General features: G+C 36.4%; 2 protein-coding genes across 2 annotated transcripts; one reads left to right on the top strand and one right to left on the bottom strand.

Moving 5' to 3' along the window:
* The first annotated feature begins 25157 nt into the window (after positions 1–25157).
* On the top strand, positions 25158–34348 carry LOC145086063 (GDSL esterase/lipase At3g14820-like). The gene is made up of 5 exons (XM_079023791.1): positions 25158–25510; positions 27862–27992; positions 28123–28347; positions 33549–33804; positions 33999–34348. The coding sequence occupies exons 1-5, from the start codon at positions 25255–25257 to the stop codon at positions 34187–34189; spliced, it is 1059 nt and encodes a 352-aa protein (XP_078879917.1). The 5' UTR covers positions 25158–25254; the 3' UTR covers positions 34190–34348.
* Positions 34349–58881: 24533 nt separating this feature from the next.
* Positions 58882–63144, bottom strand: LOC145090247 (GDSL esterase/lipase EXL3-like). Its single transcript, XM_079028551.1, has 5 exons — positions 62786–63144; positions 61398–61528; positions 61030–61263; positions 59786–60041; positions 58882–59228 (listed from the first exon to the last, which is right to left on the bottom strand). Exons 1-5 carry the CDS (start codon positions 63030–63032, stop codon positions 59038–59040), a joined length of 1059 nt encoding a protein of 352 aa, XP_078884677.1. The 5' UTR covers positions 63033–63144; the 3' UTR covers positions 58882–59037.
* Positions 63145–72089: the final 8945 nt, after the last annotated feature.

The following is a 72089-nucleotide window of genomic DNA, read 5'->3' on the forward strand; positions in this document are numbered from 1 at the left end:
CGCTTTCCGCACTAGCAGATGTCCCGAGGGGGACAAGGTCAGATTGGCGTCCTGACTTCTGAAGGACAGGGCACGAGACTGGTGGGAGGAGGTCGGACATTCCATTGGAGATGATGCAGCATTGGACGCCATGACCTAGGCTGATTTCTCTACCAGGTTCAGGGCGGAGTTTGCACCGGTCATTGAGGTGCAACAGTTGGCTAAGGAGTTTCAGGACCTCACCCAGACTACAGAGACAGTGGCGGAGATCACCGCCAAGTTCAGGGAGAGGGCTCTTCTCGTTCCTCAGTACGTGGCTGATGAGGAAATGAAGAAGGCCCGTTATCATGAGATGTTAGGGAGCGATATCTGCCAGTTTGTGAGCCGGTCCAGCTGTAAAACGCTGGAAGATATGATTGCTAGAGCTCGGGAGAGGGAGATTGATCTTGAGATGGAGAAGAAAAGGAAACCGGAGGCGGTTTCGGGTTCAGGCGGTTCGGGCAAAAAGCCCAGGGTTTCAGATCACAGGTCCAGGGGACAGCCGAGCCACGGTCGATGTGGTAGGTGTGGGAAGATGCACGAAGGAGCGTGCAAGGCACGGAGTTCCGGCTACTTCAAGTGCGGTCGGATTGGACATTTGAGTAGGGATTGTACGGCCCCTGCTACTGCCGTTGCAGCATCAGATCTGATTTGCTTTCAATGTAATCAGAGGGGACATAAAAAGTCCCAGTGTCCGAGTTTAGCTGCAGCAGGGAAGGTGGCTGCACCTGCCCCTGCTACTTTGAGGATTACAGATGGCCGCAGGGCCGAGCTGATGCGCCAGTGGCGAAGAGTAGGGCGTTTCAGATGACAACAGAGGAGGCGCGAGCGACTCCTGATGTGGTGACGGGTATGTATCTTCCCTTTATCTCTTTATTATTATTGATTGAATAATGCTTATGATTGTATGTTTTATTCAGGGTCGTTCTCTGTGAACGACATTTCTGCTTTGGTATTATTCGATTCGGGGGCTACCCGATCATTCGTATCACTTGCGCTTAGCAAGAGATTTAGTAGGGCTCCAGGGGAGCTGGATGGTCCATTAGAGGTTGAGATATCAGATGATAGGACCGTGAGGGTCGACAGGGTGCATAGAGGGTGTTCTCTTCAGTTGTTTGACGAGCAGTTTTCAGTGGATCTGGTACCTATTCCTCTGCGAGGGAATAAGGTTATTGTGGGCATGGATTGGCTAAGCCCCAATGGGGCGGTGATTGATTGTGAGCTTCAGCTAGTGAGGGTTCGCACTCCCAGTGGGGGAGAGTTGGTGATTCAGGGCGAGAGGCCACAGCGAGGACCGACCTTTTGTTCCGCCGCAAGGGCGAGGCGCTATGTTCAGCAGGGTTGCGCCGGTTTTGTAGCTTACGTTTTGGATGCCCGGGGGAAGGGCAAGTCGACAGTTGACGATGTTCCTATTGTTCGAGACTACCCGGACGTGTTTCCCGAGGATTTGCTGGGGATACCTCCTGAGAGACAGGTCGAGTTCGGGATCGACCTAATTCCTGGTGCGGCTCCGATAGCCAAAGCACCGTATCGATTAGCTCCCCCTGAGATGAAGGAGTTGTCTACACAGCTGCAGGAGCTGTTAGACAAAGGGTTCATTCGGCCGAGCAGTTCGCCTTGGGGAGCGCCGATCCTGTTTGTGAGGAATAAGGATGGGTCGCATCGTATGTGTATTGATTATCGGGAGTTGAATAAGGTAACGGTGAAGAACCGTTACCCACTCCCGAGGATAGATGATTTGTTTGATCAGCTTCAGGGAGCGTCTTGGTTCTCCAAGATCGATCTACGCTCCGGATATCATCAGATGCGGCTTAGAGATGAGGATGTACCGAAGACTGCTTTCAGGACCAGGTATGGTCATTACGAGTTTGTGGTGATGCCATTTGGGCTCACCAATGCTCCAGCCGCGTTCATGGATCTCATGAACCGCGTGTGTAGGCCGATGCTGGATCGGTCGGTTATAGTGTTCATAGACGATATCTTGGTATATTCCAAGACGCAGGAGCAGCACGAGGAGCACCTGCGGGAGGTGCTGGAGGCTTTGAGGAGGGAGAGACTTTTCGCAAAGTTCTCCAAATGTGAGTTCTGGTTGCGCGAGGTGCAGTTCCTTGGTCACCTCGTCAACCAGAAGGGTATTTTGGTAGATCCGGCCAAGATTGAGGCCGTGATGCAGTGGGAGGCCCCGAAGTCTCCATCTGAGATTCGGAGCTTTCTGGGGTTGGCAGGGTATTATCGGAGATTTATTCAGGATTTCTCCAAGATAGCAGTGCCGCTCACCCGACTGACCAGGAAGTCAGTGGTATTTCGTTGGGGTCCTGAGCAGCAGTCAGCATTTGAGAGCCTCAGGCAGAGATTATGCGAGGCTCCGATCCTTACCTTGCCAGAGGGGGTAGAGGACTTTGTAGTCTATTGTGATGCCTCGATCACAGGTATGGGAGCAGTTTTGATGCAGCGAGGCCATGTGATAGCTTATGCCTCGAGACAGTTGAAGCCTCACGAGGCTAATTATCCTACCCACGACTTGGAGCTAGGGGCAGTTGTATTTGCCCTCAAGATTTGGAGACATTACCTTTATGGGGTTCGTTGTACTATTTACACGGATCACAAGAGTTTGAGGTATCTTATGGATCAGCCGAGTCTGAATATGAGGCAGAGGAGGTGGTTGGATGTGCTAAAGGATTACGACTGTGAGATCCTATACCATCCAGGGAAGGCCAATGTGGTGGCCGATGGCCTGAGCCGCAAGGTGTCGGCGGCCCCTATCAGGGATCTATGTTTGAGGATGACAGTGATCACTCCGCTGTTGGAGCGGATCAAGGAGGCTCAGATGGAGGGCCTCAAGGAGGAGAGGCAGAAGTGTGAGAGGATAGTGGGCCGAGTAGCTTCATTTGATTACGACAGTCGGGGTTTGTTGACGCTTCATGGTAGGGTATGGGTACCGTACTGGGGTGGGGTACGGCAGGTATTGATGGACGAGGCTCATAAGTCTCGATTTTCTATCCACCCAGGAGCGACGAAGATGTATCGAGATCTTCGACCTGATTATTGGTGGCCCTGCATGAAGCGAGACGTCGCTTGGTATGTTGAGAGATGTTTGACCTGCCGGAAGGTCAAAGCGGAGCACCAAAGACCTCACGGCAAGATGCAGCCGTTAGACATTCCCGTGTGGAAATAGGAGGATATCACCATGGATTTTGTCACCAAACTTCCCAGGACCGCACGTGGAGTGGACTCGATATGGGTAGTAGTGGATCCGTTGACGAAGAGTGCCCATTTTATCCCGATCCAAGAGAGTATATCAGCGGAGAAGCTAGCCGATATCTATGTGCGAGTGATTGTGTCACGTCATGGGGTGCCGGTATCGGTGGTGTCTGACCGAGATGTCCGTTTCACATCCAGGTTCTGGAAGCGGTTCCACGACGAGATGGGTACTTGTCTCCATTTCAGCACCGCTTTCCACCCTCAGACAGACGGGCAGAGCGAGAGGACGATTCAGACTCTCGAGGATATGCTTAGGGCATGCGTCCTAGATTTCGGTGGCAGTTGGGATACGTACCTTCCGTTAGTGGAATTCTCGTATAACAACAGTTATCATGCGAGCATTGACCGACCTCCCTTTGAGATGTTGTATGGGAGGAAGTGTAGGACCCCGATTTGTTGGGGCGAGGTCGGTCAGCGGGTCATCGGGAGCACGGAGGTGGTGCTCAAGACGACTGAGTTGATCCAGCAGGTCCGTAGTAGACTGCAGACTGCTCAGAGTGGGCAGAAGAGCTACGCCGATAGGAGGCGTTCGGACTTGGAGTTCCAGGTGGGGGATATGGTCTTTCTGAAAGTCTCACCTTGGAAGGGTGTCATCAGGTTCCGGAAGAGGGGCAAGTTGGGCCCCAGATTTATTGGTCCTTTCAGGGTTTTGGCCCGGGTGGGTCGGGTTGCTTATCGGTTAGATCTTCCTGAGGAGCTTAGTCAGATCCACAACACTTTCCATGTGTCTCAGTTGAGGAAGTGTTTGGTGGATGAATCAACAGTCGTTCCCCTAGAGGATATTCAGGTTGATAGTAGCCTGAACTATATTGAGAGACCGGTCGCGATTCTGGACCGGAAGACCAAGACCTTGAGGAACAAGGTAATTCAGTTAGTGAAGGTGCAGTGGCAGCACCGGAAGGGGTCTGAGTGGATGTGGGAGGCTGAGGAGGAGATGAGAGAGCACTACCCAGAGATATTTGCAGATTCAGCCGAAGCAGACTTCGAGGACGAAGTCTGAGATAAGTGGGGGAGAATTGTAACGACCCGTTCCCGGTATGATGATTCCTTGGTATTTATTTTTGAAGTTTTGTAAAGGGACTCGGCGAGTTCATGGCCTGACTCGCCGAGTAGGGACGCGATTTCGAGCACGTGTTAGTGACGACCCGGCGAGTCCATATTCTGGACTCGACGAGTCTGCCCGTCTGGGAGAAACCCTAAATCCCCGGGTTGCCCACTATTTAAACCACCTTATAGCCCCATTCTCGCCTCCCTCAACCTGAGAACACAGTAAGAAAACCCTAATCCTCCCTTGAGAGCTTATAAGTGTTTTTGGTGCCATTTTGTGAAGGTGTGAAGAAGGAGAAGAAGAAAGAAGTAAGGAGAAGCGTTGTAGTGCAAAGATCCAAGGGCAAATCTGAGTTATTTGAGGTATTTTCGGAGTTCCCCTCTTGTTATATGCTTTAAACTTCCATTAGGGCTCTCCTAAGAGCTAGTTGATGCTTGTTCCAAGCCTTATGTTTGCATGAATGCCTCAATAAGTCGAGATATCTTTAGATCTGAATGATGGGGTGTTGTAGAGCCCAGATCTACTGTCTTTTTAGAGTTACTTTGCATATTAATCATAGATCTACCCATTTTATGCATCTTTTAGCCTTATTTCCCTTATTCATGAGGTTGTGCACGTAAAGTTGGAAAGTTTACGTGGTAAATCAGCTTATTGGACTCAGATCTATCAATTGTATGTGTTGGATTCAGACAAAATCGAGTAAAAATCAGTTGCATGGCGGCAACTCGGCGAGTCGGGAAGAACGACTCGGCGAGTTGGGTCGCGAGTTCCCGAGTCCTTCATTTTGATCAGTGTCGAGTGAATCCAGTGAGTTAGAGAGTGGACTCAGCGAGTTGAGGGTAGACTCAGTGATGGAGGGACTCGGCGAGTTGTTCATACAACTCGGCGAGTCCAAGGCGATCTTCTTAGGATCATGAGCAACTCGTCGAGTTTGTTCATACGGCTCGGCGAGTCGGATGAAGATTGTCTGAGTTCTCGGATCAAGAGGGTACTCGTCGAGTCGATGCCACACTCGACGAGTAGCAGTGTGTAGAACTGAGAAGTGAGAGTAGGACTCGGCGAGTTGGGTGGCCCAACTCGGCGAGTCAGCCCAAAGAGAGTTGACTTTGACCAAGGGTAAAAGAGTCATTTTACCTAGTGCAATGTTTAGCATTTGATTGAGTGTGTTTATGGACTTGTAGCCGGGGAGATACCGGAGCGGCAGCAGTTAGCCCTCAGAGCTATTCACTCAGCAGCCAATTCACGAGGTGAGTTCCTTTTCAGTAGGAGCGGGTCTAAGGCCGCAATGCCGGCCCGTTTAGCTAGCAGTAGTATCCAGATTTTTATCCGACGCAGTAGTTAGCATGTTTGAAGCCTTCGTGGCTCAGACAGGATTATGTGTGTCCATGCTAAGTGATATGTTATGTTATGATCAGTTAGCTTCGGACTTCGGTCCGATGTCAGCTTCGGACTCAGGTTCGATGTAGGGGACAAGGTCCCGGTCAGCTTCGGACTCCGGTTTGATGTCAGCTTCGGACTCAGGTTCGATGTAGGGGACAAGGTCCCGGTCAGCTTCGGACTCCGGTTCGATGTCAGCTTCGGACTCAGGTTCGATGTAGGGGACAAGGTCCTAGTCAGCTTCGGACTCGGTCTGATGTGAGCTTCGGATTGCGGTCCGATGTAGGGGACAAGGTCCCGGTCAGTCAGCTTCGGACTTCGGTCCGATGGAGGGGGGGGCAAGGCCCCAGTATGTGCTTGATATATATTTTATTGTAGGGTATGTGGTAATTTGGGGGAGCTCACTAAGCTTCGTGCTTACAGTTTCAGTTTTGGTTTCAGGTACTTCCGCTAGCAGAGGGAAGAGCTCGGGTTGATGGCATTGCACACACCACAGCTTCAGTTTTCATCCTGGGAGTTGATTTAGTTCCTGATTTTTATATGTCATGGATATGATACAATTTTCCGCACCGTGGTTTACTATTATTTTGAGATGCATTATGTATGGTTTCATGATATGACACTCAGATTATGGTTTTTGGTTATGTTGAAAAACGAAATTTTTGGGTAGTATTTTTGGGTCGTTTCAATATATATATATATATATATATATATATATATATATATATATATATATCACACATGGGCTGTGAATGGGTGCATGGCCATGAACCAGTTCACGGCCGTAAACACCACCGCAAACACATATTACATGACTGAAAAATAGATTTTCCTAGAAAAGTAAAGTATAAACCATAATTTAGACCCAACAATGACAAACACCTTGTTCCTACCAAGGTTCTTCAGAAGTTCATCTCAAATTCCTCCTAGAGTGATTCATCCGAGCACATAATGAAAAAAATTCATTGAGCATGTCACATGGTATATTGAAGCGCGAAGCAGGCACCAGAGTGCCTACTTGTTTGTGTTTGACGAAGCCAAGTGATAAATTTGATGATCGCAAAGGTCACTGGAGATTAATAGAACATAAAAAGTGATCCTTATGCAATCCGAAGTAGAGTAAAGTCTGAGATGATAAATTTCGAGATACAATCCTTATCGAAGAAGAAGTCCAGTCAGAGATGCCTCTTATATATATAATGTTTTCATGTTTGTATTAAGCATCTATTGTTCCTATTACTATTTTGTTGTGTTCATTTTGTTTGTTAGCATAGTACATGAGACAAGATCACCAGAACCGGCTATGTCAGTCTGTTGATCTTCAGATGTCTGTTAGTCTACACTTACTTTTGCAGTTTGTCTTTTAGTTACCACCTGACTATTTAAGGAGTAGTCTCCCTTGTATTAAAATAGTGGCATCTAACACCTTTATTCACATCAATCAATAATTATTCAGTCAAATCATTCTCTCTTACATTCTTATTGTTCTTGAGTTGCTTTACATTGTTCATACTAAATCCTTTTACTATTTTGAGTACTTTGTCGAATCTCTTAATTCTGATACAGGACTGGTCTACCAGACTTGACTAGATCCTTATTATTAGCATACATTGATCTTAAATTGATTCACGGTTTGTATTCTTAAACCTTGTTCGCACATCTCGTTTTAATATATATATATATATATATATATATATATATATATATATATATATATATATATATATACACACACACACACACACACATTACGTTAGAGACCCGTGGAAACCACGTGTTTATAAGATAGACAATGAAATTAAACTGATAAAACAAAAAAAAATAAAAAAATTCAATAATACACTATATCAATGAATGATTTTCAACATAGGATAATATTATACTTTATTAAATGAGCATTAAATGATTTATAATTTTTTTTTATTTTTTTTTATTTTTTATGAGAAACAGGTTAAAATGATTGTAAGATAATATGATCCAAAAAATTATTATTTTTGATGAAAGAAAAAAAAAACAAACATCCTATAAATCTAAAAAATAATTAGTTTCTTCAACAAATATTTTTATAGATTTATATAGAATTATTTCTTATAAATATAGCCAATGGCTAATACTTCAAAGACTTAATTTGTAATTTTGAAGTTAGTGGCTCAAAAGAAGTGAATGATTTTTGCTCAATGTAGACCGCCATTGAGATACAATAAGAAAATATTACAGTTACTTAAAAGAGATAAAGGATGTAAAAAGTTATGATTAATGAATTCAAAATTTAAATCATGATTTGGTTTTTAAAATTCAAAAGATAAATAATGATATTTATATATATCTTTTAAAGTATTAAATGTGAATAAATTTTGAAGTACAGGTGACATCATTAGCATCATACTCTAAAAAAGATGTCATTTAACATTTAATGATTTTTATTTATTGGGTAATATATATATATATATATATATATATATATATATATATATATATATATATATATATATATATATATATATATATATATATATATAAACCAAAATCAACACAAATGACTAAAACCGATATTTGTCAAGTAAAAAGATACCTAAATGGAATAAATTTATATTCATTTTATATATAATAACTTTATATATTGTTTTTTTCATGTATAATTAAAAGAATATTTATTTTCTAAGATTGTATTTTTTTAAATGGTTTGTTGAGGTATATATATATATATATATATATATATATATATATATATATATATATATATATATATATATATATATATATATATATATATATATATATATATATATATATATGGGAGAGTTCAATTGAGAAAAAAAAAGGTTGAGAATGAGGGAATCATTTTCAGCCACTCATTTATTTTTGCCGCAAAAGCCTTCGTCGTACCAACGGAAATGAGAAAAAAAATAGACATGTGTTTTCCAACAAAACATATTTCCTTAAACTATGCTAATCATTACCTTAATATATACAAAAAGATAGTTTTTTTCGTTTTTTTAATTTTTAAGAAGCTAATTTTATCGAAAAATTATTTTAAATATACAAAAATTCATGATTTTTTGTTCTCTACAAATAGACATCCATATTGATATAGTTTTAAAATAAAATAAAAAATTTATTTTTTTTATATTTTCAGTTATCGTTATTCATATGTGAATAAAAATGAATCAAGTTTTTTCTACAGTACATTCGTTATTCACTTATGAATAAAAACTATGATTAATTTTTTTTTTTTACATTTTAAGTGTCATTCATATATGAATATAGCATATACTAAACATAGTATATTCATATTTAAATATTAGACGATTCATTCACTTGTGAATATTACATAGTATATTCACTTGTGAATATTAGATAGTATATTCACTTATGAATATTAGATAATATTTTCATATCTGAATATTACATAGTATTACATGGTATATCACATGTGAATAATACATAGTATATTCACTTGTGAATATTAGATGATATATTCACCTATGAATATTACACAGTATATTCATATATGAAATGTGTTTTCACAAATATATATAATTTTTATATATTATTCACATATGAATAACATCTAGACTTGCATATTCGTTTTTTTGTTTTAATAATCATATACTGATTCAAGCGAGAAAACAAATTCATATATGAATATAACATGGTAATTTAGTTTATGCATTTCATCAAACAGTTGGAGTGCATACAAGTTAACTATTTTAAAAATGTTAAAACATCAAGTTATCAATTCCAAATCATCATATACTTCCGATTTCAACTTCAGATGTGACACCCTATGTCTGATTGATTTCTCCTTTTGATTTTGATTTCCGAAAATCAGATTGGGAACCTGTGAGTATCGATTATGAGTCCTTCAATGTCGACCGTGACTGCGAGTCAAGAACTCCGATTCCAATTTCATGAACAGCGAAGAAATTCCGATTCCAACTGATTTCGTTTACGAATCTGGGAAATTCCAGTTCCAAACTTTAACAAATCGATGAAATTGATGAATTTGGATTGCGAATTTGTCTTGAACGACGAACCTCCCATCTACGAATATTGATGATTGATTAACACTGTATGACATTGATGATGGTTTAGTTGAAGAAATTTGGATGATTGTTGAAGGTTGGAAGAGAAATTTTGAGGATGAACGAACTGTTATCGAAATCTCTATACTTACGTATTTGACATTGAAGGTTATTAACATATTTACAAGTTTGTCACCGTGTCTTTTTATTCTTATATAAATGAGTGGCTGAGAATGATTCCTCCATTCTCAACCTTTTTTATTTTCTCAATTGAACCCACCTATATATATATATATATATATATATATATATATATATATATATATATATATATATATATTGTAGAAATTAAGTTAAAAGGGTGTGTTAAAAATATTTAAACCTTTTATATATTTTTTTCTTTTGAGATTAAAATTAAAATTTCCTTAAAATGTTCAAACTGGGCCTTTCGATTGAGACGAAGCACGATGATTACTGTGAGTGAGCAATTTTTTTTTTCTAAATTATTACGAATGGCTTCACCTTTCAGATTAAATATTAGTACCTATCAGTTTTAAATTTGGGGCCTAAAGTATACTATAATTAAATATATATAGTACCTCTCACATTTATATTAGTTTTAAATTTGGGGCCTAAAGTATTCTATAATTAAATATATATATAGTACCTCTCGCATTTAAATTTAACATCATAAACTTTGTGAGGCCATGGGCCATCCTGCTATGTCCCCATTTTTTACCCATTTTTTACGTAATTTATTTTATTTTTATTTATTCAAATATATCATAGTATAATTAAATTTTGCAGACACATGTTATGAATGTTTGTGTGTACAGTTGAACCTTGACCTTTTCACGAATCGGTGAAGTACCGTAAAAACATTTATAATCAACTGACTAAGCACTAAACTTAGTAAGTTCATCAAAATACCATATACCACAATACATATGCATGAATACAAACAATGGCTCATGATCCGCCAATAATATGTTTATTTTAGATTTATAACACATTCATTTCGCCTTTAACACATGTCTACATGTACTTACCACATACATATCATTTTGTCAACACGGGTCCATGTGTACTTACGACCTACTGGTATATATATATATATATATATATATATATATATATATATATATATATATATATATTGACATTATTTTAATACATTTAAACTATATTTTGGTAAAATGCAATGACATTTGATAATTATCATATTAAAGTCTATTTTGCAACCAAAAATCACTTTCTCAAGGAAAAAGAGTTGAAATCGACAAAAGATGGATACATGGAGGACCATGGCTGAAACTAAGAGCTTAAGGAAGAAGAAATTGAGTATCATATAGTTCCCACAACGTGGAGATACAAAACTCATGGAATGACATTCAGCAGATTCTCGATCCATGCCTAAACATGAATTTCATGACGTGACCATCTCTTGGTCACGACATGACCACGTGTCAAGTAAAGACTCGTACACGACATTGCATAGTTCCCTTTGACGCATACGGGATAATCACGAGTTTCACGTTGTGAGAACTATATGGTCATGACGTGATAACCAATTTTATGGAAACTATATATATCGAGTATAAGATCGAACTGACAGACGATTGGCAAGAGAGTTGTTATTGATGAGCGAAAATAATCTTCTAAGACCCTTGAAGGTAGGATAAGATTAGAGATCAAAAGATCAAGAGATTGGAGCAAGTAATCCACATCATTCATTTGGTTGGATTAGATTTAATCATGTATAACTTATATATACATGTGATTATGTGTTTCTTTTTTGCAATTATGAAATAAATCATTAGACTTTTGTTTCTTAATGATGATCCCTAATACTATGTGTTAGTTTTGATGGGTTTTATACAAATAATCATATATGTGCATGCAAGCCTAGTTTGGATCTATGTTTTCTCTTATAAACATACAACTATTGAACAAAAAAACTAGAAACCCTAGAAGGTATATGTAATTTCGAAATTAACATATAATTAGTGTTAGGATACATACCTTGATTGTTATATTGTAATAACAATCAAATCCTTGAAGATCCTTTGCTCTTGAGAACAAGTACCACAAGTGTAGTACCTCTAATGGCTCACAAACACACTAGGCAAGAGGATGATTATGAGAGAGAGGAGAGAGAGAGAGAGACCAGCTCCAAAATCGGCTCTTCTAGGGTTTTTCCAAGGCGTTTGACCGAGTTCAAGAGCTGAGGGCTCTATTTATACTTGATGCTAGCTAAGGTTTCAAGGTGGAAACCTTAATTCCTTAGCTTAAGGCCTAAGCAAGTCCATGGACCCCTTCCTTAGGGCTTGGATGAAAATCTCTAGATCCTTCTAGGAATTTAGGCCCTCCCTAACAAGGATGATCTAATGACCTAAAACGTCAACTATCTAATATATACAAAACAGCCCCTCCACTTTTAGTCCATTCCTTTAATCCCAAAATTAATTCCAAATTAAATTCTGATTAAACATTTATTAATAATATGATTTCTAATTAATATATTATTCTTATAATATATTAATAAATCATAGTTATGCACTAATTTATTATTCTTAATAATAAAATGAGCCTCTCTCTCCGATATTCATCTTATCTAGTTGCCGGTGTGAAGGCAAGAAAAAAGGACCATATTATTATCAAATCAAGTACACACCAGTTATAGTTATGAGCTTAGAAACCTAATCCAACAGTCTCCCACTTGGATAAGTCTAATATCTATAATTGCAAGTATGACTTCAGAATCTGATTAGCAATTGTAGCTCTCAAAAGTCGATGTCGAACTCTGATCTAGTCACTGACGCGTCCTTAGATAAGGGATCAAATATTCCTCCGTTCTACAAGATATCGTATGTACACGACACATGGATTATAATCATATTCTCTGTCCAAGGTCTGTTTCTCGATTTTCGATTTATGACGACTTACTAATTGAACAAATCAAATCAGTCCAGGCTTGGCCAAGCGCTTAGGGTGTCATCACTAAATCATCGAGATGCCCACATATTGGCTTTTATTCCTCTTAGGGTAAAAGGAACGGATAATCTTCGACTCATATGCTTGTACTATTTACTCATCCAATCATACACAACAATACGTTTTATAATATCAAGTTACTGATGTGTTTACATATTATCAATGCACAACCGACTCGTAAACAACAACTCATATATATCCATTTCAAGAATATAAGATATTATCGTCTCACAATCACTCGTGATAAAATCCATGAAGTGATTCATGTGAGTGTGGGTTTTATCCAATACTCAAATCTTATTTCAATAGTACTCATGAATACTATAGCAAACTTGTGTTATGTCTAAACACTTAGACGATCTAAAGTCGGATTCATGACAATCTTACCTCATTACTTACTTCCAAAGTATGATTAACTGTGGATGTTTGAATAATCTTATTATTCGGGAAGTCAAAACATGCAAAGTGAAACACAAGAATAATCCAATCCAATATGGTCTCCACACATTTTGAATAAAAATAAACACATATTATTTAATCACCATATTGATTACACATTATTCATTGTATAATGTTTCTACTAATCAAATTAACACTTGAATTAAAACAATAAATATCACATGCTCCAAGGATGCACACTATGTTTACCTATGGTCCTTACTTTGTGAAATATATCAATCGAACAAATTTATAATGACGCTCATTTCGCAATTCCAATTCCTTATCGTAAGTGTAAGAATACCAAATTCTTCCACTATTAGAATGTGTAGATTCTAAGCTATCATGCAATGATCATTTTCTAATGTCTAGGCACCAAAGTCACAGAGACTTTGCCAATTAAAAAACATGTCACTGGATGTTACAAGACAATTCCATAGATACGAAGTCTCATATTCAAAGTACTTTCCTTTGAACATCCTTCATGCATAAAAGTCTCTACATATAGATTCTTAATATCCAACTCCCATTATGGAAACATTTCCACATTTTCCATATGACAATTCATTCTTAATAGAATCCCATCTATTCATGATTATGTTAATATGGTCCATCCATTAATATACTTCGAACTGCCCACAAGCGACCAATCCTTAGTGAACCTTAGATTGTCCTTGACAATTGTTTAATCACTTTAGTCATATATGGTTATAGTCCCTTTTTCCCTCTTAAGGCACTAGGCATTTGGAAAGATAGAACGGTCGAATATTACAACATATGCAAATGATCCTATACCCAAAGTGTATGGGATATGATTGATAATGCCTTATATAAAGACGCGATACTTTAAAGTCTCTTGCTATAATATTTCCATATATAGAATTTCCAATGTGGAAACATTTCAACCTGTTATTCATATATGTTTATGACTAAGTCTGATTAATACTTCAATCTAAACCTTTAGATTCGAAATAAGGTATAAGTATCCTCTCCCTTACTATAGCGAAACAACCTTTCAACCTCTACAACTTTGCAAATCGAAACTTTGTTTTCTATAAATAACATTGCTAACTTGCAATATTTATCATAATGATTATACTACCACTAGCATAATAATTACATTGTTAATAGCATCACACTTATGCTCCTACTAGCTTTGACATGTACCTAGAAATCAGCTGGAGTTCTCGAAATCAACACTTATTGACTTTCTTACCAAAGTTCAGATTTCTGATACAAGATGCTTCTATAAGACTTTATCTAGGCTTCTCAAACTCATACACATTTCCTTAGATAGCTCATATGTGTTTCTAAACTATTTCAGAACTTACGACAGTAAGTCCTGAGTGTTCAGATTATTTGTCATTTCTCATAATTCGAACTATGAAGAGGGATGTGGTAATCATAATCGAATTTGAGAATGCAATTAACACAACTACTATCTCTTTAAATCTACTTAGTGAAAGCGTTTCTTCACAATCCTTTTATGAAGCGGAGAGAAACCATTTGATGATGTATGTATTCCTATCCATGTGAATTTTTCATAACCATAGTCACAAGACAAGGTTTGTGACAATCCAAACTCATATGAGCGGAACTTGTTCAATATTAATTTCTTGCCACTTACTAATATAGGGCCTACCATTGCTTCCATGTTGTTAAGAAACTCACCTATGCTAGTCATTGTACTTTAATTGATAAAGGTGCTTTACCTTGTGCAATCAAATGAGAACTCATAGAACTCACATGCATAGTCAATAAGAATGGGCATAGAAACAAGAATTTGTCAACATGATAGGTTACAAACCTCAAGTCGTGTGCTAGTGATGAACAATAGGTTTATTCTTGATTAGTTCTTGAAACTTTCCAAGACCTTTAAGACTCCCACTGACATCTTGACATACAAGATTCTCTATTAAGAAACGTTCCTCGACAAACAAATATTCAAGTGTTAGTACAGATTCATATCAAGAAAAACAATTCATTAATTGGTCTTAGTTGGTCTTTTTCTTATCTAAGACATCACAACTACCAATTTCAAATGTGAAAGAGTAAGAAACATTTCTACTCCATATTTCGTGAGGTGTTATAAACCTACTTTAGATATGTCACTCGTGGGACAATCTTGGAGTATGACTCTAAGACTTGATTTTGAAACGAAGTATGACTCAACCTTTTTGATTCAACCATATCAACAATTATTGATTCCTCTTCTTAGCCATACTAATGTACTAAGGTGTCCTTAGAGGATCAATTGTGACATGGTTTCATAATCACTAAGATGATCATAAAGCACAATACTTAAGTACTCTCATTTCCTTTCAGATTGAAGAAACTGTTATCTTTCTACCTAATTGATTCTTCTTATTCATTTTGCTATACATTGAAACCTTTTCAATGATTAAGAATCACACTTAATCTTGTAAGCATAACCATATTAACTAAACTTTTAGTAAATTATGACGAATAGTCTTATTGTTCTTTGTGGTGGACTTGACCAGTGCACATCAATGTATACCAGATCCTTTAGTCATTCGCTTGACTCACATCTGCATGTGAGCAAGGAATTAGTCTTAATTTCCCAATGAGGAAAATTCTCATTTATCACACAATACAAGTCGTATGATTCCAAGTTTCTGTCCAATTGAAACTTAGGTTATGAGAATCTTTCCTCATTTGGTAAATTTCTGACATTACCACAAACGATATTAGTAAGAGTCAAATCCATTTTCTATATTGCTAAAAATATATAAACACCAATTTTCACAAATGCCATTGCAAGGAAATATAAATGAAAGAAAATAAAATGTTTTCTTTATCTATAAAAATGTGGAAAACTTGTCCTTACAATGCAAGTACAAATGAAAACTATGTCAATAAACATTCCTAAGCAATCCATCATATCTCCTAAGCAACAGCTCAAAAATCTGATCATCTAACCATGCGATCGAAATCCATCTTTTCACGATCATACTCATCTCAATCTTCCTTTAAGCTTCCTTTTTTTTTTCCGATCCTACAAAACATCAAAATGCAATCTTATCAAATAATGTATTAAGAATCTATAAATAGGAACTTAATAGAGTTAGATAGTGGATTTACCTGAAGTAGAGTCATACAGTTTGACTTTACTATCCTTACGATCTTTCAGGTAAATATGGCAGCTTCGCATCCAATGCCCCTTCTCTTGGTAATGGAAGCTAACAGACTCTTTTGGAATGGTACACGAGACAATCTCATACTTAGCCTTTCTTTTTACCATTTGGCCAAACAGTTTGACCTTTGCCGATCCCTTTCCATTGGGAAGAGAAAACCTTTCTGGACTTCCAATGTCGCCACTGTCAATGTCCATGGAAGTTTGGGAGATTGATGTTCCAATAAAATTTTCTTGGCTAGTGCGCTAAATCATTTCTAATTCAGCAACAATTAGCAAATAGGTCAGATCAATAAGGGTCATGTCGTGGTCTGCCATATAGTAGTCCTTAACGAACTGACTATGCGACTCGGGAAGTGATTGAAGAACCAAGTCAACAACCAACATCCTCAGGAAAAAGACACCCAACATCCTTACTCTATCAATGTGTGACTTCATCTCAAGACGTGTGCACATACAGACCTTCAATTTTGGTTTTTGCTTGCCAATAGGGCTTGAGTGACCTTGAATTTTTCAAGTCAACGAAATTATGGGTTAGGGAGAATTACTAGAGGAGGTGGAGGAAGAGAAGTATGATTTCCAGTTCCACCTTTGCACGAAGAAGGGAATGATCTTTCACCTTCATCGACATGTGGAATATCATCTTCGAATGGAAAACCTTTTCCAAAGGATTGAGGAAGACCATAATTGTCAAAATTAGACATCTACAAAAGGGGGGAAATTCTAGTTAGTTTATTTAATCCTTAATATAACACCCAAATGAAATATTAAGGCTAGGACCCTTCACAATACTTAACAATTCAGAAGAGGGATGTTGTAATCTAATTGCAAATTATTTGAAGGTAGGTAAATGAAGATTTACCAGTTCCACAACAAAAACAAAATTTTAAATGAATTAGGTTTTTAAATGAAACTCCTAGATCTTTTGAGATTCATTGAACTTTTCAATGGCATGTTTAATCTCGATTATACTGTTCATGTTTGTGACTGGGATACCGAGGATCACAAACAAGTTGTGAATAACCATGCAAATTAGTTTGGTACTCTCGAAGTCATTTATCACCTAATAAATGTGTTGGTTAACCGCACACGCTCCATTGATGTATGATAACCTACGAGCTACCCGTTGTCATCCTTCATTAGTCTGATATTAGTGTGCCGGTTAACTACATACGCTCCACTAACGACCAATAAGGTGCAATGTGTAATTTTATGGGTTAGCATCAAATTCACATTTTTCCTTTAGTAACTAAGATTTGGGAATTTATAAAACATTTAGTTACTTAATAATTCATTATACTTTTAATGAGAGTTTTGTTTCCTATCAAACATGTTCGGTCAAGGGTGCGGTGGGTAAGAGTGGATACCCAATGACAATCATTTTACAGGTCGCTCATTTAAACACCCCTTATAGACCAGCTTCATGAATGAGGCCTACTAACGGTAAGACTGACTGATCTTATGCATATATAATATTAAACTTTTAATTATATATATAGTATAAAGTTGTATTTTAAACATTTCAAAATACTAGGGTTTTTAATGTAATTTAAAATTTTCGATATTAACACCTTTTAATTTAAAATCTTAAATATTAAAAACCTTGATTTAATAATTATCCAAAATTAAAAAATTAATTTAAACTATCAAACCTCATAGGATTATCCATTAAATTAAATAAATAATTTAACCTAGTCCCTTTATCCCCTAGATTTCGAAATTTTGGGAAGGCATACTTTAAAATCAACAATTATCCATTTAAACAATTAAAAGATAATACCTACCCAAGACCCTAGATTTTCGAAATCTAATCTTGGGGAAGCCATATTTCAAAAATTCTAGGGTTAGCAAAATGCTAAAAATCGAAAATACGGAGGCCAAAGGAACGGGTCCAAAAACCCTAATCAAATTTCAAAACTAGGGTTTAGAAACCCTAATTTCGAAGAATCCAAGCCCTAGGGTTTAAAAGCCATAAAATCTAATTTCTCAAGTTCAAACTATTGTATAAAATCTAATTGAAAACAAAACCAAAAGCTCTGATACCACTGATGGGTTTTATACAAACAATCGTATGTGTGCATGCAACCCTGGTTTGGATCTATGTTTACTCTATTAGACATACAACTATTGAATATAAAAACTAGAAACCCTAGAAGGTACATGTAAGTTTCGAAATTAACATATAATTAGGGATATGATACATACCTTGATTATTATATTATAATAACAATCATATCCTTGAAGATCCTTTGCACTCGAGAACAAGTACCACAAGTGCAGTACCTCTAATGGCCCACAAATTCACTAGGCAAGAGGATGATTATGAGATAGAGGAGAGAGAGTGTCCAGCTCCAAAATCGGCTCTTCTAGGGTTTTCCCAAGGGGTTTGACCGAATTCAAGATCCACGGACAATATTTATACTTGAGGTTTGCTAGTGTTTTAAGGTGGAAACCCTAATACCTTAGCTTAGGGCCTAAGCAAGTCCATGGACCCCTTCCTTAGGGCTTGGACGGAAATCTCTAGATCCTTCTATGGATTTTCGGCCCTCCCTAACAAGGATGATCAAATTGCCCAAAACCTCAACTATCAAATATTTACAAAACATCCCCTGCACTTTCAGTCCGTTCCTTTAATCCCAAAATCAATTCCAAATTAATTTCTGATTAAACATTTATTAATAATATGATTTATAGTTAATATATTATTCTTATAATATATTAAAAAAATCTTATTTGTGCACCAATTTAGTATTCTTAATAATAAAATTAGCCTCTCTCTCCAATAGTCATCCTGTTTAGTTGCCAGTGTGAAGACAACCCAAAAGAACCATGCTACTATCAAATCAAGTACATACCCCTTATAGTTATGGACTTAGACACGTAATCCAAAAAGTTTCTCTTTTCATGGATTTTATGAAGTTGGTTTAACTTGTTTTTGATATATAAAATCCTAGTATGTTAAAAGTTTCAATCCTTGTTGTTTAGATTCCAAGTTTGGTTTAGTTGAATGATCACTTGAATTGCATGAAATTGTTACATACTTGTTTATGAATCTTAACTTGCTAGTGGTAGTTATTGGCCAAATCCCAGAGTAGGTAATAAAGACAGTAGCTTTAACTATGCTAGAGAAAAAAATTAGATCATAATTTGTGTTTTGGTTAATTATCTAGACCATAGATAATTAATCTTAGATTTATAATACATAGCCAAATAATCTTAATAATCAATTTAGTGCCCCACATGTGTAAGACCAATACATAGTATGCAAATTGGTGAAAACGTTAGGATATCAGATCAAGACTTCTAATAACTTTTTATATTGGTAACCAACTGAAATTAAACCATGTCTTTAAACTAACCAATAATCTTAATGATCAATTTAGTGTCCCAATAATCTTATTTGTTTTCTTTAGTTGTTTACTTGTTTAAAGTAATTAAGTTAATCTAAACTTGAAAAATCAAATAAAACCCACACTTTTAGTTGCTTTTCTTAGTTTAACTTTTAGTAATTATTTTATTAGTTATACCGTTCCATGTGATTGATACCCGACTTACTTTTCTATATTAAAATTCTACTAGGTACAATGCCTAAGTGCATTAGTTAATTAAGTATAGTTAGGTTATAAGTTTAAAATGGGTAGGTATAGTTGTGCACCCCAGCTACATGTCATTTCCTTAACACGGGTCTATGTGTACTTAAAGGTATTAGACTTCGTAGGCTATTATCACTTAATTTTTAAAGAGATATTTTTAAAGGGTTTAGACTGTTGCAACCCGTATAACAATCTTAATTTATCCATAAGAATTTTGTTCTCAACTGTTTTTTATATCGACAAAATTGTATCTACGAGATATTCAACTATCGTTTAGATTGTTTCGGCTAAAAATCGACCGATTTCTTTTTTGATTTTTGTCACACTCCAAAACCAGAACGGCGGAAACGTCTGGGGGCGGATGACTTCATGTGCAGTATCATAACAATTGAATAATAAAGATCATAGCATCACAACCATTACATTGAATATTAAATAAGTTTACATTTTTGTTTACCAAAAAGCTTTGTTTACATGATATCCAAACGGTATAAAAAAATGAATAAATAAGATGCGACAGCGTCACATCCACCAAAAATCCTTGTGGTTACCTGTTTACTGGTTTTTTGAAAATACAAGTGATTTTGAAAAGTGTCAACAATTTAGTTGGTGAGTTTATAAGCATTTTGTATGTGAAGGAGTTTGCAATTGTTTCGTGTAAAAAGATAGTGTGAACTCCTAGAAAATCCAATATTTTCTTATAAATGAACTGAAAATCTTAATCCAAAGACTAAAAATGTAAGTAATGTTGTACTGAAAATTGTGTTATGTAATTTTATCATTTTATATAAAACTACTTGAACATATGTTATCCCATAAATCAAATGTGTTGTCGATACCCTATATGGGTTATTATAACCATATTAATACGACTAGTGGCCTGAACGACGTTCTTCAGGTGTCAGAACTGTTACGATATTTGTCACCTCAGACCTTCCGGTCTAACTGTAGCTAACAGTTTTGTGTCAATCCCATATAGATGTATACACAAGTGTCACGCTCTCCCTACAAGAGACTCTGGTTATAATTCAGGACTTTAACGTGTACTCGGGTAGGTACAGTGAAGCTAACTGTCTAACAAAGTTGTATCAGTCGATTTACGTGAAATGAAAACTCCTTTTTTTTTAAAAAAAAAGTGAAATAATCATACCTTTAAATAATTAATTGAGTCATATGAAATGATAGTGTAATTTGTGGCTTCTAACTATACCGATTAGAGTTTATTTGGTTTACTTGATGAGATTATTTATATAAAATCTTTTATATAAATATAAAGTTTTTATTTCCTTTATTGTCAAAATATAAGGTCAACTATGATATTTTGGGTTTTAACCCACCAAAATATTTGAACTAGTATAGTGTATCCCATTTTTTGTTAGAAAACAACCTTTTAGTAAAAATATTTCCCAACAAAAGAAAAACCAGTAGTTTTACAACTCATACTTTTTCTTATGAGTTTTGTATCATATAATATGTTTGTTTTCTTTTTAACTTTGCACGTCAAACTCTCATATCACAAGTAAATACATAAAAGTGAGTGATATTCATGTTTTATACAAATAATGATGTCTACTTAAACAAAAGGATGAAACATTCAAGTATTGTAGAATAAACAACTTTTGACTTGTATCCCCCCCTTCCTTTAAAAGCATGAAAATCTCGAAAAATGGGGGTATGAATCTCACCTTGAGTTGTTTTGTGGTGGGATAAAGACATAATGGTGAAGATCTTCAAACTTAGAGCACTTTGAAGATGGTTGAAGAACTCTTGGAGAGATGATCTTATCCTATAGATTTAACACATAATAATGTGTGTAAAGGAGATGAATTTAGCATAAAAATATGTATAATCACTAGATGAACAAGAATCACTTACCAAAAACCTTAAGAACCAACTTGAAGGTGAAGATCTTGGAAGGATTTGAGGTTGTTCTTGAGAGAATATTGAAGAAAAGTGAAGAAGGTGACAGGGAATAACCCTCTTAGCAGCAACTTAATGGAGGAGGGGGGAGGGGTGGGGTGTGGGGGTGGAGTGAGGTGATACGCATGGTTACATGTTGGGTAATAGCATGGATGTTTGTTGGTTAAAAGTTTCTATGGAAAAATGGTAAGACATCAACTCACTAGGTCAACTCCTATTTTTTTTTTTTTTTTATAAAATGGATGAATTTTTTATAAAAATGATGGTTTTTATAAAAAAAATGGTATAGATTATGAATAATTACTAAATTCGAATTATACATTTCAAATTATATTGAAAAGATCACTATTAATAATGATAATAACTTAGCATGTTGAAAGTAATATTTTTAATAAAATAATATGTATTGGTATTATTAAAATTGACGTTGCAATTCCCAACTAGGGATTTGATTTCAATAATTGACGAAACAAAGGGCATTTCACATAAATACATGGGAATTATACATTTGAGGACATCACGATTCAACTAAAATTTTGATATAGGTCGAGTTGACATTTGTTGATTTGTTGACTTTCTGACTTTTGTTGGCTCCAAAATTTGCAGTTGTCACAATTTTAGTGTCACGCACTATTGCGTTGAAACTTCTAAAAATCGAAAATTCATCATATGAAGTCAAATTTAGACATTCTCTTTATGCACGCTCTTGCTTTTACGACTACTACGACTTTCATCAAGACTATTGATCCTAAATAGTCCTATGTCAACGACGTCTATTTATGTAACTTATCGTTTCTACTGTAAGGTGAAAATAAGGTGTTACACCCCTCCCCCACTTTGTAACATCCCAAAATTCAAGACCAAAAATTTCATTTTTAATTAAGTTATTATAAAACCAAAAGTATAAAAACATCCATAGTGTCATCTCATATCAAAACCAGTATGTCAATATTCAAAACATGTCATAATGAAACAATATCATAGTATAATCCCAAAGATCTCATGTGTGGAAAACATAGTGTGATGAGTTGCGATCTTGCCGACTCCTTTCCTTTTGAAGAAGAAGTACCTGAAACCAAAACTGAAAATGGTAAGCACGTAGCTTAGTGAGTTCCCCCCATCACACCACATAATCACATACTACCTGACATATCTAGGTACCCGACCTACCTTATCAGGCATATCTGGGTGCCCGACCTACCCTGTCAAGCATATCTGGATGCTCGACCTACCCTGTCAAGCATATCATGCCAAGCATATCTGGGTGCCCGACCTACCCTCCGGTTTATTCCAACTGGTTACGAGGACTATTTCACCCTTTACTAGGGATTGAAATTTCACCCGACCCGGTTGAGAACCCGATTGAATAGCCCTAATTGAGGACGGGTAATCCCCAAAAAAACGGGTACCGGGTACGGGGCCGAGGATCCCCATTATGCTAAAACTGGAGATGTGGTCGGGGCCGGGTATAACAATCCCCAACCTGCCTTGCCCCCGCTTTGATGACTATATATATATATATATATATATATATATATATATATATATATATATATATATATATATATATATATATATATATATATATATATATCGATTATTTATTAAATTTGAATTAGGTCCACTAAAATGAATTGATCTATATTAGACCATCAAAGATAGAGTCCGTATATCAAATTATGTTTCCAATTCCAAGAGTTCGTCAACTTTCACTTCGTTCAATGATTTGTATACCAAATCATCACTTTTCGTTTTGATGTTTGTTAAAATTTATGATTGATGTAAACAGAATCTGATTATGGAATCTGGTTTTGATCGCTTATTAAACTTAGTTTTTGTTTTGTGTAAGTTAGAGTTTATTATGTTGATAGATTGGGGATGGGTTGGGGATGGGCTGGGGAAAAGCTCAAAATACAAAGGGGAGGGGATTTGATTCCCCACATAAGTCGGGGATGGGGATGGGGATGGGGACGAGGTTAGACACTCAGGGATGGGGACAGGGATGGTCAACCCCGCCCCAAACCCACCTCATTTCCATCCCTACGCCTTACCACTACCACATAATAACATAGCATAAACATACTGACATGTATATTTTGGTGCCCGACCTACCCTCTAGTTTATGTCAACCAATTACGGGGACTGTCTCACCCCTACCACTACCACATAAAATCATAACAAACAAGCACATAAAGCATAACAGGTAGTGATATACCAAACAATTATCACAAATACAATCATCTATACTATAACCATCCACTAGTGGGCCGACATTGGTTCCTTCGACCCACTTTTACGGGAAGTTAACTCACCTCACACTGCTGAAGTCTCATGGACAAAACTCTAGCTGCTAGATGATAGATTCCCGAACTCTCAACATCAAAATAACACTCAATTAATAATTGGGTTCCAACATATAACCATAAGTCCATGCTTGTGGTACAAGACTACTTTACCTCTAACTTAGCTTGATTCAATTACATATACAATTACATATACGTGTCTTCAAGAATTCGTCTGCATTATATGTGACATTCTAATAAATTGACAGGTGGAATATTAGATAAATTAAAAAATCAAGAAAATGACATTGTCTAAATGCATAATAATTTGACAAATGTCAAAAAGTTATTTATTTATTAAGGTAGATCCCCATAAATATTTAATTGATAAATCAAAATCTCGTGTGGAAAAACAACACCGAAAAATATTGTATCCTACTTTCCATTAATTACAAACACATCATTTCCTAATTTCCCTCTTTGAAAAACTATGTACCTACTTTTACTCTCAATTTGAATTAATTGATACACACTCACCTTTTACTTTAAACATAATTTCCGTTTGAATTGTATGAGTACTTCTTGAATTTCAACAAGAAAAATCATATCCGCACCCTAAAGAAAAAAAAAAAAAAAAAAAAAAAAAACTCGATCATGAAGTTATGGATATCTGCAATTGAAATCCCCAATAAACACTTTGAAATGAATTGTATCGTTCATAGTTTTACTTCGTTTCAACCATGATATTATTTCCCTAACATTTTAGCATGTGTCGTATTTGGTTTTACTTCTTTTATCTAACCCTAAATCACAACTGATTTGGATCTATTTTTATCAAAACTATTATGTTTTAAAGGTTCAATATCAATATGTACTTAATAGCCTCATATTTCCTATCCTAAACAAAAAACACTTGTAATAACAACAATATCCAAGTGGAAAGGTAATATGAAACGTGGAGGTAACAAGGCCACAAACTCTCTTTAAACCAGATCAGCCATTTGTTGCATTTTATAGTACAGCTCCTAGTCACCGAATCCAAATATATACTAGTATTTTTCTGTATATATATATAGATGTCAAGATACTATACATGTTTCGTTAAAAAGAAGTCATTTGTTGTTTCATCTTCAGATATTTTCCGATGATTCATTCAGTTGTTAACGCCATTTTCTTTTGTCTATATACGTCAGTTTATTTATGCAGCAGCAAAGACACAATAAATCCACCAGAAAAAGTGTCGGCTGTCCTAGCATTCGGGGACTCCTTCCTTGATCCTGGGAATAATAACTACATCATAACACCGGGCAAAGCAAACTATCTTCCATATGGAAAGGATTTTATGGGTGGAAAACCAACCGGAAGGTTCTCCAATGGGAAAAACATAGCCGACTTTTTTGGTACCTTTTCAAATTCATACACTCTTTGATGTTTTTATGTCGAAAAAGGATTTTTTATTATATGAACCATTGCCGAAATCATCAAATTAAAACTGGAGTCTAAAAATAAATGATACATTGCTGAAATCATACATTATAGCAACTGAAAAACCCCATTGTGTCTATCATATCAACTTTAGCTCTTTCAACAAGCAAGCATGGCCAGAAGTGTTGATAACAGCAACTAAGTTTTGAACGTTCGATATATTACTATCTTTCATAGTGCATAACAGATCGAATTGTAGTCATGGCATTTTTTGTATCCTATATATATTGGTGTTTATTTTTCTTTAATGTTTTTTTTTTTTTGTGTAAATTATAAACCTAATAAAACACCCTTGACCCTACTCCATAAATGCTCTATTCAAATAAAAACTATATTGCTAATGTTAATATTATAGTAAGATGTATATACTAAGATGGATGCACCTACTGCTATAAATTCATCCATCTATGCATGTTCATAAAAGATCGACTTGTCGGAAAGGCAATATTTTTGGATTTATCATCCTCGTTTTGAAACTATATTCATCTTTATTCTGGTTATTTTTTTATTTGCGTGAAACAAATTCTTCTTGAAAATCTTACGGTTTTTACTCAAATCAGATAGATGTTCATATCAAATCAAAGTCCAATCATATATGTTTGAAATAAAAATATGAAAAATATAAATTTAATTAACAAAGCAAAATATTTGGGAAGCAAGCATATAGCTTTTCGCAACATCATCTTTAATGTCATATTATTACTTTCATGCAGAAACTGAGCACTTTCCCTTGGTCAAAATTATCCAATATATTACCTACTGTTACGTCCAAAAATCATCAAAAACAAACAAACAAACAAACAAACAAAAGACAACAGATTTATTATACAAGTATACCATCTAATGCATTCATATGAATATTTTTAACTGACTTCACTAACCATGTTACAGGGGCGGAGCCTTTAAGGGGCCAGGGGAGGCCATGACCCCCCGTTTTTTACAGTAGTTTATAGTGATCTTATAAACGTTACTATGAGATGATGAATAGTGATCGGGGATGTCGATGGTAAAGACAAATCTAGCATAAGCTCAACACACTAGAGAAAATTAATTTTTTTATAGTCAGATAGATATTTATCATCTGTAACTATAAATCTATGAAAAAGTAAATCTATGAAAAAGTAAAACGGAAAGAAAGAACAGCTAGCAAAATAAAAAAGACAGTTTGTCTAGAGATAAAAATGGAGGAAAAGACTTGCACAAAATAGAAAAGAAACAATGAAAGAAAACTTATTAAAGAGGGAAATAATGAATGAGTTACATAAAGTTAAAAAAACGCAAGAAGAAGTATTGTCCTACACTGCCGTTACGCAGTCTCTGGCGTTCATCAAATCTGATCATCTTTACTCTCTGAGCTTCTAAGTGCTTTCTGGTGCTCTACCCTAGGGGATGAAGATAAGTGGTGTAGAGCTACTTTTCTTTCATAAAGTAATGTTAATATATTTAGTTTAATATTCATATCTATTCAATTAATATATTTAGTTTAATATTCATATTTGTTCAATTATATTAACTGATATTACATACGATTTTGTATATTTATTTGTTAAATAAATACAGCTAACGTATATATTTATATGTATTTCATTAAAAGAGTTGCAAATAGATATTTGTGTAGATTATGAGTTTTAGGTAAATATTATATTATTTAATTTGGGTACAAAACTATGATTTGTACAAGTATATTTATTTTTCTGATTTAATTTGCTTCATATATAAAATTTTCAATTTTCGTTCGATCTAGTAATCAACAATAATATAACCAAGTTATATTGAAGGTAAAAGGTTATTGATAGCCGATATGTAAAAATATTGAGGTATATATATTTCATATATATTAACTGTGTCCTTAGATCGTTGGTAAACAGTTTAAGAATAACTTTATATAATGATTTTTGTTAAAAGTTTTATATAATGATTTTGTTTAAACTTTTTATACATGATTATTTTGAACCAAATTAAAATCATTGATATGGTAATACATTGAATTTTTTTTTTCAGCCCCCCTAATTTTAATACTCGTGTTCCGCCCTTGCATGTTAGATTCTAGGAATTGCACGGTATTAAATATAGCTAATAAAACTACGAATAGTACTATTTACTAAGCATAACATAAATCTCTAATGATTTACGTGCACTAGTCTGTAAAGAGTTAAAGCAAAGGTTTAGAGGGATGTGATTCCTGTATATAGCAGATTCTTGGTAGTACTTTCTTGTTTTTGGAACCGAAAACAACTGCAATTTATTGTTTGATGCAAATCCTAAGCCGAAGGATTAGGAGTGAAGGAATATCTTCCAGCATATCTCGACCCTTCCCTACAAGACAACGATCTTCTTACGGGTGTAAGTTTTGCTTCCGGTGGCTCTGGATATGATCCACTAACAAGCACCGTATCGGTATGCATACATGATACATATCTTGTTGTTACTTTCTAAAAGTACTTATATTTTACATGCTACCTGTATGTATGCATATCTATTAATGTATCCTTATGTTTTTTCACTTGTTTGGTCTCCTTCCAATTAGTCTGCTATACCAATGCTGGAGCAACTAAATTTATTCAAACAATATATTGGGAATCTGACAAGGATAGTTGGGGAAGAAGCTGTGATGAATATAATGAACAATAGTGTATCATTGGTATGTGCAAGCACAAACGATCTTATTATATCCCTTCCGGCAAGAAGCTTACAATATGATGTAGCTACTTATGATCGCATGCTGGTAAACTTGACCTTGAGTTTTATACAGGTATTAATACCCTTACTTTTCATATTTATTCATTCAAACATTGCTCTGCAAGATGGAAATGAACAAGTTGCAGGTGATTGATTAAATTAGAGCTTTGGATAAACATGTACACCTTTAAGGGAATGTAAATAAGACATTAAAAATTAAGAGCAGACACAATGCATAGTTCAATGAGAGACTTAAATGAGGTGGTATGTCTAATTGGTATTCAGTTAATGGATTAAACTCTACCATTGTGGGACGTCATGTTGGCATTCAATGGATATAGAGTTCAATGATCATTGAACTCTTCAATAGAAAAAAGGAAACCTTTTAACTATTAACTATATATTCCATTGAACTTTATTGACTTCAATGCATTGTAGGAAATTTAATGTAGAGTTGTATAGTACGTAAAATGATGATGTGTCAATCCATTAAATGTTGGAATTATCCGGTTGTTATCATTTAGATTAGGATTAGGATTATATTTATTGTTTCCTAGTTTCTAGCCTTTTAGTCATTATCTTTTGTTTGCTTGTTTACCAAGCATATATTATGTATTTAAACCTTTGTCATTGTGCGTAATTAGAATGATAACCTGGAAGAGTGCTTCTCAGTTTAGCTTAATTTTAGTTTTCTTGATGGTATCAGAGCGGGTCTGTTGATCCGTTTTAAATCATCATGGTCGATGGTGTTGACATTGAACCCGACAGTAGCTCGACCACCAATCCTTCCTCTGATCCAAATTCACCATACTAGATTTATCCCAATGATTACCCTAGACAAATGCATGTGAACGAAAGCCTTACTGACAGCAATTACTCTGATTGGTCAAGGGAGATGAAGGAATTTTTGTTTGCCAAGAACCGTGCAGGTTTCATTGATGGAACCATCCTTCAACCAGCTTCTGACCCACCGTTGATGAATCCCTGGCAGCGGAGTGATGCCATTATAAAAGGATGGCTCACAACAGGCATGGATAAGGACATTCGAAACAACGTCAAATTCGCTAACACTGCAAAGGAGGTTTGGGATGATCTTCAAGAGAGATTTGGTAAAGAAAGTGCTCCTCGAGCGTATATATTGAAGCACACGCTAACGACACTGAGACAAAACAAGGATTTCGTTTCAACCTACTACACCAAGATGAAAGGAATATGGGATGAAATCCAATCGGTTTCACCCATCCCTAAGTGCACATGTGGTAAATGTACTTGTGATATGGGAAAGAGATTTTTTGAGGCAAAAGAGAAGAAATGAGTCTATGAGTTTCTTATGGGACTCGATGATCTGTTTGGAGCCATTAAAACTCAAATATTGAGCACAAAGCCCATGCCATCACTCGACACCACCTATCATCTTGTCGCGGAAGATGAACACCAACACAATATTACCACGGCTAGGAAAATCACTGCTGATGCCTCCGCCTATCAAATAATCACTCAAAAAAATTCTGAGAGAAGTCAAAACGAGAAGAAGAATCGTGAAGCCTTGAAGTGAAAACATTGTGGAATGGTTGGCCACATCATAGATGGGTGTTTCGAGAAAATTGGCTATCCAGATTGGTGGGACAATCGTTCATGCAAAACGATAGGAGATCAAAGAAAACAAGTCAAACCAAAACCTAAAGCAGCCAACGTTTGAAGTCAGCTCAATACTGGGGTAACTTTTGAGCAGTACACTAAGTTGATTAAACAGCTAAGTGACTCACAAAAACCTGAAATCAACATGGCTGGTAAGTATGCTCTCAATACTTCTTGGGTGATAGATTTGGGAGCCACTGATCATGTTGCTTGCAACAATTCTACTCTTTTTTATTTAAAAAGCTCCAAGGATGATGTACAGGTTAGCATAGAAAACGGTGATAATGGTCTAGTTCAAGGAATTGGGAATGCTAATCTTCCAAATAGCATCAAAATAAAAGATGTTCTTTATATGCCAAAATTCAAATGCAATCTCTTATCTGTTAGTAGAATGACCAAAAGTTTCAATTGTTTCATGACATTTATTCTTGATTTCTGTTTGATTCAGGACTTACCTACGAGGAAGTTGATTGGCATGGGTAGATGTGAGAATGGTCTATACAACATGGAAGAAATGGATAAAAGGGTAGCGATCATGGCGGTCAAGATTGATTCAGAATTATTGCATAAGCGTCTTGGTCACTCCTGAAAGTTACAACAAATTGATTCTATTGGTAGTGTAGTTAACGTAGAAAATTGTGACTCTTGTGTACGGGCAAAACAAACCTGACTCCCATTTTTTGATAGTAATATTAAAACTTCTTCTTGTTTTGATCTGATGTTGGTGAAAAGTGGTGGTTACATGGGTTTACAAGGTACCTTCACTCTCGGGAGCTCATTATTTTCTTACGATAGTAGACAATTTTAGTAGATCTACATGGGTTTATTTTATCAAACATAAATCTGATGTTGGTGAAAATTTGATTTCTTTTTACAACATGATACAAACGCAATTCGGAAAGAAGATTAAGAGAATTAGAAGAGATAATGGTGGAGAATTTGCTTCCAACTTCATGATGAAATTCTATGAAGAAAATGGCATGGTACTTGAAACATCCTGTGTTCATACCCCGTAACAAAACAGGGTTGTTGAACGCAAACATCGGCATTTGCTTGAAGTTGCCAGAGCCTTGAGATTTGAAGCAAACTTGACAATAGAGTTTTGGGGAGAATGCGTGTTGACAGCAACATACATTATAAATAGACTTTTGTCTGGCTCTATCAAAAACAAAACTCCATATGAGATCTTGTTGGGACAAAAACCTAGTTATGACCATATGAGAGTGTTTGGATGTCTGGTATACGTTAAAGAAAATAAACAAGGAAGAGAAAAATTTGAAGAAAGGGGGAGGCCATGTGTCTTCATTGGGTATCCGCAACGGCAAAAAGTATACAAGGTCTTTGATATCCAAGAAAACAAAATTCTTGTGTCTCGAGATGTCAAGTTTGTTGAATGCAAGTTTCCATATCATGCACAAACTAACACTAAAAGTCATGATGATAGTCTCAAGGATTCTGCATCCTTTGAATTTGATCATGAAGATGTAGAACCCAATCCTCAAGTTAGGCCGGTTATACCTGCTGGAGAGGAGTCTTGAAGCACTCCAAATGTGCCACATCAACAGCCTGTCGTCACCTCCATTGGACCCGGGTCTGGTCATTTTGAAACCAACATATCCACGAATAGCATTGATCCAACCTCAAATCAACGGAATAATCAGAGACCTAAGAGGATTCGAAAAAAACCACAAAAGTTTAGGGAATATCAAGTTGATTTTCCACCTTCCATAGACCATTCTCACACTCATGGCAGTTCAACAATCTCAATGGTACACTCTTATCTAATTATGTGTCCTATGATCATTTTACTAACTCACAAAGCTTTCTTGATTGCTATCTCTACACAAAAAGAACCTAAATGTTTTTCCCAAGCCGCCAAGTGTCCACAATAGCAGGAGGATATGAAGAAAGAAATTGAAGCTCTTGAAAATAACAACACTTGGACTTTAACACAATTACCACTAGGTAAGAAGGCCATAGATTCCAAGTGGGTGTACAAAATAAAGTACAAACCCTCAGGAGAAGTTGAAAGATACAAAGCAAGGTTGGTTGCAAGAGGTTTTACACAAGAAGAAGGCATCGATTTCCATGAAACTTTTGCATCGGTGGCGAAATTAGTAACTGTGAGAACAATGTTAGTAGTTGCAGTTCAAAAGAAATGGATTATTCACCAATTGGATGTGAACAATGCCTTCTTACATGGTGATCTTGACCAAGAACTGTACATGAAGGTTCCTCATGGATTTGTAAAGTCTAGTGACACTTGTGTATGTAAGTTGCACAAATCCCTATATGGATTACGACAGGCCTCAAGGAATTGGTATCGAAAATTCACAGAAGCTCTCTTGGAGATCAGTTTTCAACACTCAAGGGTAGATGACTCTTTGTTTGTGTTTAAAACTAACACCATTTATATTGAAGCTCTTATTTATGTTGATGACGTCATACTCCTCGACAATAATGGTGATCATATTGCTAAAATAAAGGAGTTTTTTCACAACAAATTTAGTATTACAGACTTAGGGCCCCTAAAATACTTCCTTGGCATTGAAGCCACTCGTATAGAAGATGGTATGGTTCTAAGTCAACAGAAGTATACCTTAGACATCCTTGACGATAGTGGTCTAGAGGGGTGTCGTCCTAGTCATTTTCCAATGGAAACCAACATTAAACTAGATCATGCTGTTGATTATCCACTTGTTGATGAAGGACAATATCGACGTCTTATTGAGCGGTTGTTTTATTTACAAGTCACTAGACCTGACATAACACTTGCAGTTAACACTCTGATTCAATTCGTTTCTTCTCCAAGACAGCCTCATCTCAGTGCAGTTCACAAAGTTTTACGCTAACTAAAAAACCACTCCAGGAAAAGGAATCTTCTTGCGTTCTACCGGTAAGCTCACTCTTAACGCATTCTGTGACTCAAAGTGGCTTGGGTGTTCGTTTACCCGACGTTCTAAAACCGATTATATTATTACTTTGGGTGGAGCTCCAATTTCTTGGAAAAGAAAGAAACAATATGTGGTGTCTAGATCATCTGCAGAGGCTGAGTATAAGGCGATGGCTGCTACTGTTAGTGAGATCTTATGGCTCTGTTAGCTACTCTCTGATATGGAAGCGTTGCAATCCGAGCCGACTACTCTTTACTATGACAATGAAGTTGCCCGTCATATTGCTAATAATCTTGTTTTTCATGAACGAACAAAACATGTGGAGATGGATTGCTACTTTGTCCGAGAGCGTGTGGAATTTGGTCAAATTAAGTCTCTTTGCATCCACACCAGAAAACAAGTTGCTGACATTTTTACTAAACCTTTGGGAATGGATAGTTTTTGTTTCTTACGTGGCAAGCTTAGTGTTCCAGACCTACACACTCCAGCTTGAGGGGGAGTGTTGGAATTATCCGGTTGTCATCATTTAGATTAGGATTAGGATTATATTTATTGTTTCCTAGTTTCTAGCATTTTAGTCATTATCTTTTGTTTGTTTGTTTACCAACCATATATTATGTATTTAAACCTTTGCCATTGTGCGTAGTTAGAATGAGAACCTGGAAGAGTGCTTCTCAGTTTAGCTTAAATTCAGTTTTCTTTATTAAACTCCAATAACAGTTGTTTATCAAATTTGTTGAAGGAACTATACAAAATAGGAGCACGAAAGATAGCCATCTTTGGTGCACCACCTACCGGATGTCTTCCTGCAGAAAGAACATTATTTGGAGGGGTACATAGAATGTGTGTCCAGAAGCAAAATGAAGCAGCACTGTCGTACAACAGCATGCTAAAAGAGCAGCTTCCGGTTCTTGCAAGTAGTCTTCCTCAGTCAAGGATTGCTTTTGTCGATTTCTACAATCCTCTAATAAACACCATCAACAAGCCTCAACAATACGGTATCCACAACATCCACAACTTAATAACGCATTAAATTGAGTTGGCCAGTGAAAATATTCATGCAATTTTTTGGTTTATGTTCTCTACACGACTTCAAAGAAAAGTTTACTTTTATTCTGCAATTTTGACGTAAAATTTTCACATGTGCATTTCAGTAATGTTTTACTTCCTATTCCGTTCTTCCTTTCCACAGGGTTGCAAGTTACTGATAGAGGCTGTTGCGGAACTGGTTTGCTAGAGGTGGTTTTTTTATGTAATAGACTTAGCCCAACATGCCCAGACGACTCTAAATATTTCTTATGGGATAGTATCCACCTATCAGAGATTGGATGTAACATCTTTGTTAATGAGAGTCTACCGGGTTTGGTGGAAAATTTGTTCTAGTATAATCAATGTTTGACGGGTGATATAAATTGCTAGTGCGGTGATAATACACCAGGTCACATAATTAAATAAAGCTATGGAAATGTATTCACTTCTAAATCTGATTAATGTAAACTTAGCCTTTGTTGGCCGGTCAAAATATTTATGTTTACATCTTAATCTTGGTTGCTTTTGGCTTTTATTACTCTTTAGTCTTTAATATCAGAATTCTAATTAGAATTTTTTTTTTGATATTAGGTTAATGTTTTAATTAATGTTTACCAAAGTTATAATGTTTCTCAATAACCTTCTTACATTTTGTTGGGATAATCGGTTTGATCCAAACAAGGAGTTTCACACAACAAGAATACAGAGTATTAGGGACGTCACTTTTTGTGTTGACAAGACGTTTAGCGACGACATTAGACAAGCCACGCTTGGTGTCGCCGCTAAAGGTATAGACCGGATATCCGTCGGCGACATGTCACTTTCAATCCTGGCCCTTGGTTCGGAACATGATCCAACAGATAGGGTTTGTTCCTGTGGAAATTAATAGAATTGACTGCTTTAGCGGCAACATGGGACACGTATCTTATTTTAAATAATTTTCTTTGTCAAATTAGGAATAAATAAATAGTAAATAATTGAAACATAAATAAACGGTAATAATATTTTTTTAATGTGTCAGGGACGAAAATAGTAACAAAAAACCTGTAAGGACAGCTCCACTGCAAAAATATGTTAGGGACCAAACGTGCAATTTACCCAAACCATAAAGACAATTTCAATAATTTGTTTATTCTTTTAATTAAAAAAATAACCACTTTCTAAATCATCTGCGTTTCCCACGTTTAACAACGAATGCACAAGGTTCGTTAATTTTTTTAGATTTTTTTAAAAGACCATACGAAGTCGTCTGCATCGACGCATTATCATATAAGAAGTAAAACACTTGCCTCTTTTGGTACTTTCGTTTTGTGATTGTTCCATCTAGGCTTCAAATAAAGAAGTTAAATTAATTCTGTATTTTAGCTTTACTTTTTCATGGCATCTTTCTTCGTCATAAGTTTTCGGTTTATGAAGTTAAGTTCTGTATTTTCTAAAATTAGTTCGGTACATAATTTTATAAATAATAACGAAAGCAATTAGATTTCAGAAAGCATACACAATTTGATCAATTTGACAGACATATTTGCTTTTAGAAAGAAACTTTTATTATAATTACCTAGAAAAAAATGTCTAACAATTTACTCGAAGTTATATTGCACTTTTTATTCCAACAAAAAATCTGCCTTCAATTCTGTTACTAATATGTGTGGACAAGGAGCCTAAGAGCAGGGTCGTTCCAAACATATTTTGGGCCCAGAGCGAGAGAGAAAAAATGGGCTCTTAAAATACATAAATGTTATCAAGTTTTTTATAATAACTTAATAATTGAAAGAAAATTACTTGTGTTATCTTCTAAATATAACAATTTCCATAAAAAATTTGGGCCCTTTTGAAAAATGGGCCCTAGACGGTCGCCCCTATCGCCCACCCTCTGGGACGGGCCTACCTAAGAGAAAGAATTGATCATGAAATGTGATGTGCAAATGAATTCTAAAGATTTGTAAAAACTTATCAGTTGTGGAAATATAGTTGTGGAAATATGAGAAACAAACAATAACATAGTTGTATTTCCCTTATACTTTAATTATCTTCATTTTAAGTCTATGCAAGTATGACGTACGGTTTAGACACTTCATGAGATAAAAGGAATTAACAGATGAAATAGATGAAGGGAACAATAAGAACCCTCTGTTTTTATTTATTTATATTATTTCCCCCCATTCACATGTTCAAGGAACACACCTTGTCCATTTGTTTGTTTAGATTCTTTTAAAGGAACCTTACGTCACAACAAGAAAACAGAGTATTAGGGACGTCGCTTTTTGCGACGACAAGACATTTAGTGACGACATCATACAAGCCATGCTTGGTGTTGGTGCTAAAAAGTCAATGTTATCGCTAAAGGTATGGAGCAGAGATCCGTCGGAGACACGCCACTTTCAATCCTGGCCCTTGGTTCGGAACATGATCTAACATATAGGGTTTACTCCGGTGGAAAGCAATAGAGACGACTCATTTAGCGGCGACATGTTGTCACTATTGGTGTCGATCTGTTGACCCACATTGGACTAAATCTTGGCCTTAAGATTCTCACCCTATCCAACGGTCCATAATCTCAGAAAGAGGTCATTGAGTTCCCTCCAGAATGTCGCCGCTAATAGTCTCTCTGTCGCCGCTATTAGGGTCGCCGCTAAAGGGTTGCCTCTTTTGTTCAGCTTCCACACCCCAAACAACATATAATTTATAACCATCTCCAACGGCTCTCTCTCGCGACAATTTGCGACATCACCGCTGACGTCACTGCTCTCCACCGCCGATTGACCTCCAAAGCTGACTCCCATTGCCAATTACCTCCAAAGGCAACTACCACCGACTGCTACCTCTCCATTGCTGACTGTCACCTCCGACTATGACTTGGTATCTTCAACGATGTTCGTCTTCTCTACCCATTTATCTTTCTCTTCTTTTCTGAACACTGATTACGAATGACTAACGACTGAATGATTTTTATTTTTTCTGTTTTTAAGTTCCCATTATAAGGACACACATCAGCACCGATAGTAGCTTTGTTTTTTCGGTAAGAGCAGCTTATTAAAATTGATGGTATGAATTTATGAATATATATATATATATATATATATATATATATATATATATATATATATATATATATATATATATATATATAGGTTCAAATGTTTTTCACAAGTATTGTGTGCATGTATGGGCCAATAGGAATTTAGGAATAGTTAAATAATTAAAAATTGTTATAAGGGTAATTATGTAACTTTAGCATGATAATTAAAATAAAATCTCTTAATTCATGGAAATTACCATAAAAATATATTTGACCAATTATTTAACCCTAGCCTCCCATATGATACGTATTCTATCTCTGCCTCCTCCCATTTTCTTTTCTTATTGACGAATGAAGAAGAAGCGGTGGATCTGCAAGTCTGTTTCCCCATTCCGTTGACAAGATGAAGATGTTATTACCGATGACTCCATCTCCAATCGAAGCTAGCTTCTATCTCCAATAGTTGGTCAAAGAGATTTCTACAATTTAGTTTACCAAAATTGCAATTCTATTCCATAGAAAACAGGTTTTTTTCTTCGTTCTTCCAACTAGCCAATTTCTACAATTTCAACTTTTAGTTTTAGATTTATATAATGGTTTTGAAATATCTTGTTGTTCAGATGAATTTGATGTTCAAGGTTCTGAATTGGATTTTTTTTTCATTCATGATTCATAGAAAATGTGGTGATTTAGGGAGCGCCCTTAAAGTGTTTGATCAAATGCCAAAGAGAAATATGGCAGTCTCAGATTGTATTCATGGTTAGTGATGGAATGTTTATTGTTGTTCATCTCATCTCCAAAGGTAAACAAAATCAAAATAGAGAATTATGTTATTCTATCATACTTTAAATTTAGAATTACTCTCATTTTCTTTTAATATTGAAAGAGAAAATCATTTTTCGATTATGAAAAATATCAGTTGCTGGAAATCACATAAGAATATTTTGTAGAATAATTATTGGGTGTTTGTTCTTATCTTAAAATTTTTCATTCATTAAGAATAATTATTTCATTCTTTAAGAATATTTTGTAGAGAGTATTATCATCTTAGAAATAACATATGAATGATTCTTCCGGAATTGTATTTATAGTATAATCACATAAGAATGATTCTACAAGGGTTGTATTGCAATGGGCTGATGTTTTAACATGATTTTTGTTTCTTATGTTTTTCAGATGTTTCATGTTTTACCTAGGAATCACTTACCATCCTCGAGTTTATATCCTTTTGCAGCTCCTTGTAAAAAATCGTTCTCATGCAATACAATTATGACAGAATGCCAATCTCACAAAATGTGAATCTCATAGAATGCTAGATATTTTGAAGTAGCTTAGAGGTCAAACATACACATGACATCTAGGAACGAAACAAGAAAGTGAATGAGGATTCTTACAAGAATGCTGATATTTTTTTGTAAGAGATTTCAAGAATGAATGTAATTTATGTTCATAGCATAGTTGTATTCTTTAAGAATGAATGTAATTACTTATTCTAAAGTATTAAACTTCGTCTTATAGAAAATTTGTATTCATTAAAAATTATTGGTCTTGATAATATGTGTTTATAATATTATGTTCATAGTTATATACCGTTATCACAGAACTACAGAATATCATTATAACAAAATGACATTCTGATATAATAAAATCAATTTATACTTACAAATTACGTTTGAAATTGAATTAATTTGAAAAAAAAAATCATATTTTTTAAATCAAAATCATTAATTATCCCATAAACCTCGATTTTTCCTTTTTTAAATTTGTCTCAAATGACTAAAATGCCCTTGTGCTGAAATTTGTGTGATTATATGGGACATGTAACCATATTATAATATCATAGACCGTTAGATTATGATCTTTGATTCTATTACATCCGGTGGTCTAGATCTGTACATTCTGGAAATCTGTCACACCCCAAAACCGAGAACGGCGGAATACGTTCTGGGGTGGAAGACGTCATGTACAGTATCATAACAATTGCATAATAGTAAAAACAAGCGACAACAACCATTGTATTAATATACTAAGTTTATTTACAACCGTGTTCTGTATAGTTTTGATAGACACCAAAAGTATAACAAAATAAAAAGATGTGTCTTGTATATGCTCCATCTTCTCAAAAGCTGCACCAGCACCTCTCTATCTTTGACCTGAGGATACAAGTTATTTTGAAAACGAGTATCAGCATAAAGCTGGTGAGTTCATAAGATTTTATGTGTCATTTCTTGCATAAAAGTGTTTACAATCAATTATTATATGAGTTGAAATGAATGTTGAGAGTAGTAGAAATCCTTAGAAAATCCTATATTTTCCAGATTTAGATATGTGTAAGTTAAATCCTTTGAGTGTGTAAAAGTATTTTCATTGAAACTATCAGTGCTAAAAATAAGGTAGTAAGTTTCATACAAGTAGCATAGATGAGTAAAAGTATTGTTGGTTGACTGTAGTAGTGTTACAAACTTCAATATATATTCATTTACTTCGGGAAATTAGATTAGTCTTTAATTCATAGCATGTTAATTTTAATATAGATGAGATTTCTTATGTAACCGAACTGAATGATTATAGAGGTTCTGATAACCTTCCCGGTCATCTGCAGTGTAGTGTTGTAGTGCCATCCCTAGGCCTAGTCGGCTCGGACTATAATTTAACAGTCAGGATGTAATAGCGTCCGTCCTGTATAGATCTATACATGTAGTGTTGCTTTCCTTTCGGGAAGCCCTGGTTACATGGTATTTACGTAGTAGAGTGTCGTATAGAGGAATAGTATGTTGTATTCTGGATTAGTGTATTCTCTTGAATTATAGTATAGTAACTTTTAGTTATAGTATAGAGAGTGTTCTCTTAAACGTGTCTTAACTCGTGATAGTAGTAGTTATAACGGGTATCCTAGTGATAGAGGTGTCAAGCAGTAGTGTTAACTATACCTATTATAGTTATATAGAGTGTAGAGTCGCATGCCTTGTTTTATAAAGGTATTATATAAGATGAAGACTTTCATATCTAACACAATATATATGATATATAAGTAAGAAATCAATGACAGTCGGACGGATAACAATATACCCTAAGACCACAATCAAACAAGAACAGGAAATAAGGTGAGCTATCGGTCCTAAGTCCTTCAAGTCTTATTTATATAAATATATGGATGTCGATACAGTTTAAAAGAAAAGTAATTTAAATACAATTTGAAAATAGTTTAACAACAATTTCATTTAGAAAATGTGTTTGATGAATATTTAAAACAGTTTTATTGACAAATAGATAAAAGTATAGAGAGATCCTTTTTGATTGTAAGCTATAAATCACATATGATTAGGAACTAGAACTTATTGCATTTACTTGTATCCCCCCCCCCTAAAACATGTAAAAACATTTAAAAAGGTTAATTCAGGGTATGAACTCACCTGCAACGAGTAGATCGGGTGGAAGTATCGGATGAGCGTTTGGTGTCAAGTAAAGACTTGTACACACTTTATGACCCTAGTAACATATGAAGGCATATGTTTACAAGTAATTAGTGATTTAAACACTAATTAAACACATATAGACATCCTAATGTGAATGAAAGCTTTATGGTTGAGTGCTAGAAGGTTATTGGGTTGCAAGGAAGGAGTTTTAGGCCTCACTATGGAGTTTACTCCTCACAAACTCACCTTAGGTGAGTTTACGGCTGGGAGACCACCTCCCCCATGAGTTTACGGCCGTAAACTCATGGGAGGAGTGTAATTGTGTGTTTTCAAGACTCGTGTGGCTCTAGAAGGGATTCCAAGGCAATATACAAGGCTTGAGGGGTGTTTAAGGTTCCAAAGGAGCACTCCCTTGGAGTTTGCGGTCCTAGGACCACTCCTTGGGAGTTTAGAGTCGTAAACCCCATGGTTTACGGCCATGAACTCTTGGACACCCCCATACTTCGATTTTGAGGTCATTTGTTCACTCCTATGTGTTCCTAGGTGAAGGTATAAGGCTATTTAGGGGTTTAAAGGCTCATTTTGCATGGTTTAAGGGAGTTTACGGTCTAAGGATATTCTTGGGCCGTAAAATTTCTTTTAAGCCTCTAAACACAAGATTAAATGGTTAAAACACTTCTAGGGTATGTTCTAACTTAGCCTCTAAGCCTAAGGAAGGGATTTAGGACCATTTTGGCACATTTTTAGGGGTTTACGGCCCTAGAGTGTTCTTGGGCCGTAAACTCCTTACTCTTTGCCTTCTTGGACGATTTTTGAGCTATAATGAGATGCAATGGGTTGTAGAACAAGCTAGGGTAAGTGTACTTACAGTTTGGAGCGGAAACTAGCGGATTTCGAGAGAATCGGGCCTTGAGGAGAGAGAGTAGAGAGAGAGAGACTAGTGTGGTAAAAGTTCTAACTTGGTGACTACCCAACATTTATATAGGGTTTGAGTTTGTGGCCAGGTGGAATTTTACCCGATACCGACGTTAAACGGGGCTTAAATTTTTACCCGATTAAATGGTCGTAATTAAAAACTTTTTCCAACTAAACGGAAGGGTAATTCATGTGTTTTTATTTATTTCATTACGATGTTAATAAAATAAAACAGTTATTGATTTGTCTACCCCAAATTAACGGAACATTTATAAAATAGAATATTCTATTAACGGAAACGGGTTATAACGATAGAATAAATTTTGGGTTGTCACATCATTCCCCCGTTAGAGAAATTTTCGTCCCGAAATTTAGAATTCAAGCAGCTAAGTTATTACAGTACTACTAAGCAAATAGATGGGGATACTTGAGTTTCATTTGATCGTCGCGCTCCCAAGTGAACTTCGGTCCTCGTTTGGCGTTCCATCGAACCTTCACAATTGGGATGCGTCTTTGTGTCGTTCGTTTGACCTCTCGGTCCATAATCTCGGCAGACTCTTCAACGAAGTTGAGGCCCTCGTTGACCTCGATCTCGTCGAGGGGGATTATTAGGGCTTCGTCAGATAGGCACTTTTTCAATTTCGAGACGTGGAAGGTAGAGTGTATGCTACTGAGCTCGCGGGGTAGATTAAGTTTGTAAGCTACGGGGTCGATTCTGGCGAGAATCTCGAAAGGCCCTATGTATCTTGGATTCAGCTTTCCACGCTTGCCAAAGCGTATCGTGCCCTTCCAGGGTGAGACTTTCAAAAGGACTCGGTCTCCCACCTGGAATTCCAAAGGTTTTCTTCGTGTGTCTGCGTAGCTTTTCTGTCGATCCCTAGCGGCTTTTAATCGTTCGCGAATCTGCACAATCTTCTCGGTCGTTTCTCGAATGATCTCCGGACCCGTGGGAGTGCTGTCAGGAACTTGTCCTTTGGCTAACTGAGTGTCACCCACCTCGGCCTAGCACAGAGGGGATCTACACTTCCGGCCGTAGAGGGCTTCGAACGGGGTTGCCTTGATGCTCATGTGATAACTGTTATTGTAAGAAAACTCTACAAGGGGTAAGTGGGTATCCCATGCCTTACCAAAGTCGATCACACAGTCCTGAAGCATGTCCTCCAGGGTTTGGATAGTCCTTTCACTTTGCCCGTCGGTCTGCGGATGGTAGGCTGTACTCATGTCCAACCTCGTCCCTAAGGAGCTTTGTAGCGATTGCCAAAACCTCGAAGTGAACCTACTATCTTTATCGGAGATTATAGATATAGGGACACCATGCAGCCGTACTATTTCCTTAATGTATGTTCTTGTGAGTTTATCCATCTTTTCTGTTTCTTTGATGGGCAGGAAGTGTGCGGACTTGGTCAATCTGTCGACGATGACCCATATGGTATCCAGCCTACCTGTTTTCTTGGGTAGCTTAGTTATGAAATCCATAGTGATCCGATCCCACTTCCACTCTGGTATCTCCAGTTGTTGAAGAAGACCTGATGGCTTCTGGTACTCGACCTTGACCTTTGCACAAGTAAGGCATTTAATCACGAAGGTAGCAATCTCTGCTTTCATGTTAGGCCACCAGTATAACTTTTTGAGATCCAGATACATCTTATCCGAACCTAGGTGAACGGAATATCAAGTGTTGTGTGCTTCCTTCATGACCAAGTCTCTGAATCCACCGTGACGCGGCGTCCAGATTCGGTCCATGAGATAATAGGCTCCGTCACCCTTGACCTCCAAGTTCTTATCCATTCCACGTAAGGATTCTCCCGCCACATTCTCAGGCTTTAAAGCTTCGAGCTAAGCCTCCTTAATCTGTGCTGATATATGCGAATGGATAGTCATTGTTAACAACTTAACCCTTCGACCAGAATACTCTTTTCTACTTAGGGAGTGTGCTACTACATTGGCTTTTCCTGGGTGATAATGAATCTCGAAGTCGTAATCATTGAGTAGTTCGACCCATCGTCGTTGTCTCATATTGAGCTCCTTCTGGTTCAGTATGTGTTGGAGGCTTTTGTGGTCAGTGTATATTGTGCTCTTTGTACCATACAGGTAATGTCTCTAGATCTTTAGGGCGAATACAACCGCTCCTAACCCAAGGTCGTGTGTGGTGTAGTTAATCTCGTGTGTCTTCAGTTGTCTCAAGGCATAAGCGATGACCTTATCTCGTTGCATCAGGACACAACCGAGCCCTTGGTTTGATGCATCGCAGTACACCACGAAATCATCTGTCCCTTCGGGAAGGGACAATACCGGTGCGGTGCATAGGGCTCGCTTCAGGGTTTGGAATGCCTTCTCTTTCTTCTCTCCCCAGTCAAATGTCACGCCTTTCTGAGTCAATGTAGTGAGGGGTTTCGCAATCCGAGAGAATTTCTAAATGAATCTACGGTAGTAGCCAGCGAGGCCTAGAAATTGACGAATTTTTGTAGGCGTCTTCGGTGCTGACCAGTTCTCGATAGCTCTAATCGTAGATGGGTCCACGTGGATTCCTTCCTCGCTCACCACATGTCTTAAGAATTCGACTCTTCGGATCCAGAATTCGCACTTAGAGAACTTCGCATATAGTTTCTCTAATCATAGGGTTTCTAGGACTTGTCGTAGGTGATCGTTATGCTCCTCCTTACTTCGAGAGTAGATGAGTATGTCATCAATGAAGGCGATGACGAACCGATCCAAGTAAGGAAGGCACACCCTATTCATTAAATCCATGAATACTACGGGCACGTTGGTTATTTCGAATGGCATTACTACGAACTCGTAGTGTCCGTAACGAGTTCGGAAGGCTGTTTTCGGAACATCTTCCTCAAGCACTTGTAACTGATGATACCCGGACCTAAGATCAATCTTGGAAAAGTAACTCGCCCCATTGCAGTTGGTCAAATAGGTCGTCTATACGGGGAAGAGGGTAGCGATTCTTGACCGTCAGCTTATTGAGCTCTCTGTAGTCGATGCACATACGGAATGATCCGTCCTTCTTCTTTACGAATAAGACCGGTGCTCCCAAGGGTGAGAAGCTTGGTCTTATAAAGCCCTTGCTGAGCAGCTCGTTAAGTTGACCTGACAGTTCTTGCATCTCAGCAGGTGCTAGACGATAGGGCGATTTAGCTACAGTGGTAGCTCCTGGGATTAGGTCGATTCTGAACTCAACTTGACGTTTGGGAGGTAAACCTGGGAGTTCTTTTGGAAAGACGTCCGGAAAGTCGCATATGACGGGGAAGTCTTTTAGATCTTTTGTTTTCTGGCTCGTATCAACAACGTGAGCAAGGAATGCACGATATTCCTTACGTAAGTACTTTTGGGCTTGAATACTCGAGATGATGCGAAGGCTCGTACTGGGTTTGTCTCCGTAGATTAACAGGGTTTCGTTATTTAGCAGATTTAGACGGATTTCTTTATTGAAGCACAAAATATCAGCATGATGGAGACTCAACCAGTCCATGCCCACAATGACATCGAAACTCTTGATCGATACTGATATGAGGTCGATTGGGAAAGTATGATCATCTAGTGTGAGGGTGCAACCTAAGTAGATTTCGTTAGAGCTCTCTGTCGTTCCGTTTTCCATTTCTACGACGAATGTTTCTTTTAGTGGTTGTGGGGATTTCTTAAGTAAGTGTTTAAAGTTTTGGTTTATGAAGCTTCTTTCTGCACCACTATCGAATAAGACACAAGCATAAGAGTTGTTGAGAAGGAACGTACCCATGACTACTGTGGGGCCGCTACTGCTTTGTTGTGGCCAATAGCGAGTAGTCTTCCTGTTCCTCCCGTATTCCCGGCCTTCGGACAGTTTTTCTTGAAATGGCCAACCTCAACGCAGCCATAACAGGCCTGGCTCACTCCCGAACCAGAGACCTGAGAAATGGGTTTGGGTTGGGATCTGCAAAACTAGATGGTAGGGCCCTTCCGGCCGCAGTTGGTGCAGTGCAATTCACGGTAGGGGTCGTTGTGATGGAAGGGGCACTTGGGGCACTTGGGCAGGTTCCCAACATAAGTTTTTGCTGGTACAGGGGTAGCAGGAGTGGTGGCGGCATGGACAGCCACTATTTGTTGGTTTTTTGAAGAGGATTGAGCTTTCTTGTCCCTCTTTTTGTCCCACCGCTTCCTCTTGTTGTCGGATGTCTTGGGCGGTGCAGTGGCATTTGTTGTTGATGTTGCTGGAGTGGAAGGAGTTTCATGATCAATCAACCTGTGGGCCAACTCCTTGGCGCTGTCAAAGGTTGCAGGATGTGAAGATAGAACGTTTCCTTGATACGGGGGCACTAAACCCCAGATGTAACGTTCAATTTTCTTGCTCTTAGATGGGATCATGTTAGGGCACATAGCCACCAAGTCGCAGAACCTGGCCGTATAAGCCACTATATCTGTCCCCTTCATCTTGAGGTTCCAGAGCTCCTCCTCAAGCTTCTGAACCTCACCTCTAGGGCAGTACTCCTTTCTCAGTAGGTCCTTTAGTGTGTCCCAGCCCATGGCATTGGCTGTTACTAGAGAGAGTGATCTAAGATGGCCATTCCACCATGTCAGGGCCCTTTCAGTGAAGGTGGCAGTAGCGAACTTGATTTTGCTTTCTTTGGGGCATGAGCACATTTCGAAAACGGCTTCGGCACTTTCAATCCATTTGGACAGAGCAAGGATTCCTCCGGTCCCATTGAAAAATGCTGGTTTACAGTTCATGAAATCTTTATAAGTACACCCCTGTGCACGTGTATGGATTTCACCATGTTTGGAGTTGGTGCCCATTCCGGCTCCACTAGCATCGCCAGAATTCATTTGGTCCATGGCTGCTGTCACAGACGCGGTCACAGCTATCTGAAACAACACCGGATCGAACTGTAGAGGAGGAGGTGGTGGATGTGGAGTTTAAGTCGCTAGTCTGCCTCTGGTCGGGCGCTTGCGAGGAGGCATCTCTTACTGAAAGTTCATAGAGATGTTGACAATAGTAAGAGTCTTTTGCAAGTATGATAAGAGTGTTTCATGGACTAAATTAACATAGCCCAATAATCAGAGAGAGTCATAGCAACAGAGTAGGTAACTGCCAATTTTACTGGTATTAATGATGTCATATAAGTTCGGGAAAAGTAGCCAAACAGTATGCCTTACATCAAACCATAAGGGAAAATGTCGGCAGTCTAGGAGCCTAGGCAAAGTACTTTCAAAGTTAGGATTGTTTACAGACAAGTGCTCTACTGAGCATAGAAAAGACAAGGCTATTCCTTAAACAAAAGAGGAAAGATAAGTAGATATCTTCTACTGACGACGGGTACTTATTGGGCGAACCCTAACAATGGCCAGTTGGCAAACAATTTCCTGAAGATGTCTCTCCTGAACCCTCTGACGCGCTCGGAGTTCCCTAACTTCAGCTCGGGATGCAGCTAGCTGTTGTTGCAAAGCCTCACTGGTCCTCCTCGTTCTATCCATAGCTTCTTCCAGTTGGCGGATGCGAACAGTGTTGACGTTAGAGTTGACATCAACTTCCATAACTCGGCCAATAACTGCTTGACCTTGCTCGACATTCCTGGCAATCCTTTGGACCATGATGGGAAAGACTCGGTCCGCTTATCCTCCTTCGCTTATGTTGTATAAGCTTCGGTCTCCATTGAAAGGTAAGGGCTGACCCTGCTCATCGCTCCATCAGTTCAAGGTTATTGCCCACATGGGAGTGGGACCTTGAAATTCCGGACGGGGATGGGGTTTGGAGCTACAGGGGGTAGGTTGTTAACTTCTGGATCGGAGCTGGAGCTATCCGAATAGCCTTCTGCATGGTGATCATCCAAAGGGATCGGGTGATCATCTTCTGGCTCCTCATCGAGCCATCCTCCATTTCCTTGGTTCGGATAATACGGATCGTCGGGATGGTGGAAGCCAGCCATGCTATCTACGCGAGAATGGGGAAAGAAAGGTTAATAGACGTACTAATTTGGGATACTTATAAGATGGATCTTTATTAGTCGACCCAATACTTGCGTAGTGCATACCAATTACATGTAACCGAAGCAAGATAGTCCTTCGAATAAGCGACCCTAACTTCAGATCCCCAATCAAACAAGAACATGAAATGAAGCAAAGGTCACAGATTCTAAGTCTATAGCGCCCTAGTCACATGTAACCGTGGTGTATCCACTTAGCAACTATTGCCCTACCAGTAACGACCCCTTTAGTTCTCACATATGTAGTTAGTGGAATGCGGAATACTCCTATAGTATTCTTGTTCTAACGTTCTTGTGGTAGTGTTGGTAAGCTTTTAGACATGTTGCAACACCACAATCACTCTTAGGAACATGCTACTCACTCCTGGAAAAATGTAGTTGATCAGGCTACATCCCCCCCAGATGTAACTATATGTGTCTAAGCTTAATTGTGCTGTTCAACAATCTTAATACTTTTGTTCTGTTCTAGTATGATATTGACCCCTTTGTAGTGGTGAATGTATATATATACTTAATTAAATATTCTAGTATTTAGAAGTATCTATTCTTGGTCAGAGTGTTTTAGTCCCGAAGTGTTTATAGTTCGTATATCTTATATGGGTTGATATACTTGATTCACTATAAAAAATGCTCTGATACCAATCTGTCACACCCCAAAACCAAGAACGATGGAATACGTTCTGGGGTGGAGGACGTCATGTATAGTATCATAACAATTGCATAATAGTAAAAACAAGCGACAACAACCATTGCATTAGCATAGTAAGTTTAATTACAAGTGTGTTCTGTATAGTTTTGATAGACACCAAAAGTATAACAAAATAAAAGATGGGTCTTGTATTTGCTCCATCTTCTCAAAAGCTGCACCAGTACCTGTTTATCTTTGACCTGAGGATACAAGTTATTTTGAAAACGAGTATCAGCATAAAGCTGGTGAGTTCATAAGATTTTATGTGTCATTTCTTGCATAAAAGTGTTTACAATCAATTAATATATGAGTTGAAATGAATGTTGAGAGTAGTAGAAATTCTTAGAAAATCCTATATTTTCCAGATTTAGATATGTGTAAGTTAAATCCTTTGAGTGTGTAAAAGTATTTTCATTGAAACTATCAGTGCTAACAATAAGGTAGTAAGTTTCATACAAGTAGCATAGATGAGTAAAAGTATTGTTGGTTGACTGTAGTAGTGTTACAAACTTCAATATATATTCATTTACTTCGGGAAATTAGATTAGTCTTTAATTCATAGCGTGTTAATTTGAATATAGATGAGATTTCTTATGTAACCGAACTGAATGATTATAGAGGTTCCGATAACCTTCCCGGTCATCTGCAGTGTAGTGTTGTAGTGCCATCCCTAGGCCTAGTCGGCTCGGACTGTAATTTAACAGTCAGGATGTAATAGCGTCCGTCCTGTATAGATCTATACATGTAGTGTTGCTTTCCTTTCGGGAAGCCCTGGTTACATGGTATTTACGTAGTAGAGTGTCGTATAGAGGAATAGTATGTTGTATTCTGGATTAGTGTATTCTCTTGAATTATAGTATAGTAACTTTTAGTTATAGTATAGAGAGTGTTCTCTTAAACGTGTCTTAACTCGTGATAGTAGTAGTTATAACGGGTATCCTAGTGATAGAGGTGTCAAGCAGTAGTGTTAACAATACCTATTATAGTTATATAGAGTGTAGAGTCGGATGTCTTGTTTTACAAAGGTATTATATAAGATGAAGACTTTCATATCTAACACAATATATATGATATATAAGTAAGAAATCAATGACAGTCGGACGGATAACAATATACCCTAAGACCACAATCAAACAAGAACAGGAAATAAGGTGAGCTATCGGTCCTAAGTCCTTCAAGTCTTATTTATATAAATATATGGATGTCGATACAGTTTAAAAGAAAAGTAATTTAAATACAATTTGAAAATAGTTTAACAACAATTTCATTTAGAAAATGTGTTTGATGAATATTTAAAACAGTTTTATTGACAAATAGATAAAAGTATAGAGAGATCCTTTTTGATTGTAAGCTATAAATCACATATGATTAGGAACTAGAACTTATTGCATTTACTTGTATCCCCCCCCCTAAAACATGTAAAAACATTTAAAAAGGTTAATTCAGGGTATGAACTCACCTGCAACGAGTAGATCGGGTGGAAGTATCGGATGAGCGTTTGGTGTCAAGTAAAGACTTGTACACACTTTATGACCCTAGTAACATATGAAGGCATATGTTTACAAGTAATTAGTGATTTAAACACTAATTAAACACATATAGACATCCTAATGTGAATGAAAGCTTTATGGTTGAGTGCTAGAAGGTTATTGGGTTGCAAGGAAGGAGTTTTAGGCCTCACTATGGAGTTTACTCCTCACAAACTCACCTTAGGTGAGTTTACGGCTGGGAGACCACCTCCCCCATGAGTTTACGACCGTAAACTCATGGGAGGAGTGTAATTGTGTGTTTTCAAGACTCTTGTGGCTCTAGAAGGGATTGCAAGGCAATATACAAGGCTTGAGGGGTGTTTATGGTTCCAAAGGAGCACTCCCTTGGAGTTTGCGGTCCTAGGACCACTCCTTGGGAGTTTACAGTCATAAACCCCATGGTTTACGGCCGTGAACTATTGGACACCCCCCATACTTCGATTTTGAGGTCATTTGTTCACTCCTATGTGTTCCTAGGTGAAGGTATAAGGCTATTTAGGGGTTTAAAGGCTCATTTTGCATGGTTTAAGGGAGTTTACGGTCTAAGGATATTCTTAGGCCGTAAACTTTCTTTTAAGCCTTTAAACACAAGATTTAATGGTTAAAACACTTCTAGGCTATGTTCTAACTTAGCCTCTAAGCCTAAGGAAGGGATTTGGGACCATTTTGGCACATTTTTAGGGGTTTACGGCCCTAGAGTGTTCTTGGGCCGTAAACTCCTTACTCTTTGCCTTCTTGGACGATTTTTGAGCTATAATGAGATGCAATGGATTGTAGAACAAGCTAGGGTAAGTGTACTTACAGTTTGGAGCGGAAACTAGCGGATTTCGGGATAATCGGGCCTTGAGGAGAGAGAGTAGAGAGAGAGAGAGACTAGTGTGGTAAAAGTTCTAACTTGGTGACTACTCAACCTTTATATAGGGTTTGAGTTTGTGGCCAGGTGGAATTTTACCCGATATCGACGTTAAACGGGGCTTAAATTTTTACCCGATTAAATGGTCGTAATTAAAAACTTTTTCCAACTAAATGGAAGGGTAATTCACGTGTTTTTATTTATTTCATTACAACGTTAATAACATAAAATAAAATAAAATAAAACATTTATTGATTTGTCTACCCCAAATTAACGGAACCTTTATAAAATAAAATAGAATATTCTATTAACGGAAACGGGTTATAACGATGGAATAAATTTTGGGTTGTCACAACACAATAGTTAGTAAAAACAAAATAACCTATATATATATATATATATATATATATATATATATATATGTATGTATGTATGAAATTCATGCAAAATTGGTATGAACAACTTCGTTTTTTTTTGTTTTTTCTATTTTTATGAATGTGAAACTCTTGACTGTTGTGAAATTTGTGTGAACAACTTCATTTGTTCTGTTTTTTATGAATTTATATATATGCGAAACTATTGATTGTTTCTGTTTTTATGAATGTATATATGTGAAACTATTGACTGTGGATATCTTGATCATTGTATGAATTTATGAATGTATATGTAAAATTGATGTATATATGTGAAACTATTGAATGTATATGTAAAATTGATGTATATATGTGAAACTATTGACTGTAGATCATGAGATTTTCAGTTGTGTTTATATGATTATATGATTTAAGAATGTTTAGGATTTGTTCAAAATGCAAATTTTTCAGGTTATTAGAATGATAGTGGTATGCATCCTAAGAGAAGTAGTCTTATTTTTTTATTTGTTTAATGCTATGTCAAAAATGTTTTTTTATTGAGAGATCCTGAAAAAGTAAAAACAAATAAACATTCTTATTATGAAAAAAAAAACCTTAAATAAAAAATTAGATTAAATGAATTTAACACATCGAAAATCACTTTAAGCGTATTGACATTTAGAGTTTGAGACATTGCAATCTAATCAAATATATTATTGATTTAATATTATAATTTTGTGATTATTATAATCCGACAATTAATTAACTAAAATGAGTAGTCAACGTTACAACGTATCACAATCCAAACTTAATCCATCATATCCGTTAACTTTATCACTTCAATATCTATATTTACAAAAAAATAAAAATATAAAATAAAAAGAAAAGAAAAGAAAAGAAAACTACAATATGCAGTTTATAATCAAACAAAAAACTCATCAAACAAATTTAATATAGGTTAAAAAAATCAATGATGACAAATGAAATACATAAACCATTGTTTGAGATTCAACGACGTACTTACATATTTTATTGCAATAATCCGTAACTAATCCATTTGTTGTCACTTTTTTGTTGTTTTGAATGTTGATTTGGAACAGAAAGACGGTAAATCGAATAAGTTGTAATATAATAACTTAATTATTTAAAATAGAATGCTATAAAAATAAAAAGTAGGTTTTTTAGTTAGTTTATCCATCATATCCATTAACACTCTACTTCAATATATATTTACCAAAAAAAAAACAAAAAGGGAAAAAAGAAAAAAATTACAATATCCATTAACTTTATTACTTCCCATCTCATGGCTGTTATGATGGTCCATGGAGGTGATGATGGTGACGAGCCACCACATCCGTTTGGTGGAGGTTTTGGTGATCATCAGATTGATGGTAATTAAGATTTATTCTAAGTCATTGTATTTCGTATTGTATGTATATAAAAAATTATTTTGACAAATATTTTATTTATGCAACGGTGCCTCGAAAATGAAAGAGACATGACAGTAAACAAAAAAAAATACAAGTTATTTGCAGCTAACGACAGATGGCATCTGAAGATAGTATTTGACATAAATACTCACATGCCGATTGGGGAAGTATATGAATGTTTCATTCGGGAGGTTGGGAGCTATATGCGGCGCGACATCGGTTTCGATAAGGACACATAGACAGACGTTTTTGAAGCCGAAAGGGTTCGCCAGTATCTTTGGATAAATTGTTTATAAAGTTATATATTTAATATGTTTAATTTTGATTTATTTTTAATTTGTCTATATTTTTTGTAGAGATGGTTTTATTTTGGAGTGATTACAAATGATCACATGGCTCCAGTGGCCGTCACTTGCGCGGTATAGAGGCCACAAAAATGTTTCAAAAACCTGTTTGTCTGGTTTTGAAGGGGGTTTGGAGGCAGCAAGGGTTCATGCCCCTGTGGGTATGGATCTACAACATTGGAATGATGCTATTGATCACTTCTTAACACAAAAGCATCAAAAACGATCCGCTGGAAACCAATAATGTCAGAAGAAGCAAGTAAATAATAATCGTGGAGGGACGTGCAGCTACGATAGTGCTCGTTTTAAGAACACAAGTTACAATAATGCTTATTCAGTTATAACATATTTTTTAATGTTTATTCAAGTATAACATATTTTGTAGTGTTAAACAAAATTTGATAGACTTGAAGCATTTCATCGTGGGCATGTGAATAAAAAAGAGGAATTTCTTGACCCTTTGGTTGAAAACCAATATGTAAGTTATTATTACTTAAAAATGAAGTAGATTGTTTTTATTTTTGTGTCAGTTGCAACGTATATTGGCAATCTTTATGAAATACAGAATGCCTTAGTTGCTGAGGTTGCTCTACAGACTTATCACATAGCCGAATGTGGTGCTGATCCCGACATCATTGATTGGATCGCAATATTTGAGAAGGTGTTGGGTACTCAAAGGGGGCATGTGATAGGTATTGGGCCTAAACCTTCTTCGGGAGCGAGTACAAGTGTTCAATCCCAATGGTAGTCACAGTCACAAGCACCACAACCAACACAAGTACTTGTTAAATTGTTAAGGAATTTGGTAGCTTTGCTATATTGTTAAGAACTAGTTGCATTTATAGTAATTTTTGATAGTTTGGTAGTTTGTTAAATTGTTAAAAACTTAATTGATTTGGTGGTTTAATAGTTTTTTTAAATTGTTACTGACTTAATTCATTTGGTGGTTTGATGGTTTTCTAGTTTGTTAAAACGTTAATGACTTAATATGCTTGTGACTTAATTATAGGATGTTGGTGTGAATGTTTTTCTTCAAAACCCGGCATTTGTGACGGTCGTATGAGACATTATCCGCTCGTTTAAAAACAAAGTCAACAATGAGGAAAACAACGATGGTGAAGATGCACACACATAGTATTTCTTGTTTTATGTTATGGATGATGTTATTTTTGATTTATTAGATAGTTTATGGATGATATATTAGATGTTTATTTGGGATTTATTAGATAGTTTATACAATGTGGTATATTTGGTGTTTTATGTGATGTGATATGTATTTTTATTAAAGCTGCATTTTATAATATAGACAAACTAATATCATAAATAAATTATTTTTTGAAAAAAAAAACAATAGCAACGACACCTTTAAGGACAACATTGACCAATTGCGACGAAAACTGATTTTGGGAAGAGTAGCCAGAAAAACTCTGACTGGTGGCTAGAAAGGTAATAGAGACGATGACAATAGCGACGACGAGAATTAGAGACGATGCTATTTACGACGAAAAAGGGGGTATTAGCTATGTGGTAATAGCAAAGACCCTTTAGCTACGACTTTTCGTCGCTAAAGGTATTACCGACGACAGGTGGCATCAATTGCGACGATTTTTTTCGTTGCTAAAGGGTTTTTTTTGTGTTATTTTTAGGGGCCAAATAGAAAAGTTTTCTTTCATTAGCCTTTTAAGTTTATTCTCTGCATCTTGTAAGTCAAATTAGGTTTCTAACTATTTTAGTATAAGGAGTCTTTTATTAGATTAGAATAAATAAGGCATCGTTGGTTTATTGTAGGAATTCAGAATGTTTATTAGTAAGGAAGAGTCTTGTATGTAATTAATTTGTGTCTCAAATCTCCAATGTATTGGGTTATTTATTTTGTTGTGTCAAATTTATTATGTACGTATTTAGTCTTTATTAACGGATTAGGCCTGTCCATCCGTCATTATGATGCTAGGGTTAGACTATTTATAGTGCATGCATGTATCATTCTAGGGTTAATCGATTGTATTGCCCTACATTGCTTTTACAGAAGAGTTCGGTTCGAACTCTTCTAAAGCTTTGATAATATTAAACATTCCACACATCTTTGATCATTGTTCTTGTAATTTGATTCACTTTACTGTTAAAGAATCTATCGATCTTAAGTTTATTGTTTTTATAATTTGTATCATAGTAGGAGATTGTGGAACTCATATGCAAATATTATGTCGAGTATTATTAGGGTTTTGAGTTTATGGTGGATCTGTTCTTGTGGTCTTCATCGCTTTCATCGATTGTGGACGTTAGATTTGGGTCCTTGTTTTGTCCTAAACTCAATTATTGCTTTACACATCTGATTCGATACAGGTTTTTCTGAATCAACATCATGCAGCATTAAGATCCCCATACTCTTTCCTTCAATATGTCCAGCAACATCGGATCTACTATCATAATCCCAATCCTTTTTCCGCAGGATTGTGAAGTCTGTGCACTGCACTTCGAAGACTACATCCTTGGCCTTGAAGATCATGGTACCTTAATATGGGAAGCCATAACCCAGCAGACATTCGCTCACACTTCTACAAGGAGGATCATTAAGACTCAAGTTGGTTACAATACTCTCCTTGTTGATGTTAAAGATGTTCCTCAAGATGAAAAAGACAAGCTGTTAAGCAACGTCAAAGCGATGAGAATAATCAGGTTCGCTCTTCCTCCATAAACTTTTCGTCTGATGAGTGCATGTGATACTGCAAAGGAGATTTGGGAAAGGTTGAAAGAGCTTTACTCAAGTGATGTAGATTTGTAACACTTAGTTCAAACATTACTTCTATCCGAATTTGGTACTTTTTTTCAAAAGTTTGACGAAAAACTTGATCAAACCTTCAACTGTTTTAATCATGTATTAAGCAGGATGCTTAAACATAATCTTAAGCGTGAAAAGATTGAGCAAAAGGTTAAGTTTATGAATGGATTAAGGCTTGAATGGAAAGTAGTTGTATCCACAGTTAAAGCTCATGAATAGTTAAAGAGCTATTTCGAAGGTATCTTCTCCACTCACTACTTCTATGCCATTTTTTTATTCTTTCCAGATGAATACCCCACCTCCATCTCTGACCACCACTTCATCTCCTATCACCACAACTATTCCTATAACCATTGCCCCACTACCAAACATATATGTTGGTGTTTCTCAACCACAGATATCTGTTGCTCTTTCAAATCCATTCCACACCGATTCCACAACCACAACAACTTCTACTGCTAGTAGTCCGATGCCAACTGTCAATGTATCAGATATGGGGGCAGGTGCTACTTTTGATGTTACAGTTGGTCCAAACACCTCTCCAACTTCAATTTTGAGGGAAGATGATCTGGATTGATATTATGCATGGGGATGATCAAGACAATTTTCATAATTTTATCTTTAGTCCATTCACAGTCCATCCAATAAGTGATGATGATGAAGCCCCTATGATGAAAGGGCAGTTCAAAACACTCCACGAAAAATTGGATTCTCTTCTGGACTCTTCAAAAACTCATCAAATTTTGAGTGCTTTCCTCATACTCATAAAGCATTAATCGATACGTTAACAAAGGAGCATGATAAAAATCTAAAAGCAGTTTAGAATTCTAAGAAAACTATTAAGGAAACGATCGAAAAGATGAAAAACTATATGCTAAAGTCACAAAGTTCATGGCTGACTTTCGATGCTCTTCTGATAAGAACACTAAAGAAGCCAACAAAGTTATCACGAGTCTCAGAGCTACTTTACAAACTGAATGAGAAGCCTTTTCTCGTGTTCGTGGTGAACTTCAAACAGATTCCTCCAAAATGGTTGATTTTGGTGTCTCCAAGATAGAGCAGCCTCAGAAAGATCTTGCTACTGAAAATACACTCATGGATACACTGGCTCAGAAAACCGAAAAAGTCAAGGTTCTCTCTGTCAAGCTCAGTTACACCAACAAGCATATGGATCACCTGGTATCCGAGACGGCAGTCTTCTGAAGTTGTGTTTCTTACATCAATCAATACTTGCACAATCTTATTGAAACTCGTGACTCAATGCTTATGGTCTCACTGCGCCAACACCTCTCATAAAAACTCAATCCTCTCTTCGTCATGCTCAATGAACTACATGGGGTTTCAGAATGCAATGATATTCCAAACCAATGGAGAAAACATGTTAAGAAGCCCATTGACGAACAAGATGAAGAAAAACCAAAAGTTGACCAGAAGGGTAATGAAGCTTTTGGATCAAAAAGTGATGGAAAGTTTATTGATGATGATGATGATGATGATGAATAGGTGTTATCTGAAGGAGAAATTTTTTTCAGAAAGTAGAGGTCCAAAGACCTTAATAATATTGAGTGTGTTCGTAAAGAATTAGAAGTTAAAGACGCTGAAGCTGAGGTTGCGAAGGTCACTCTTGCAACTTAGATGACCCTCTTTCCTCCGTGGACCTTGGAGCAAATTCAAAAGGAGGCAATCGATGATCCAAGTACTCTTTTGTTAGATCCGTTAGTAACTTTTGAGTTAAATAATATCGATGACTCTCAGATCGACTTCCCACTAACTCTGAAAGCTTTCTTATTCAGAGGTTCTGAACATATTGAGAAAGTTCCACGTTTGGACTACGAAGTCAATAATAAGCTTTTTGCATTTTATCTCAAGTATGGCTAAGCTCAGTTTAAGACTTGGAGTTTGAAGAAGATGGTGAATTCAGTAATAAGCTTTTTGCACTTTCAGACTACGAAGTCAATAATAAGCTTTCTTTTTCCCTTGTTTGCCCATATCAGCTTTGATAGATTGATGTTTTTTGATAGGACTCATCTTTTTTAGGAAGCTCAGCTGAAAAAATATAATTAAATATATTTGTCACGATAGCTTACAATAAATGGATAAAAATAGCTAACAAATATATATCATAATAAGATTTACCATCATGTTCGTGTTATCCACAACGAAAGCCTACCGGAGGTACTGGATCCTCGACTCCATCACCTCCATGTCCTAGGCCCATAACATCCGACATCACGTAAAAGAGTATCGTCCAACTAAACCCTATATAGAGCCTGCTAGATTACGATATGAATAAAGTTACACATATTGCATATACAAAAATAATACACTTTCTGTTATAGCATCCTACTTTTTTTAACATTATAGCATCGTAGTGTCCAAATTGCATACAAATACATATACAAAAATAATACTTTCCATTATAGCAACCTAGTTTGTTTGTTTTTTCATTTTTTTCATGTATAATATTATAGCATCCAAATTACATACAAACACATAAACTACATACATAATATCTATACATATAATTACACATATAATAATATAAATACACATTCCATTATAGCATCCTACTTTGTTTTTTTTCATACATAAACAGACACATTTTACATACATATACAGTTAAACACACATTATACATACAAATACATATTATAGCATCATACTTTTTTTTTTCTTTTTTCCATTATTACATCCTACTTTTTTTTTTCAATTTTTTCCATACACATATACATTATACAAAAAAATTTCCATGCACCAAACACACTACATACGTACATAATGCATACAATATGACGAACTAGATTAGAATACTTCATAAAATAGAATAGAACCTATGGTGGAATGAAATCAGAATGGTGGTGTGTTGTGGTGGAAAAAAATTTGGTGGCTTTGGTGGTGGTGATGACAACCAAAAATTAGAGGTCAAGAAAGCTTAATACACAATATCAAACACCCAAATCATTAGTTAATCACTTAGATAATCAGTGCACAAAAAAGAAATCGGGGAAAAAACACGAATTACCTATAAAATTCGGGAATCACCCGTCGCCGGTGATGAGGCTTTCGTCGTTGGTGATGGCGCTCTTGTCGTCACCGGTAATATAGGTTGCGTCGCCGGTGATTCTATTTCGTTATCAGTGGTCGACAATACCTATGGTGAAAGAAACAGATTACAAAAAGCGGTGGACGAAGATGGGGTTATCTATGATTACCTTTAGCGGCGACGCTTATTAGCAGCGACGTGGAGGTATTAGCGGCAACATTAGGGTTTTACTAGTGACGCCCTTATGAGTGAAAACATAGCGCCTTTTTTGGAGCATTAGCGGTGACGGTGATGCCGCCATTGAGGGTGTTGCTAATACGTTGAGCGAACATTGTTTTCAGCCGTTCGATTTGGTCCAAATCAACGAACACGGTTAACCAGATTATTTTGACGCGGATTGTGGTTTTCTACTATTAACGGCGCCGCCGTTAGCGGCAACGCATACTATTATCGGCGGCACGTAACTTGCAAATTACGTGTCGCCGCTAATAGTATGTGTTGCCGCTAATGGCTTCGCCGTTGTTGCCCTTATTTCTTGTAGTGTCACTTGATCAATATTCATTTTTAAATGGTAATATAATGTTATTTTATTATTTAATTTTATTTCACAAAATTTTACTTTTTACTAAAAATGGTTTAAACCTACTAGTCTTTAGATGCCGTTGTTATAGATTGGAACCGAGTTTGGTAGATGAAAATCTCAAAATTATGCGCACGTACAGTTTCCTTTCCTTTTTATCTTGATTCAGATTAGATTGTGTTCATCTATAAATCTGGAATGATTCTAAACCATTTCCATTACTTGAGGTTACATTCCATGTATTAATAAGTAAATAAAGCTTCATTCCATTATTCATAAATTTTATAATCTTAGAACAAACTTTTCACCAAATCTGGTAGTATAATTTTTGAAAAGATATCACATCCTTTTTCAGTTGGGTGGAGACTATCCCAAAAAAAGTATGTTGAGTCATTCTGGCATGTTGTGCTAAGTTCGTTGCACAAATAACTCATCTCTAACTTCCCTGTCCCACAACAGCCTTGATTTGCAACCTCAAACCCTAGATATGTAGAAGAAAAAAGACTAAAAGCTTACTGTGTGGATTAAAAAAAAATACAAAGTACAAGTTGAAAACTTAAATAATTTAACTTTGTACCATGACGGATATATGATACATAAAAAACTATCCTTCAAAAAGTTATCATCACAAAAATGACAAAAATAATACGATGTATTTAACCAAATAACAATTTATTACCAATTACACAGACCGACTATCAATTTTGTATGGGAATTTCAAAATTACTTTTCTAAATGGCCCCTTACAGAAAAATCATTCAAAAAATAATTCTGAAGAAAAGTTGTACATTTCGCAATAACAATTTCTAATTCATAATATATAAATCTTTTTTAGTACAATAACCTTTTTTTCAAATTAGTAAAAGGTTCTTTATGATGTGACCATTAACAAGTAATATTTAGCTATTCCGTCCATTACAAAATTGATTATCATTTTATCGGTTAAAGAGGTGGTAATTTTGTTAAATACATCATATAATATTTTTGGTCATTTTTGAGAATAACCCAAAAAACCATTATGTTAAATCTAGTGAATACCGTATTGGCGAGGATTTTCAATGATGCTTATGAGTGGATTGTAGAAATCTGAGAAGGCAATCTTTGATTGAGGAAGAGTGCTTTCAAGAAACCGGATATTTTCTTTTAGCTTGTTATTGAAAAACCTTGCTGCTTTATTGTACTTGTCTACACACTTTCTTTGTGATCCCCCAGCTAGTGTTCTCTCAATTGGTATACATCCAAGTGGGGGTGCGCTAAAGACCACTATTCTTCTTGCCCCCAGTTTGTGTAAATCCTTCAACAAATTCAAAAAATATCTTTTAATCCCTAAGATGACATTCTTGTATACTTGAAATTAAGGATAATTAAAAAAATAACCTTGCATACACAAAATCACCACAATATTCCGGGTAGTTAATTATAATTGCGAAATTGGTTTTTCAACGGCTATATATGAGCACAAAAACCTTAAAAAAAAGATATCATAATCTCCGTATATCTAATAAATGTATAGTTTATTCTTCTATTGACAAATGTCATATTATTATATTTCATCATTAATATTATATGTTACCTATCATATCATTTGTTAACCTATTAATTATCAATTTCGAATTTCAAATTTTAAATTATTCACTCTAATTATATTAAATTAATAATTGATTCTCCATTTTAAGTTTCAAATTCAAAATTTTTCACTTTAATTTTATTAAATTAATAACATTCGATTAAAAAAGAAAATAAAATTAATACAAATTATAAAATAATATAACTTTACGTATTTATTTAAATCAACGATTATAATTTTATATAACTAAAAAAATATCTTTTAAATAATAATTTATTTAAAATAATTGATTAATAATTTTGATTTTTTAATACGAAAGTTTAATTAATTTTGTAACCGTAGTTCTCACGGGTTATAAATTAGTTCGAAATTAGTGAGATTGTTATATTTTGCGAAATGTTAGTTCTCAAAAACCAAATTTTGAGCTTTTGCAAAAAATTGTAATAAAAATGTAATTTGGCAATTTTTTAAAATTCCAGAACCCGTTTGTTGTCAAAAGGCGAATGTATATGTTAAATCCTCACATAGCTTATTAAATTTCAGAATTGGTTTGTTATCTATTCTCATACCATTTATATATTTATTTTCATTGAAGTACATATTGCGATGGAAAGTCTCATTATGTTCTAATAGACTAATACCCTTTTTGACTCTTTTTGAAACTTTTGGATCCAGTGAATAATCTTAAAAAAAAAAACTAACAGAAATTAGTTACCTGTACAAAACTTATGGCCCACTTCACAAGCTTATTACTATACGCAGGGATATCATATTGTAATCTTCTGATGGGGACAGAATAGTAATTTACAAGGAAATCGTTGCTGCTTGAGGAAACAAAAAATACACTGTTGGTGATTATATTCTTCATAGCTTCTTCTCCAACCTTCCTCTTTAGCCTCCAAATGTATTGTTTGAACATGTCTAATTGAATCTTTACGGGTATAACAGACTAATTCATATATACCAAAACAACTTAAACAAATAAGAACAAAATCAAAATACATACACTCACAATAGTTGGTTTCCTCTTGCAATGAAAATGGTAGGAATGAATGCTAGAAAGCGAAAGATATGAACACATACCGATAATGTAGCTGTTAGTGGATCATACCCAGTGCCACCAGAGGCAAAACTTACACCAGTTAAAAGATCTTTATCGGTTATGAAAGGGTTAAGATATGCTGGAACATACTCCTTCACTCCTAATGCCTTGGCTTATAAATTGATAAAAATAGTTTCAGTTGTCAGTTATAAATAAAATAAAGGGAAGTGATTCGTACACAACAGTTTTTTATCGTACATAACAATTCATGTATTATATAGTTGTAAAGTAAAACATTGTAAAGCACCAATTGTTATGTACGGAGAAAAATTGTTGTGTACGAATCAGCTCCCTAAAATAAATAGTTGTACATGCATGCATTATTGGACTGCGTTATTGACTTAACTATTCACATCATATTTCTTTTCCAGATTGATGAATATACTGGGTAAAGATTTTTGCATTCATTACGTTATGTTCATGCTTCGATAACAAATACTAGGATTTGGTTCTTATGTCATAATACACCGGGTGTAGATTCTTTAGATCATTAATGGGGGCATTTAGGGTGTGTTTGGTTGGGGAAATTTACAAAAAATGAAAATTTTATGTGTTCCAAATTATATGTAATTTAGAAAAATGATTTTTAATGTTTTATAAAGTTTTTTATAATTTAAAATTGAAAATGAAAATTTCACCATTTTAACGGAGTTTTCTAAACTTTTCATCAAAAACTCATGAAATTGAAAACTCAAGTGAAAATGTTTTCCAGAATAAAGAAATTTTCCATAACCGAATGGACCGTTAGTTTCTCTCAAATATTTTTACCAAAAGGAATATTTTTAAAATTTATAATTTGAGATAATTACTTTGTTACAGTCGGGTTTGGGTTCGATAACGATTACGGATTGTCTTTAGGATTGAATATTCTTAAGTTACTCTTACAATTTAAGTGGTTCGTTTTCATTTCGATGTTCTTGTACATACTTAGTTCTCGATGAAAAACATAAGGGAAACCGATTGAAAGCAAAGAATATGCAATTAAATGTTGTGTGGTATCCTACTACATGTTTTTCATTTTAGAGTCGCAACTCATCTCATAGAGATAAGAGTCCCTTTGTACCAAATGGGTTTTTGGTGGATTATTTAGAATTAGCTTTATGTATGGTTTATTTAATTTTGTCCCAAATATGACTATAAAGCACGTACTTTCCAATTTTAGAAAGAAAAAAAAACAGATAATGAAAATTAAGACGAACGAGTACTTGATTCCAAATTACAAAAGTGGATAATCTAAACAAGTCGATACAAAATAGTTTTTGGGACGATTTTGATGATTTAATTTAGTTGCTGATAATATATTCCGCTTATCAAATCTAGTTGTGATAAGATTGTCAAAAACAATAGACAAAGTAATAAAAAAAAGTACCAAAAAAGTCCGCTAATGTTTTCCCATTGGAGAACCTTCCGGTTGGCTTTCCACCCACGAAGTCCTTCCCATAAGGAAGAAAATTGGACTTCGTCATAGTGTTGAGATAATTGTTATTCCCCACATCCAATAAGGAGTCTCCGAATGCTATGATTGCAGCTACAGAGACATTTTTTGGAAGATATACTGTTCCTTTGTTACAGTGAAAGTAAAGAGAAGTGTATAGACAAAACAGAATGAAATTCATAAGTAGAAGATGGATTGAGAAAAAAATATGAAGAAAATACAAGAAAAGAAATAATAACACACAGGCTTTTGAAAAGCAATATAGTGATAGACTAACTATGAGCTACATATTCCATTTGACTATAATCAATTTGTTATAAAGAGAAGACATATGAACTTGTCTCTATCATGTATACTACTGTTGGTTACTAGTCATTTTCTCATTTTTATTTTACATATGGTTTGACTATCTTTGTAGTTTTTAAGCGTTCCTATGGTTCAGTTACACAATTTATAATGGGATATACTACCAAAATGACTATATGTCGAAAACGTTTTTAACAATTTGACCAACTATTTCATCAAATACGAAATTAACCACCATCCTCGCAACTACATTAGTTGTGAATTTCGAACATCCAAAATGACTAGTCCCAATACTTAAAGTCTAATATTGAAACTTTTTACAAAATTTATGAAACAAAGTTACGTAGACTATCAATGTCTTACGTCTCGTTGACTACCACTTTAAAACTACAAATCCAATAGAACAACTGGTTAATTTCCACCTTTTGAGGTTGTTGAGCCTTCTGTTAATGCCTCTCATGCAGTTGTTGGCGAGGTTGCGATCTCAACATCTATGGGGAGGGTCAACACGTTTTTAGTATTGAAGCATCACATGTTTGTCACATGCATTTTAAGCACGAAGGCTTGGTCTTTTATGCTTGAGTCAATAAAGGAGCCAGAGCCCCTGTTAGTAGTCTCACTTCCTCTTTAATAGTTGTCTTCTTTTATGGAGATTAGCCATGTCTGCTAACAAGACTTTATCCTTCGGTGCTTTTATATCTCTCACCATGCCTTCCAAAAATGAAAACAAAGTTGATGAACCACCATCCACAAATGAGCCACTCCAAGCCCTTCTCCAACTTACCACTGCCACCAACCACCGGCTTGAAAAACTCACAACAAACATGAACACCCTCCTCACCGATCAACAAAACAACCAACCCCTGCCGCCACCACCGCATCAACAACAACCAAGACCGCCAAAAAAAAAAAAAAATTCTTCCTAACTTTGATGGTACCGACTCACTTAACTGGTTGTTCCAAGCAACTAATTACTTTGAGTACTATGCGATTCCGCCAACACAATGACTCTCACTTTCAGTTTTTTTTTTTTTACTGGCGAACCTTTGAGTTGGTACAATCATTTGGCTAACAACCAAAAGTTTGGTACATGGCTAGAATTTTCTCGAGTATTAGAATGACGCTTTATCCCATCTACATATGTGAATCATCAAGTGACACTCTTTAAGCTTACACAAGCTTCCATTGTTTCTACATACAAAGCCGATTCGAAAAGACTAATAATTATGTAACAATTGATAAAATTGGTCTGAGTTCGGCGGTCAAATCATCGGGAACTACTATGTGTTATGGACCAATTGTGTGTAAAATTGATGTTATAATGTATATTAAAAATATTATATACATAATTACCTTTAAAATATCTCAAACTACTCAAAACATCTATCGTTGAATATTAAATCGAAAGTCACATAAAAAATAAATTTATTTGTGACGTTAAAAATAAATTATTGCATTAAGTTTATTTGAGAGTTATGGATAAAAATTTGAATAGATTACATTCTCCTGATTTTGTGGATATACAGAACGTCCAAAACGGAGATTGTATGAAAAAGTTACGTCTATTTAAAGTTATAAAAATCAGTATTTATTTGATTTTTTCTGAAACGAAATGTGCACTGCTTCATTTGTGATAGCTTCAGATTTCGTAAACTGTTGTTGAACATCGTTCTGAACTCAAACTATGTTATATTATTTTATTTCATTTTTATGATATTTTTAATCTCAACCAAAATTAGATTTGTAAAATTTGTCGAATCCAAACCAATTAATTACGAAACTTTAAACACCGATTCTAGGAGTTTGATATATCGGAATTTAATTCTATCCGCATTTCTGGAATCACCACGACCGAGACAACAAACAGACACTTTGTAAAAATTTTACGAAACGTTATGATGGTATGAAAATCGAGAAACAAGCGATTTATTTTGTAACACATGGAATCCACATGGTACGCTTGGCGTTCAAGCTACAAAGCGAGTAGGCAGGGCGTCCTACATGGTATGGTTAGCGTACTCATGCGAGGCTTTTACGGGGTTACGGACACGTATGCGGGGCGTACATCCATGTACATTGGGTGTACGTGTGCTTTAATGAAAACCCTAATTTCGGGGTTGGACATTATATAATCATCTTTGTGGCTCATGAAACCCTTATTTCTCAGCCTCCTCTGACCCTTTAGCTTCATATTTGAAACCTTAAGCTTCTCCTTTGTGTTTTGAGCTCATTGTGTCCATTTTAGTGTGTTTTGGTTCATATTCAAGAAGTAAAAGCTTGGTGCAAGGTTGTGGATCAAGGAAGAGCTTGTTGATCTTGATTATTTGCCACATTTCCAGCTTGTTTGAGGTAAAAAGCTATGAACGTGTTCATTTATGCCTTAGATCTATTATATATGATTTTTGGTCCCTTTTTGGCCCCAAGAATGAGATCTAGTGGTTGATACCACTCTTGGATCTATAAGTTGCCCCTCTTGGTGTTTCTGAGGTTCAAGGTCCATAATGTTGGGACCTTTAGGGTTCAAAATCCCCTATGCATGAGATTATGTCCATTTGGTGAAAGTATAATGTTATACCTTTAACTTGGGTTCTTTTGGGGCATGAAAAGTCAACAAGTCAGTGACTTTATGGTTCTAGACACTTATTAGTACTTAGATATGTGGTTTGGACTTCTAGAATTAAGCATTAAGAGCTTAATGTAGAGATTGGCTTAATGGGTGAGTACGTTAGGCGCACAAGTCTATACACACAACGTACAAAGCAAATTGTAACACCCGGAATTTCAGGTATTATATTTTATCATTTTAGTTTTTAGAAAAAGAGAGGGACTCGACGAGATGAGTCGTAGACTCGTCGAGTAGGACCGCGATTGCTGACAGGATTAATGAACGGACTCGACGAGTCGAAAAGGGTGGACTCAGCGAGTCCGCGTTGTGGATTAAAACCCTAATTCTCGAGGTCTGTGTCCTATTTAAAGGCCTTTATGGCCTCCATTGCGGCTACCAGTCCTGAGAGAGAGATCCTAGAAAGCTTGAGCGAGTGGTGAGAGAGATTGAGCTATTTTGATCATTTTTGGTGTGATTTTGCAAAGGAGAAAGTGTTTCCAACAAAGGGAGGTCAAGAGGATTGCATTTCAGTGGGTTTTCAGCTTGGATCTTCAAGTTTGAGGTAGCTATTCGATCCTATCCTTCTGTTTTGCTTGAGAGCATTGAATTTAGGGTTTTTATACCCCTTTTATGGCTTGTTTAGTTGAGTATAATGTCCCATTGAGTGCTAAACTCTAGATCTGGACCTTTTGAGGTCCAGAGAGCCTGAACCATTATGCTTTTTGTGGTTCTATGGAGGAAATGGACATAGGTTGCCATGTTAGAAGGGATTTCACCAAAATAAGTCTTGGGAGCAATGCATGTGTAGCAAGATTCGACCTTTACGTGGTTATTGGTCATGGGGGGGGGGGGAGCCAGATTTATAGATTAGTGAAGCAGATCTGACCTCGGAGGTCAGATGAGTGGTGTCATGGGAGCAACTCGACGAGTCGAGTCGGGGTTGCCCCGCTATTCGTTGCTGAGTAACCCGACGAGTAGAGAGGGAACTCGTTGTGCCAAGTGGGGCTAGGAAGGATTCAGAGGACCGGTGTGGACTTGCCGAGTCGCTGGAGTGCACTTGACGAGTCTGCTCAAAGTTTGACCGTTGACTTCGTTGTATTATAAGGGTAGAATAGTCTTTTACACTTGTTAGAGAACCTAGACGGGTTAGCCTAGCCTTTAGAAGTTGTATTAATTAGAGTAATTATTATGTGATTAAGCGGAGGCTAGTGCAGTATTTCAGAGTTCGAGGTTTACTGAGTTATCTGAGGTGAGTCTTCTCACTATACTTTACCTAGAGTGGTAATTAGAGTTAGGTGACAGAGTATGTTGTATGCTATTACATGATGTGATATCTATGTGATTCTGTGCTATATGGGATTCAGAGTTTACAGAGTTAGGACCGAATGGTCCACAGAGTTAGGACCAGAGGGTCCACAGAGTTATGGGACTGGAGGGCCCCACTAAGATACTTTGACCAGAGTGTCATACTGAGTTATAGCCTCGAGCGGCTAATATGTGTTGCATGTGGTATTTTGGGGAGGTCACTAAGCATTTTTGCTTACAATGTTTGGTGTTATGTATTTCAGATACCAGTGAGGATCACGAGAAGGCCTCGGCATGATCACTACACACATGAGGAGTTTTTATACATTATGATCTTGGGTTGTGTTATATGGATTGATATGTGAAACGATGAGATTTTATAATTTTTATGAATGAAAATATGTTTTTTTTTTACTGTGAAAAATTGTTTGAAAAGTTACGGTGTTACACAAATAGCATGTACGCTTTGCGTACAGCGGAGTACGCCCCACCTACTCAATCCGATGGGTTGTCCACTTTAGGCTTCAAGTTTGGGGTTTCTTTTGGGCTTAACTGTGTGAGTTCTTTTTGGGCATTCACAATGCAAGTGTTTTGGACTAGGAAAAGTTGTTGGGCTTTAGGGTAAGGCACATGCTAGGATTTGGGCCCAATTTGGAAATTGAGCCATATATGGGCCTTGGTTGATTATTTGGTTTTGGGTCTTTTAGATTGTGAGTTTGGGCCTTAATCTTGGAGCAAACTAGGTGAAGGGTAAAATGGTTTTTTTACCCAAGTATAGATTTATGGTTATGGATTGGAACCCAAATGTTAATTAGGTGTTATTTTGATGTTAATTAGCTCGGGAATTCATTGGACCAGCAGCTAGGGATATTTTCAGTGAGATTCAGCAGTTGAGGTGAGCTTCCTCACTGGGTTCGGCGGGTTTAAGTCACCAATGTAGGCCCTCATTGTTTATGTTATGATGCTAGGACTCTAGTGACTCTTGCATATGTATATGTTGCTATGTATACCAGGCGAGGCTCGATGTTGGGCGAGGCCCGATAACTGAAACATATGTTGTTGTGTTATGATCATTGTATGTGTGTAGCATGACTTTTTGATATATATATATATATATATATATATATATATATATATATATATGTGTGTGTGTGTGTGTGTATGTATGTATGTTGTATGTGTATAGTGGGCAAGGCCTGATGTCAGGCAGGGCCTAAGAATAACAGATTTGTATACCGAGCGGAGCTTGATTCCGGGCAGGGCCCGATGGCAGACAGGGTTGGGTGAGGGCGGGGGGCCAGTATGTGATTTATTATGTATAGTATGGGGTATTTTGGGGAACTAACTAAGCATTGTGCTTACAGTTTTCAGTTGTGTTTCAGGTACTTCTGTTCCAAGGGGAAGATCTCGGGATGACTGTATCATACACACCACATGTATTCCTATTTTGAGATGTTACTCTGATTGATATGATGTTTGATACACTTATTTTCATTTGGTTTGTATGGATAATGCTTTTTGGAATACTATTTTATTTAAATTAAAAATGATAATTTTGGATCATATTTTTGGGATGTTACATATTCACTAATGTTTGAAAGTATTATATACATGTTTTATTTCCACAAGTATCAACCAAAAGTCAGCTTGATTTTCAATAATGCAACAAAATTGAAAGCTATAATACAAGTAATTGAAATTATACACATTACTTCAATAATTCACCAAATAATTGATATACAATTATTGGATCTAATGGGTGTGAGGAAACAATAATCACAGAAAAATCAACATAAGCATTTCCTTTTTTTCTTATTCCTTATAGTGAGTGGCTGCCTCCGATCATTGGAATGAGGGCAACGACCCATCCTCCTTGTTTTCCTATTGACATCGAGCAGCCAAACACATACCTTCTCTTTTGTTATTCTTAACTCGTAGTTTTCAATATCAAAAAGGGCAACAACCCTCGTTCACCCATCCTTCCTCTTGATGGTCGGACCTGTCAAGCAAACTCGTGATTACCGAGAAACACCACCAATCATCCCTTTGTTCCTTCTTCGTGTTCGACAGTCGTTGACATGAGATAGGAAGCCAAGGAAAGCCGTCAGAGTAGCCTCCCTGTAACGTCCCAAAAATAAGACCCAATAATTTCATTTTTAAATTAATAAAACTAGTATTCCATAAATATCATCATAAAAATCTAGATTAAACAAATGTATCAAAGATCACATCATATCAGAGTAAAACAAGAAAATGTAGAATGAGGTGGTGTGTGCTCTGCACACATCCTGAGCCCTTCCCTTTGGAATTGGAAGTACCTGAAACATAAACTGAAAAAAATAAGCACAAAGCCTAGTGAGTTCCCCAAATACCACATATTATATATAATAAACATATAATTGCCCCGCTCATCATCGGGCCACACCAGGCATCCGGGCCTGCCCAGCATCGAGCTCCGCTCAGTAGACAGATTGGGCCCTGCCTGGCATACATATGAACATATACCATATACACACATACACATGAAATAATCACATAGATACATAGTAGACAAAATGTTCATCGGGGCCCGCCCGGTAAGCATACAAGTACATAACACATGCAATAGTCACGCAGACATCTAGCACCCTAACATAGCATAATCATGGGCAGGCATTGGTGCCTTGGACCCGCTAAACTTAGTGATGAGACTCACCTCAAACTGCTGAACAACACTAATAAAATTCTGGTTGTTGGTCCAACAAATCCTCGAGCTATCAATACCAAATAACATCCAATTAATAATTGGATTTCGTTCCATAACCATCAGTCCAGAATTAGGGTAAAAAGACCATGTTACCCCTTACCTATTTTGGTCCAAGACAAAGGCCCAAACCTTCAATCCTAAAGGCCCAATTAACAAAATAATCATCTGAGGCCCAATCATGGCCCAATTTTCCAAATTGGGCCCAAATCCCCTTCACGGGCCTTGTCCAAGAGAACCTGAAAAAGACATCAGCCCAAAATTTGATGGTCCAACAAGGGCCTAAGCATCTAAGTCCAATGTAGCCAAAAAAGAAGCCAAAAACGTCCAAAGCCCAACTGACCGAGTACGTAGGGCGTACACAGCACGTACGCACAGCGTACTCGCTTTAGGGCTTGTACGCTAAGCATACCTGCTTGTACGCCCAACATACTCCCTCATTCAACTAACTTTCATTTCCATCTCTTAATCCATAACGACTTTACTCCAAAACTTAGATTTGACTTCCTTAGGATGATTTATCACGTAAAGTTGTTACCTTTACGTGCATCCATGGCTTAATGAAGCTCTTACAGCTCAAAAGGACTTAAGAGATGACTTAATGCATGCATGAGACCATAAACCCCATAAAGTTTGCATCTTTAAGCATAATGAACCCTCCAAACATCCAAATCTACAAGATTAAGCTTTCTAAAATGGACTTGACCCATCAAGACCAACAAAAAGGGTATAAAGAAGCATAAAACCCTAACATTAAGAGATCTAAGCTAGGAGAAGACAAGGTATGAACTTGATACCTCAAACGAATTGCAAAAAGAGTGATGATTCTAGATCTCTAAGCTTCAAACTAAGAAATGCACCTTCAATCTTCTTCAATGCCTTCAAAATGAGCAAAATAAGCACCAACTTCTTCTCAAGGCCTCAAGGACATAACAATGGAAGCTAAAGGATGAAATTTAACGTTTTTGGCAAATGGAGGTTGGTAAAGAAGCCATCCCTAGGGACTTAAGGACCTTATATTGGGTGAAGTACCTTAAAATTAGGGTTTTCTTATCCTCTACCTACGCCATGCGTAACCCTCATATGCCCAGCGTATGAGGCCTCGCACCCGCGATCAAATCCTCCTTAGTACTCTAAGCGTACCATGTGGTACACCCCGCGTACTAGCTTCTCAGCTAGTACGCTAAATGTACCATGTGGTATGCCCCCACACACTTATTTCTCAGCTAGTATGCTAAGCGTACCATGTGGTACGCCCCGTGTACTAACTCGTAGGGCCAATAATACAAAACTTTAAAATATAAAGGGAAAAAAAACATACTCATAACAGGCGCTACAGTTCTCCCCTACTTGAATCAGACTTTGTCTGTGGAGTCTGCAACCCCAAATAACTCTAGATAGTGCTCCCACATGTCATCTTCCAGCTCCTAAGTCCACTCCAAATCCTTGTGGTGTTGCCATTGCACCTTCACTAACTCGACAACCTTGATCCTCAAGGTTTTCGTCTTCCGATCTAGAATCGCTACCGGTCTCTCAATATAATTCAGGCGATCATCCACCTGAATATCCTCCAATGACACTACTGTAGAATCATCCACTAAGCACTTCTGCAACTGAGAGACATGGAACATGATATGAATATGACTGAGCTCATGAAGAAGATCCAGGCGATAAGCAACCCAGCCCAACCGAGCCAAAATCGTCAAAGTACTAATATACTTGGGGCCCAGCTTGCCCTGCTTCCTGAAGTGGATGACACCTTTCCAAGGTGACACGTTCAGTAGAGAACCATATCTGCCACTTGGAACTCCAAATCTGACCGACACTTATCGACATAACTCTTCTGTCGACTCTAAGTTGTCTGGAGCCTACTCTGAACCTACAGAATCAGCTCATTGGACTCGAGCGCGTTGACCAACCTCGCCCTAATAAATGGAGATCTTACACTTCCTCCCATAGAGCATTTCGAAAGGAGGTCGATAAATGTTGGCATGATAACTACTGTTATATGAAAATTCCACTAACGAATATATGTACCTAAACTCCCATTAAAATCTAGAACACACGCCCGCAAAATTTCCTCTAGGGTTTGAATAGACCACTCACTCTGACCATCGGTCTGTGGGTGGAATGATGTGCTGAAATGGAGACGAGTCCCCAAATAGTCATGGAAAATTTTCCAAAAACTTGAAGTAAATCGAATATCTCTGTCAGAAACCACCGATACCGGCACGCCACGACGTACCACAACCTCCCTAATATAAATCTCAGTGAATTTC

This window comes from Lactuca serriola, chromosome 2 (assembly GCF_051521515.1).
Source record: "Lactuca serriola cultivar US96UC23 chromosome 2, Lser_US96UC23_V15, whole genome shotgun sequence".
Lineage (NCBI taxonomy): Eukaryota > Viridiplantae > Streptophyta > Magnoliopsida > Asterales > Asteraceae > Lactuca > Lactuca serriola.

Coding starts and splice junctions, on each gene's coding strand:
- LOC145086063 (XM_079023791.1), top strand. CDS start 25,255: ATGATTCATTCAGTTGTTAACGCCATTTTCTTTTGTCTATATACGTCA. Junction 25,511..27,861: donor AAACATAGCCGACTTTTTTG/GTACCTTTTCAA, acceptor GCAAATCCTAAG/CCGAAGGATTAGGAGTGAAG. Junction 33,805..33,998: donor CAACAAGCCTCAACAATACG/GTATCCACAACA, acceptor TCCTTTCCACAG/GGTTGCAAGTTACTGATAGA.
- LOC145090247 (XM_079028551.1), bottom strand. CDS start 63,032: ATGAATTTCATTCTGTTTTGTCTATACACTTCTCTTTACTTTCACTGT. Junction 61,264..61,397: donor CACTAACAGCTACATTATCG/GTATGTGTTCAT, acceptor TATATGAATTAG/TCTGTTATACCCGTAAAGAT. Junction 59,229..59,785: donor TGAAAATCCTCGCCAATACG/GTATTCACTAGA, acceptor CTACATATCTAG/GGTTTGAGGTTGCAAATCAA.